The 61399-nt window shown below is 45.5% G+C and overlaps 1 pseudogene; it reads left to right on the forward strand.

The window, feature by feature from the left end:
• Positions 1–35698: 35698 nt before the first annotated feature.
• Positions 35699–59926, forward strand: LOC132895865 (uncharacterized; annotated as a pseudogene).
• Positions 59927–61399: the final 1473 nt, after the last annotated feature.

Genomic DNA, 61399 nt, shown 5'->3' on the forward strand with positions numbered 1-61399 from the left:
GTGAGAAAATTTCTGTGTTTCCAAATGGTGCCAAAATCGTGCACAACGCCAAATGCGTACCTGCTGTCCGTAAAAATATTGACAGATTGCCCTGCAGCCAATTTGCATGCTTCAATAAGGGCACAGAGCTCTGCAGCCTGTGCCAACATGTTTGAGGACAGACAACGCCTTGAGGACCTCGTGATGACACTACGGCAAAACCTACTTCGTTTTTTCCCATCTCTGTGTCTCTGGAGGCTGAACCATCCACATAGAGGACCATGTCTGGATTTCCCAAAGGGTCGCTCTAAGTCTGCCCTGGGGGAACAAAAATCGTTAGTGAGAGCAACAAAGTCATGTGGCTCTCCATCGTCCTCTGTAGGGAGAAGAGAGGCAGGATTCAGAACAGTACAATGTTTCACAATGATGTTAGGCATATCAAGTATGACAATGTTATACGGTACTTTAACCATCTCTGTGCTGACAAATGTGACGTCTTTTTCTCCAACAGAAGCAGGGAGACAGCATGTGGGACCAAAAGGGTGAGGTTAGAATACCCCACAGTATTTCTGGAAGCAGTTATTGCCTTTTCAGCTGCAGCAACTGCACGCAGGCAAACAGGAAGTCCAGCCGCCACTGGGTCCAATTTGCTAAAGAAGTAGGCTACAGGTCTTAATCTATCCCCATGCTTCTGCAAAAGAACAGAGGTCATGAAACCCTTCTTTTCATCTACAGTTTGAACCAGTGGCAGCTCCTGAATTTTTTTTCAGGGGGGGGGCAATTTTCCCCCGTTATGTCTACACGGAACATAAATGTCCACAGGACTGAAGTAAATTGACCTTGGTAGCAAATCAATTGGCCAAACTTGTTTTTGCCTGGTAAATTCAGATATCAATATAGACAATATCTCTTCTCTCCACTAGGTGGCAACACTGAACAAGTTAAAGGTGGCAAACTAAGGTCGCCTAGTAAACTAGACCCACCCGCCTAGCGGCCAAAAATATTTTTGCCTACGAGTGGCAAATATTCACATTTAGTCTAGCTTGCCAGGCTAAAACTAAGGAAGATTCATTGTGAAGCCTTCAAAGCAAAACATTTGGCATCACAATCAATTAATATTACATTACTCATTTATTTTCTCATATTTTTCCAGTATTCTATAATAAGTAGACACAAATTCTTAATTATAAACATATTCTAATTTCTTCATTCTAAAGAATGCAATTAAAGTGGCAGGATATAAATCCAAAACAAGTGTTTATTTAAGTTTTGGAAAAGATGAAGAAAAGCATAACCATCAAACAAACATGTGCAGCTTAATTATGTGGTTTTTTTTTTATATGGAATTGCACCATTTTAACAACAAATAATAATTCTAAATAAATTCTGCAGTTTTTTTTCCCAAGAATTCCTCCAGAAAGCCATGCCTTAAAAGGAAATTTAAAGTATTACAAGCATGTCAATGAACACAAAAGGCTTTAGTTATTTAGCTATATACACACAAGGTTACACAAGGTTTTGTAGTCAGTGCAACTTGGCTTAACAAGTTGGAAAAAAGGTAAGGTGCTGCTGGCTCCAATGAACACATATACTGTACAATATATAAAAACTGAAAATATGCTTAATTTACACCAAGTCAGAGAGAACTTGAGGCTACTGAAATATTCCAAGCATGGCAATGTTAAACTGCCATTGGTAAAACAACTGCCATTGGTAACACACACACAAAAAAACTTTTGCCTAGTAAATTCAAATATCAGATATCACTGTACCATCTGCTGTGCTACTTCCAGGGTGGAAGAGAACGCAAGCGTAGCAAAAAAGGGCATTGACTACATCACAGCCAGCTAGCCAAGTTTTCTGGTGGTACCAGTTCTTGTTAAAACCTCTTGAGTAGGTCTTCTCCCCCTTCGTAGACACTTGCTTGATGTTTAAATTCGGTCTAGGAGGTCCTAGCTGTTTGATTGCCATTTTCTCCTCATTGGTACAACGACTAAAGGGAACTTCTTTCAGAGACGTTATCGTATTGCTGCACTCAACACTCGCCATCTTGTTCATAGAATGTTCACACATTTCCCGCACAACAGGCATATGATGTAAGCACGCTGCTTGTGCTAGCACATAAAACCTAATAGAAAATGCATTGGGAGCATGATTTTCGAAAAAAAAAACGTACGTACCAGTACTGTCAATGGGAGATTTTGGGGCAAATCTGAACCTGTCAGAAATCGCCCCAAAAGGGCGTGGCTACACCAGGCGCGACCTTAGCCTGATTGGACAATGACATTACTGTTGCCGTGGTAGTAGGAATAGAATAGAATGCCTTTATTGTCATCACACAGAGTATAATGAGATTCAGAGCTGCTCCATAAAGTGCACACACACATAGAATAAAAAGAAAAGGTATGTACAATATACAAAACTACTATTGAACTACTAGCTACTATATACAGACACATTTGTATAGGTCCTGCATGGAGAATACACCCAAGACAAAGCACAGTAAATAAAACCTTAAGGGCAAGTAAAGTGGCTGATAGTAGCAGCATCCAGTGGTGTGCAACCATGTGTAACATCATAATTACAGTTCAAGTATATTGGCATTATAATTACAGTATATATATATATATATACGGGCGGCACGGTGGTGTAGTGGTTAGCGCTGTCGCCTCACAGCAAGAAGGTCCTGGGTTCGAGCCCCATGGCCGGCGAGGGCCTTTCTGTGCGGAGTTTGCATGTTGTCCACGTGGGTTTCCTCCGGGTGCTCCGGTTTCCCCCACAGTCCAAAGACATGCAAGTTAGGTTAACTGGTGACTCTAAATTGACCGTAGGTGTGAATGGTTGTCTGTGTCTATGTGTCAGCCCTGTGATGACCTGGCGACTTGTCCAGGGTGTACCCCGCCTTTCGCCCGTAGTCAGCTGGGATAGGCTCCAGCTTGCCTGCGACCCTGTAGAAGGATAAAGCGGCTAGAGATAATGAGATGAGATGAGACATACATACACACACACACACACACATATATACATATATATATATATATATATATATATATACAGTTCAAGTATATTGGCATCAATACTCCAGTAGTCTAAGTAAAGTGGCTAGTGATAGCAGCATTCAGTGATAAGGTGACATTTGTATTGACAGTGCAAAAAGACATGATGCAATACACACACACACACAAGCATACACAAAGTTACATTTTGAACAGTTCACAGGTAGGCCAGTTCTCAAAGCACCAGTTCCTCAGTGCAGACTGGAGTTGAGTATGGTGACTGCTTTAGGAAAGAAGCTGTCCCTGAGTCTGTTTGTTCTGGCCGGTATGGACCTGTATCGCCTGCCAGAGGGTAGCAGGTTGAACAGATGGAAGCCAGGGTGGGTGATGTCCCTTATGATGTTTTTTGCTCTGTTCAGACATTTAGAGTTGTAGATGTCAGTTAAGGAAGGCAGAGGGCTGCCGATGATCCTTTGTGCAGTGTTGGTCACCCTCTGCAGCCTCTTCCTGTCAGCCACTGTGCAGCTAGAGTGCCACACTGACACTGCGTAGGTCAGCAGACTCTCTATGGTGGAGCGGTAGAAGGTCACCAGCAGGCTTATGCTCAGTTGCTCCCTCTTGAGCACTCTGAGGTAGTGTAGCCGCTGCTGGGCCTTCTTGACCAGGGCTGACGTGTTGGTTGACCAGGAGAGGTCAGCAGAGATGTGGACACCCAGGAATTTGAAGGTCTGCACTCGCTCAACACACTCGCTGTTGATATACAGGGGGGCAGGGGTAGCGCTGTTCCGCCGGAAGTCCAGGATGAGTTCCTTTGTCTTAGAGATGTTCAGTGCTAAGTTGTTGGTTGCACACCACCTCTCCAGGTTCAGGACCTCATCTCTGTAGGCCTCCTCGTTCCCCCCTGTTATCATCCCCACCACTGTTGTGTCGTCAGCGAATTTGACGATGATGTTCTCTGGGTGGGTTGCGCTGCAGTCGTATGTGTAGAGCGAGTACAGGAGTGGGCTCAGCACGCAGCCCTGCGGTGAGCCAGTGCTGAGGGTGCGGGCAGATGAAAGGTGGCGGCCCAGTTTCACCTGTTGGGGTCGGTTGATTAGAAAGTCTTTGATCCAGGAGCAGGTGGATGATGGGAGCCCCAGGCTGGTTAGCTTGGGGATCAGGATGTCCGGTATTATGGTGTTGAAAGCTGAGCTGTAGTCGATGAAGAGCATTCTGACATAGCTCCCTTGTCTCTCCAGGAGTAGATAAAAAAAAAAATCTCCCTCCCTGTTTGGGAGTGCGTCGCCCAAATCACCCCTATTAATGAGCCGCCAGTGGTTTGAACAGATGGTTTATTGGGATCAGACAGTCCCAGAGTGGGTGTGGTCTGCAGAGCGCTCTTTAGGGACGTCAGGTGCGTGTGGAACAACTGCAGCATTGACTGCTTGTCCAAGATCTGCAAACCTCCACTCATCGGGCTGGGACGGTTTTCTTGCCTTCTTAACTGGGAAAATAGGAGTGCGCACTGGAGAGTCCTGACAAGGGACAATTACACCTGCTTTCAGCAACCAATCAAAGACCGGTCTTATACCTGCGATTGCTTCTGGTTTGAGTGGGTACTGGGTCTGTTTAGGCCTGAAATCTGATTTGGAGGTGATCACCACTGGTTCAGCATTCTTTATTAGGCCTACATCATGTTTATCCTTCGCCCAAACGGAATTTGGAACTCCTGCCAATTTGGGGTGCACCTCTGCTGGAGTTATGCCTGTGGAAACAGAGACAAACAGGCCACTATGACCGGGGTCCCCAGGACCCCGGTCATCAGTGGCTAATATTACGCTGTGCTCAACATGCACACACGTAGCATGACTTTGTTTGTAGACCCCAAGCTTTTGGCAAAACAACACACTAGGGTCCTCTGTCTGGGAACATTCATTGCCATTGACTGCACACTTCTTGACCCATTTCCCCACGTCTTTCCAATGGGCAGCTCGTGGCTTTGCTAATGAGGCATGGGGTATGGAATTAATTATGTCAAAGAAATCATGCTGGCAGCAGCCAACCTCAGAGTCCTCTGACACGAGGCCGCATATTACATGTTTGAGAACACTGCAATGGACATTGATGCAGCTGTTCAGACAACGAGTAAGATGGACCTGCACAGCGCAATAATGCTTAGACCAATATGTAGTTTTGAGGGTCAATCTTTCACGTGCATGGGGGTCTGCAAACCAAGTCTTTTCAAACTCTACATCATTCCCTTGGTGAACATGTGCTGTACAATGCAAATATTCCTCTTTCATATAATCTGTGTCAACTGATGGTGTTCAAGTGTGCGAGCTGTACAAGGTGTTTGGAAGTTTGTGTGAGTCGATCTGAGCAGAGCTGCCAGACATACACATACAGGGGGCTTCCAAGACCATACTGCACACCGCACATTTCACTTACTTCAATAGTTAGTCCATCTGGAGTGGACGTGAGATTTACTCCTAATTGGCACATCAAATCGCATGCTAGCAAATTTACTGGGCATGTATGTGAGATGAGGAATGAGTGGGACGTAACTATTCCTCCCTCACTTTTAGACGGGAGGTTGACTGAGAAAGTTTCAGTTACAGGTCGTCCTGAGACGCCCATCATCTGAATAGAATTTATGCTGAGTGGTGGGTCTATTGGAAGTACCCCATGTTGTATGACTGAGTGTCCCGCTCCAGAATCTACTTAAAAAAATAAAATAAAATAAAAATAAAATAAACACATGCCCATATACAGTGAGGGGCATACAAGGGAGTTTAGAGAAGGGAGTAGTTGTGTATTTTAACAAACTTAATGCAACTTCAGGTGTATCTACCTGGACTGGTGTATCGGGCGTTTGTGTAGTCTTGCTGTTGCATGCAGGTGCTGCTACTAATGTGTTTAACGTTATGTGAATGTTCCTGTCTATGTGTATCATCAGGTGTGTGTGTGTGTGTGTGTGTGTTACCTCCCCTGTTCTCTATGCGGGGCCCGTTCCCAGAGTCTGCCCATCAGTCTGCTTTGCTGTACTCCTCACAGGGCTTCTGTCTGCTACTGTGGAGACAATCTCGAGCAATATGTCCCTACTGATTGCAGTTGTAGCAGGTTGCACTTTTCCTCCAGGACGGGTCACCCCAGGTCATCCTGCCTCGGCCCCTACCTAGCATACCTAGCATAGCATACTGCTCGATCTTGGTGAGGCTCAGGAGTGCCCTCCACTGCAGCCAGGGTCATAGGCCTGGTCAGGCCAATGTGTTTCTCGTGCGCAGCAGTGAGACGAGCGAGAAATGTTGACACCACTTCATCTTCTTGCTTACACATACTGATCTTAGTCATGTCTATGTTCAAGGGAAAAGCTTTGATCAGACGAGCACAGAGAGCAGTGAGGGTATTTCTGTACTCACTATTGCCTTCTGCTGGTCAGCTTCTGGCCACTCTCTGGAAACCTTGTTCCAATCTATACCCATCTTGGTCATGATTAGGCGGCGAGGTTCATGGATGGTCAGTCGGAATTATCTGCAAAACGTCAACAGCTCATTAGCAAGTCTCTTTCCTCCTACCTCTCTTATGTTGGGAAGGGAAGCCATGCTTTCCTTGATATCGGCTGTCGTCCAGGGTCTGTGGACTAGAAGCACACTGTCAGCTCCAGCCACTTCCACCACTGGAAGATGAAGGACTTCAGACTTTAGGTTACGGCCTTGTGGACCCACTGGTGAGCATGTGGTCAGGTCCAGGAGGGTGTCTCTTCCGTCGCCATATGCAAGACCGGATCTTGTGTGTGACGGAGAAGCGAGGGGCGGCGCTGACGCTGGAGGTGGCTGGTAGGCTGGGAGAGATTCCAGAGGCTCAGTTTTGTTTTGGTTTTTTTTGCTTTGTCTCGACTTTTTCCACTTTCTGTGGGTGAAGCGCTTGTGGGAGTGATGCTCCACCTTGCTGAGGAGGCAGTGTGTGTCGGGGTGGTGGGGCAGACTCCAGGTCAGGGTCCATCTGAAATTTCAAACACTGAGAAGAGGGTGAGAGCCCTGCCTGTCATTTCTCTCTTTCGTACTCTCAAGTGTTTCTTCTTTCCATGCAGAAAATGCCCTCCAGTCCCCTAAGAACTTAACATTATCTGCAGACTCTTTTTTTTCCCTTCTATTTCAACTTTTCTTCTAACTGTTCTTTCTGCCTGGGACTAAAATTGCTCTTCTCAGGGAATCCTAAGTCCTTTACCCATATGTCAAACTGTGCCAAACAATCCTCGCCATACGAGGTTTTCATAAACTGGATGTTTGGGCTGTCATAGGAACACCCAGTTCTTATTATAGCACATGTAGCCTCAGGCTTACTTGCTTTTTTCTTTTCTTTCCCTAACTTACCGTTTCTGTTCCCCATTGTACACTGTTATGTCAATAGGTTATGGCAACAATGGCTGAGTTTTTTACTAGGATCACAAGAAGAACAGGTTGGACTATGTCCAAAAATGCAACACAATAATCCTTTAGGTATGTTCTTATTAGTAAACAATTTATCTGACATTTATGTTAAGCTAAAAGTAGGTATCATTTAGCACAACAACCTCAAAGACAACTCACGCATGTGTACAAAATATATTTCTCTGTTTCAGAATTTGGAGGAGGACAGTACTCTTAATTCATCAATATTTTGCATGCACACCAGTGTGTCTTGGCGACTTTGTGATCGAACCTCTCTATCCCATTCCTACGACGGGCCAGTTGCTCACACAGAACAAAGGGAGCAAGATTCAATTTTTTCCTCAATTACGAATCACTGAACATGAATCCGTCAAAACACGCACCCGTACTTCCCTCTTTCAAGTAGGTGAGCTGTTACCCAGTCGTCACTTAGGCAGATTTTCTCTTACACAACCCAATATACTACTCACGGTTTATTCTCATCTCATCTCATTATCTCTAGCTGCTTTATCCTTCTACAGGGTTGCAGGCAAGCTGGAGCCTATCCCAGCTGACTATGGGCGAAAGGCGGGGTACACCCTGGACAAGTCGCCAGGTCATCACAGGGCTGACACATAGACACAGACAACCATTCACACTCACATTCACACCTATGGTCAATTTAGAGTCACCAGTTAACCTAACCTGCATGTCTTTGGACTGTGGGGGAAACCGGAGCACCCGGAGGAAACCCACACGGACACGGGGAGAACATGCAAACTCCGCACAGAAAGGCCCTCGCCGGCCCCGGGGCTCGAACCCAGGACCTTCTTGCTGTGAGGCGACAGCGCTAACCACTACACCACCGTGCCGCCCACTCACGGTTTATTGTCTCAAAATTGTGTTTTATCCATTTCTGCAAACATATTGATGTTACCACAGCTTAGCAGTGTCCTGGGCTTGGACAAACTTCTGTCCATCTCATATCAGTCTTTAAATACTGTTTCTACTAATTTCTTTACACAAGAATGCAAAGTTATCACTTACTGGTTTGGTGAGCCCTGACGGTCTGGTCTCTCACTCAAGTTCTCAGCTCCACACCGTGGCCTTGGGAGTGTCCTGTCGTCTGAGGATCAGATGCACAGAGCCCACCCAGGGATGACAACTTGTAATGGAAACTTCTAATAAACACTTCAGAATGCTTAGCAGTTGTCTTTTCAGTTATTTATTATAGTAGATCATATAAAGCAGAGATATAAAATAGGAAAGGAAAAAAGAAGAAGAAGACGACGACACCACTTCCGATGATGCCGAGAGTATGCGCACTCTGAGTTGTATCTTAGTAACTTATCTATTATACTCTAAAGGCATTCGCTCACTGCTCACGTCTTCATATGATTGGCTCAAGATTTTCTATGAAGCTTTGTTAAAGCATGCACCTGGTGTGCTCTGGGATGTGCAGGCGGATGCGTGGTTAGGGAGAACTCAGACACTCTGCTTATCACCAGCTAAGGCCACAGAAAGGCGATTACAGCATGTGGAAAAAACAACTCAGTACACTAGGCCACTTGAGCTCAACACACAAACACAGAGAATAGGAATGTTCATTCACTAAATTTCCTTCACAACATTCAACAAAATTAGGTTCACATTGATGATACAATTCCAGATGTTTCAGGTATCTGTTTTGTGTGCTGGTTTTAACAGGACATCGTGGACACTGATAATTCATTTCAATATCTCATCTCATCATCTTCCGCTTATCCGGAGCCGGGTCGCGGGGGCAGCAGTCTGAGCATGGAAGCCCAAACTTCCCTCTCCCCAGACACCTTGGCCAGCTCCTCAGGAAGAACACCAAGGTGTTCCCAGGTCAGCCGAGAGACATAGTCCCTCCAGCGTATCCTGGGTCTTCCCCAGCCTCAGTTAGCCTCAGGCTTACCTCTAGGAGACCAGGGTTAAATTCCTAGCATCACCATCCCACTATCCATACTCAAGTAACAGTAGATAAGGAGGATCATCAAGAAAAAGTATAAAAGTTAAATTACTTAAATGTTTAGTAATTACTTTTTAATATATATTTTTTCTTTTTTATGGACACGTGACCTCTCTCCATAAGTTGTATTTACACTAGTCAAAATGAGATTATTGTGGTGGCTCAGTAGATAAGACCATAGCAGTGCTATTTGAAGATTGAGGGTTCAATACAGACTTCTCATATGGTGCTAATTTTGTTTCTCTATATAGCAAACAAAAATAACACTGCAAAAAAAAAACGTTATTCTGAAAGCAAAATTTTTCTTTCAAAGACAAAAATAACTGCATTGAGGAAAAAAATAACACCCACATTTGGGCCTTTCTGCCAGTCCTGTAGCCGAGTGTTTGGGGTGCACAACACATGGGCACACATGCCTAGGGCCAAGTTTACATTAGACCTTATCTGTCTCGTTTTCTTCGCGGATGCACTGTCCGTTTACATTAAAACACCTGGAAATGCCGGGAAACGGGAATACGCCAGGGTCCACGTATTCAATCCAGATCGTGTCTGGTCCGGTGCTGTGTAAACATTGAGAATACGTGGATACGCTGTGCTGAGCTCTAGCTGGTGTCGTCATTGGACAACGTCACTGTGACATCCACCTTCCTGATTCGCTGGCGTTGGTCATGTGACGTGACTGCTGAAAAACGGCGCGGACTTCCGCCTTGTATCACCTTTCATTAAAGAGTATAAAAGTATGAAAATACTGCAAATACTGATGCAAATACTGCCCATTGTGTAGTTATGATTGTCTTTAGGCTTGCCATCCTTCCACTTGCAAGTGGTAAGTGACGCGCATGCCTGACATGCACTGAGATCACACACACAGCGGCTCAGTCCCAAATCACTGCTTGTGCACTTCACTCGCGCGCTCTGTGAGCTGCGCAGGGCCGGAGTGCGCACCCTCCAGAGGGCACTCGCTGTTCAGGGCGGAGTGATTTGGAGCGCAGGATGCCTGCGGAGCCGAGCGTATCCGTGTATTGGTGTTGCTGTGTGCGCGTGAATCGTGTATTGGTGTTGCTGTGTGCACATTAATCGTTTTAAAAACGTTAATCTGATGATCCGCTGATACGGTCTAATGTAAACTCCACCTAGAGCAACAGTTCTCCAGTTTAATTCCTGGCTGGTTGGACTATTTACTGCAGGTCACTCCCCCGCTCTCTTCTCCCCCATCTCACTTCAACTGTTGTAAAAAGCGAAAATCACCACACAAAAAAAGAGGTCATGGGACATGCCCACCAGACTTGGCCTCCTTTGCCTCTGATTAGTCAGGTCATGAAGTGTTGTTTATGACAATGAACACAAGTTCCACACAAAGACGTTAAATTCATCTGAATGCATTGATTTTTGTCTGAAAACCAACTGATATTTGGTTTCAACATCAAAGACTTCTTTTCAACCAGATAAATTGTGGTTAACTGTTTTTCTTTGTGTCACAGATGTATAGCTGCAGGTTCCACAGATTATTTATACAGCATTAGCTGAAAGGTGGCAACTGTGGCCTACTGGTAAGAGACACAGACTTGTAACCAAAAGGTGGCTGATTTGATCCCTGACTGGCTGGTAAAAGGTGTAGGTGGAAAGGAGTAAACGAACAGCTGCCCTGCTTGCACATCCATGAATGAGGTACCTTTGAGCACAGCACCTAATCTCTAACTGCTCCCCCTGTGCTGGTCATTGGCTGCCTACTGCTCCAGGTATATGTGGATGTGCTCCTGGACCCACAGCTCTGTCTGTGTGAATATGCACACATCAACCTGGATGGGACAAATGCTGAGAGCTTATGTCTTCCCCCAAAAGGGAAATAAAGTACTTAATACTATTATATTTTACATGGGAGAGCAGGGTTCAATACTTAGTGCTGGTACCCTGTTTAAGTGTCCTTTCAACAGGAAAATGCTCACTGGCATTACATTTGTATATTTGCCTCTTTATTAAGCAGGTTTCATGACATTAGTATAGGGTGTAGAGTGAGGATTTTATACCCACACTTTCAACAATCCTTGAAGAACCCTCTCTTCCAAAATGGGTTCTCTGAATCAAAACAGTTCTTACTGGAACCCTTAGTACACAAAGAACCCTTGAAAAGCCCTTTCTTCAAAAAAGGATTCTTCAGAAGCAAATGGTTCTGGATAGAATGTCAGCCCTTCAAGAACAACCCTTTTGGAGCCCTTTTTTTTTTCTAAGAGTGTAACTGGAACTTGCTTATGCACTTATTGGAACATCTAGACAGTAAGGCATTATAATAGTCCAACTTGGAGGTAACAAAAGCATGAATTTGTTTTTCTGTGTTATGTAGTGACATCAAATTTCTTAGCAATATTTCTGAGATAAAAGAAAGCCATCCAGGTAACGTCATCAATACGAGTTTCAAATGAAAGACTGGGGTCAATAAATACCCCAAGGTCTTTTACTGCTGCATGTGAAGAAAGAGAAAGGCCATCCAGAGTCACTGTGTAATCAGAAAACCTACTTCTAGCTGTATGTGGTCCTAATACAAGTACTTCAGTCTTGTCAGAGTTAAGCAGAAGGAAGTTAATAGGCCTCCAGTGTCTGTCATTTACACATTCCTCAATTCTATTAAGCTGGTGTCCCTCTGGTTTTGCAGAAACATACAACTGTGTCATTAGCATAACAGTGGAAACTAATACCATGCTTATGAATATCATCACCCAGAGGTAACATACAGTGGTGCTTGAAAGTTTGTGAACCCTTTAGAATTGTCTATATTTCTGCATAAATATGATCTAAAATATCAGATTTTCACACAAGTCCTAAAAGTAGATAAAGAGAATCCAGTTAAACAAATGAGACAAAATATTAAACTCAGTCATTTATTTATTGAGGAAAATGATCCAATATTACATATCTGTGAGTGGCAAAAGTATTTGAACCTCTAGAATTAGCAGTTAATTTGAAGGTGAAATTAGAGTCAGGTGTTTTCAATCAATGGGATGACAATCAGGTGTGAGTGGGCACCCTGTTTTATTTAAAGAACAGGGATCTATCAAAGTCTGATCTTCACAACACAACACGTTTGTGGAAGTGGATCATGGCACGAACAATGGAGATTTCTGAGGACCTTAGAAAAAGCGTTGTTGATGCTTATCAGGCTGGAAAAGGTTGCAAAACCATCTCTAAAAAGTTTGGACTCCACTAATCCACAGTCAGACAGATTATGTACAAATCTTATGTACTGGAGGTGGCAAGATGGTGTTGTCATGGTTAGCACGGTTGCCTCACAGCAAGAAGGTTCCGGGTTTGAACCAAGTGGCCAGCGAGGGCCTTTCTGTGTGGAGTTTGCATGTTTTCCCCATGTCTGCATGGGTTTCCTCCAGGTGCTCCAATTTCCCCCACAGTCCAAAGACATGCAGTTAAGTTGACGTGGGGTGGCCTTGGGCTGAGGTGCCCTTGAGCAAGGTACCTGACCCCTGACTGCTCCCCAGGCACTCTGGTGTGGCTGCCCACTGCTCTGAGTGTGTGTACATGTGTTCACTGCTTCAGATGGGTTAAATGCAGAGGATGAATTTCACTGTGCTTGAAGTGTGCATGTGACAAATAAAGGTTTCTTCTTCTTTCTTCTTCAAATGGAGGAAATTCAAGACCATTGTTATCCTCCCCAGGAGTGGTCAACCAACAAAGATCACTCCAACAGCAAGGCATGTAATAGTCGGCGAGGTCACAAAGGACCCCAGGGTAACTTCTAAGCAACTGAAGACATCTCACATTGGCTAATGCTAATGTTCATGAGTCCACCATCAGGAGAACACTGAACAACAATGGTGTGCATGGCAGAGTTGCAAGGAGAAAGCCACTGCTCTCCAAAAAGAACACTGCTGCTCATCTGCAGTTCGCTAAAGATCACGTGGACAAGCCAGAAGGCTACTGGAAAAATGTTTTGTGAATGGATGAGACCAAAATAGAACTTTTTGGTTTAAACGAGAAGCATTATGTTTGGAGAAAGGAAAACACTGCATTCCAGCAGAAGAACCTTATCCCATCTGTGAAACATGGTGGTGGTAGTATCATGGTTTGGGCCTGTTTTGCTGCATCTGGGCCAGGACAGCTTGCCATCATTGATAGAACAATGAATTCTGAATTATACCAGTGAATTCTAAAGGAAAATGTCAGGACATCTGTCCATGAAGTGAATCTCAAGAGAAGGTGGGTCATGCAGCAAGACAATGACTCAAAGCACACAAGTTGTTGTACCAAAGAATGGTTAAAGAAGAATAAAGTTAATGTTTTGGAATGGTTAAGTCAAAGTCCTGACCTTAACCCAATCGAAATGTTGTGGAAGGACCTGAAGCGAGCAGTTCATGTGAGGAAACCCACCAACATCCCAGACTTGAAGCTGTTCTGTACGGAGGAATGGGCTAAAATTCCTCCAAGCCAGTGTGCAGGACTGATCAACAGTTACCGCAAACGTTTAGTTGCAGTTATTGCTGTACAAGGGGGTCACACCAGATACTGAAAGCAAATGTTCACATACTTTTGGCACTCACAGATATGTAATATTGGATCATTTTCCTCAATAAATAAATGACCAAGTATAATATTTTTGTCTCATTTGTTTAACTGGGTTCTCTTTATCTACTTTTAGGACTTGTGTGAAAATCTGATGATGTTTTATTTCATATTTCTGCAGAAATACAGAAAATTCTAAAGGGTTCACAAACTTTCAAGCACCACTGTATATAAAGAAAAAAAAGCAGTCGGCCTAAGACAGAACCTTGTGGAACACCAAACTTTACTTCAGTATGTCGAGAAAAATCACCATTTATCTCAACATACTGATAGTGATCAGTTAAATAAAGTGCTGAGCCAGGAGAGGGCCATTCCCCTAACTCCCATAACATTTTCTAATCTATCCAAGAGAATAGATTGATCAGTGGTATCAAATGCTGCACTATGGTCAAGCAACACAAGCAGCGAGACACAGCCCTGATCAGATGCCAACAGTAGGTCATTTACTACTTTAGCTGGTGCTGCCTCTGTGCTATGATGAAGTCTAAATCCTGACTGATACATTTCATGGATGTTATTCCTATGTAAATATGAACATAACTAATGTGCCACAGCTTTTTCTAGGATCTTGGAGATAAAGCGGAGGTTTGATATTGGCCGATAATTGGACAGCTGACAGGGATCAACGTCAGGTTTTTTTAATCAGGGGTTTGATAACTGCTAGTTTAAAGGATTTGGGTACATAGCCAATCCTAAGAGAATAACTTATTATTTTTAGAAGCGGTTCAATTACTTCAGGTATTATCTGTTTGAATAGTCATGTAGGTAAGAGATCGAGTACACAAGTTGAGGATTTTGATGCGGAGATTAATGAAAGTAGTTTGATTTCTCTCAGGGGAGAGAATCATTGTAATTGCTGATCTGATACAATTATATTGTTAACTACAGGGTTACTTAAATTGTCACTTAACTTGTCTGACTTTAAATTAGTAGTTTTAAGTTTTTTGTTGGATATTTTCAATTTTGTCATTGAAAAAAATTCATGAAGTTGTTGCTACTACATACTGCAGGTGTGCATGTGTTTATTGTGGCCTTTTTCTTGGTTAATTTTGCTACGGTATTAAATAGGAATCTAGAATTATTTTTGTTATCTTCTATTAGGGAGGAAAGATATGTTGATCTCACAGCACTAAGAGATTTTCTATACTTCAGGAAGCTCTCCTTCCAAGCTAATTTGAATGCTACTGTGGCAGTTCGTAGGAGGGGGAGGAGCACAAAGACGGCAGGCCAGAATAAAGTTCCATAACTTAGTTTATTTGTTCTTTTCAGACACAAATTACTTTCCCAGTCATACATACACAAGTCGTCTGGTTCACGAGAGAGCTCACTTCCTCTGCTCTCTCTCTCTTTATATAGGGTGTGGTCACTGGGAAGACACACAAACACAGGTTAATTTACATCAGGTGTACTGATTCTGCCACTTACCTTCCCTGACTCCGCCCTCCGGTCACAGACCGGCTCTTGACCATGCCCCAGTTGCCACATACCCCCCCTGACCCCCCCCCCCCCCCCTGACGGGAGATAAAGTCCGCCACAACCATCTGCGCCCCCGGCCTGTGGATCACCTTGAAGTTAAAGGGTTGGAGTGCCAGATACCAATGGGTGATCCGTGCATTGGCATCCTTCATGCGGTGGAGCCACTGGAGGGGCACGTGGTCCGAGCAGAGGGTGAAAGGGCATCACAGCAGGTAGTAGCGGAGGGCGAGGACCGCCCACTTGATTGCGAGGCACTCCTTTTCGATCGTGCTGTAGCGCCCCTCACGTACTGACAGCTTTCTGCTGATGTACAGCACTGGACGGTCCTCCCCCTCCACCTACTGGGACAAAACGGCCCCCAGCCCTCTGTCCGATGCATCCGTCTGTAACATAAAAGGGAGAGAAAAATCAGGGGAGTGTAACAGTGTCCCCCCGCACAGTGCAGCCTTTACCTCAGAGAAAGCCCGCTGGCATTGCTCCGTCCACTGGACCGGATCTGGTGCCCCCTTTTTAGTGAGATCAGTCAGCGGGCTGGTGATGTCTGAATAATTAGGTATAAACCTACAATAGTAGCCAGCCAGCCCCAGGAACTGTCTCACCCTGTTTTTGGTCTTGGGCCTCGGGCAGGCCGCAATCGCTGCTGTCTTGTTAATTTGGGGACGCACCTGCCTGTTGCCCAAGTGGAAGCCCAGATACCGTACTTCCACCTGCCCAATCGCACACTTCTTTGGGTTGGCTGTGAGACCTGCTCGCCTCAGCGACCTAAGGACGGCCCTCAGGTGTTGCAAGTGCCGCTGCCAGTCATTACTATAAATAATGATATCATCGAGGTATGCGGCCGCACAGGTGGCGTGGGAGCGGAGGACCCTGTCCATCAGCTGCTGAAATGTGGCGGGTGCCCCAAACAGCCCAAAAGGAAGTGTGACAAACTGGTGTAAGCCGAACGGTGTGCAAAAGGCCGTTTTTTCTCAGGATAATGGAGTCAAGGGGATCTGCCAATAACCCTTTGTTAAATCCAGTGTCGAGTAAAAGCGAGCCATGCCTAGTTGATCGAGCAACTCATCAGTATGAGGCATTGGGTACACGTCGAATTTAGACACCGCGTTGACTTTTCTATAGTCTATACAGAACCGGACTGACCCGCCAGCCTTGGGTACCAAGACCACCGGGCTGCTCCAGTCACTGTGGGACTCCTTGACGATGCCTATTTCAAGCATGGCCTTGAGTTCTTCCCGAACCACTTTTTTCTTGTGTTCGGGTAGCCGGTAAGGGCGGCTGCGCACTACCACCCCCGGGGGCGTCTCAATGTGGTGCTCTATGAGATCGGTGTGGCCGGGCAGGGGCGAGAACACCTCCCAAAACTCTGTCTGCAACTGGGCGACCTCCACGAGTTGGGTCGGGGAGAGGTGGTCTCCACAGGGGACCAGAGAGGTATGCGATGCCAATGCTCCCTTTTGAACCTCCGGCCCCAGCTCCACCTTCTCCGGAACCACTGACACCAATGCCACGGGGACCTCCTCATTCCAGAGTTTGAGTAGATTGAGGTGGTAAATCTGTAGCGCCCCACCCCTGTCTGTTCGCCTCACCTCATAGTCGACGTCCCCGACTCGCTGTGTGACATCAAAGGGTCCTTGCCACTGGCGATCAATTTGGAGCTCGATGTGGGCAACAGTACGAGTACTTTATCTCCTGGTGCGAACTCCCTAAGGTGCGTACCCTTGTCGTACAGGCAGGTTTGCCGTTCTTGGGCCTACCACAAATTCTCCTGGGTTAGGTGTGTGAGTGTGTGGAGTTTTGCGCGCAGGTCAATAACGTATTGAATTTTGTTTTTACTTGGTGAAGATCCCTCCTCCCAATTTTCTCGCAGCACATCTAGAATGCCGCACGGCTTACGCCCATATAATAATTTGAACGGGGAGAACCCCGTGGAGGCTTGGGGGACCTCTCGCACTGAAAACAACAAGGGTTCGAGCCACTGATCCCAATTACGTGCGTCCTCACTTACGAATTTTTAAATTATATTCTTGATGGTGCGATTGAACCATTCAACTAAACCGTCCGTTTGTGGGTGATACACGCTGGTGCGGATCGGCTTAATACCTAATAACCTATACAGTTCGTTCAGTGTCTGTGACAAACGAGGTGCCTTGGTCAGTCAGAATCTCTTTAGGGATTCCGACTCGGGAGATAACGCGGAACAGCGCCTCCGCAATACTGTGTGCTGAGATATTGCGGAGAGGCACTGCTTCCGGGTATCATGTTGCATAGTCCACCAGAACTAATATAAAGCGGTACCCTCGTGTTGACCAATCTAATGGCCCGACAAGGTCCATCCCAATCAGTGTTGCCAGATATTGCTAACATTTTCCACTCCAAAATATGTTCAAAACCAGCCAAAAAGCACCTAAACCCGCCCAATCTGGCAACACTGATCCCAATTCTTTTGAACGGGGTCTCAATTAATGGTAGAGGGCACAAAGGCGCTTTTGGAATGGCTGCTGGATTTACTAACTGGCATTCACGGCACACCGTACACCACCTATGGACATTGCCGCTAATCCCTGGCCAATAGAACCGGGCCATTATTCGGGCTAGTGTCTTATCCTGCCCCAAGTGTCCAGCCATGGGATTAAAGTGAGCCGCCTGGAATACCAATTCCCGGCAGCTTTTTGGAATCAAAAGCTGTGTGATTTGCTCTTTTGTCTGAGTGTCCTGCGTCACTCTGTATAATCTATCTTTCATAATAGAAAAATAGGGGAAGGACGGGGTGGTGTTCGGCGGGAGCGTTTGAACATCGATTACCTTCACTTGGTCAAACGCATGCTGCAGAGTCTCGTCTCGCGACTGCTCTAACAGGAAATCCGCGAGGGATTCCCCGAGAGAGGGAGGAGGAGCCGGCGGCTCCTCGCTCTGACGCGGTGATGATGTAGACGGCTCTGTGACAGCTGCTCCCGCCAAAGCGACACCAGGACCTCTCCCTGCTAAACTACGGCAGGACCCACTCTTCACTAAATGACTCATCAACTCCTGAATCCCGGCCAATCAGTCCCCAAAATTATCGAGTGGGTGAGGCAAGGATTAACTGCCGCCTTTACTCTAAATTTTCCCCTCGGAAAAAAATGTGGGCCGACACCAAAGGGTAGCTGTGAACATCCCTGTGCACACACACAACACCTTCACTCCCTGTGCTCCCCCCAATGCCTCGTCTTGCACCAGGCTTTGGTGAAAAGAGGTCTGATTACAACCAGAATCCACCAACGCCTGATATATATCCCCTTGGATACTCACTGGTATGCGATACGCTCCGGCCCAATCGAGGGCAGCTCCTGGCGCGTCGGGGATCTGAACCACTGTGCCCAGTTCCATTGCCGAACACTGCTGTTGGAGGTGGCCCGGCTCCCCGCAGCACCAGCAAACCGGCCCGTGCTTCCTCTCTGCACCAGTGCCCTGGGGCTCACTCACCTGGGGGGGGGGGGGGGGGGGGGGGGAGAGACAGACACAGAAGGGAAAAACGGGAGGGCACTGCGGGTCTGACGAGCCGGCTGGGGTGGGGCCGGCCCCCTCCTCCGCGGTAGAGGAACGGGGCGAGGACGAGACACAGGAGGAGAGAGGGGGAGGGAGAGAGAGAGAGAGAGAGAGAAGAGGATGTCTGCTGTCCTGCCGCCAAAACAGCCGCCAAATGGTCCTCCGCCAACTCGATGGCCTGATCCAGCAACGCCGGGCGGTGGCACTGGACCCACTCCGCGGTTCCCTCTGGCAGGCGGCCGATGAACTGCTCCAGCACCACCTGATCGAGGATTCCCTTGGCGTCGCAGTTGTCGGCCCTCAACCACCGCCAGCAGGCGTCCCGGAGCTGCTGGCCAAACGCGAACGGCCGGCCGACTTGCTCCAGACGCAGAGCGCGGAAGCGCTGTTGCTGTTGTTCGGGGGTGCGCCCCACCCGCTGGAGGACGGCCCGGTGAAGGTCTGCGTAGGCCAGCCGGCGGTCGGTGGGGAGCTGTAGCGCGGCCAGCTGCGCCTCTCCCATTAGCAGGGGGAGGAGGCGCGCCGCTCGCTGTTCCACCAGCCAGCCCGAGGCCTCTGCTGCCTGCTCGAAGAGCATGAGGAAGGCCTCGGGGTCGTCCTGTGGGCCCATCTTAGTTAGGGTGAGGGAAGAAGGGCCCGTGGCAGTGGAGATGGTGGACCCCGCCGACGCGAGAAGGTGCCGGAACACCTGTCGATCTTCCTGCTGTGCCAGCACCAGGGCCTTGAACCAGCGCCCTTGCTCCTTCCGGAGGGTGACTAGCGCCTGGTGCTGGCTCTGCTGGGCCGTGGCGAGGGCGTGGACCAGGTCTGCGAAGGGGGAGGACTCCATGGGGCTGTTCTTTTCCTGTGCTCCGTCCCGGGTTTCGGCACCACTGTGGCAGTTCGTAGGAGGGGGAGGAGCACAGAAAGACGGCAGGCCAGAATAAAGTTCCATAACTTAGTTTATTTGTTCTTTTCAGACACAAATTACTTTCCCAGTCTCACACACACACACACACACACACACACACACACACAAGTCTTCTGGTTCAGGAGAGAGCTCACTTCCTCTGTGCTCTCTCTCTCTTTATATAGGGCGCGGTCACTGGGAAGACACACAAACACAGGTTAATGGAGCACTTGCATGTGACGTCACAGCCGATCCAGATTGTGACAGACACCATCTTGTCGGTCAAACGCCATATTCCGCTTTCTACTTCTACTTCTGGTTCTACTTCTGCTTCTACTTCTATCTTTTCTTCTGGAAAAACCTACTATATGCAATTCTACTACAACGGCTGCGGCTACAAGCTCTCCCTACCTGTGCACGTTTTTTATGTTTTTTGTGTGTATTTTTGCGTGTTGTTCGTCTGTACCGGACTTCAATATCCACTACAACCGTATGGACTTACTGGACATTAGTTTCCAGCAGAAAATGATGGTTTGTAGCGATTTCCATCGCATGCACAACATTCCGGATGAGAAAAAAAAAAAAAATTCCGGACAAGATAGTGAGACCAACGGGGTCTCCGTGGATTGTTATTGGAAGCAAAGCTAAGGAGGCGGCACCGGGAGCAAAAGCGAGGCTGCAAAGCCGGCCTGTTGACTAAGCTCAGAAAACAGCCACTCAAACCTCCACTGCTAAGCCTCTACCTCTCCAACGCCAGGTAAACAAGATGGACGATTTGAAATTACAGCTGGAATTACCTTATTCTATTCTATAATCGGCTGGTCAGTGCTATATTCAATACTTAAGTGACTTACCCATCCAGTGAGGATCATTTTCTTGTTTACAAGATGCCACATCTGAGTCGCTGACTAATCCTGAATTTCTGTAAAGATAACTGTCCAGAGATTTATAAGCACGCAGTGCTTCACCACTGAACAGCGAGGGAAAGTTAATGAGGTAATTATACACGTCCGGGTATTCCGCTGGCAGTTCAAAATCCGGTCGTGAAAACTCCATCCGGAAAGCCATAAGGGTCAATAATCTGTAGATCGTTTATTTTAGACATATATCTAGTTATCTGTTCATTAGAAAAATGAGCCGTGTAGTCCGTCGGTTGAAATTGATCCATTATGTACACGAGTGCAGCAGTATTCAGCTGTGCTGTTGACCGACAAGATGGCGGCTGTGTACTTTCCGGTCACGTGACTGCAAGATCTCTATTGACATCAGGTGCAGTGATTCTGCCACTTACCTTCCCTGACTCTGCCCTCCAGTCACAGACCGGTACTTGACCATGCCCCCGCTGCCACAGCTACCAATTTTGTTTGATGCCATTTACTTTCCAATTTGAGTGGTCTGTTTTAAAATGCAAGTATCATCGTTATACCAGGGTGCTAATTTTTTTCTCTCTGATCATTTTCCTTTTAAGTGGAGCTATAGTATCTAAAGTATAGCAGAACATTGACTAAGCATTCAGTTGCCTGATCAAGTTGATAACTCTGGGAGATTATTTATAAAACTCTGTGCAGTAGTTGACATGAATGTACGTTGAATACAGTAGCATGGTGAGGTGCATATATTATTACTCAGACATATTATGAATGAGATGAGATAATGATCTGAGATAACTTCAGACTGTGGAAGTATGACTATATTTTCTATGTTTAACCCAAATGTTAGTATTAGATCGAGAGTGTGACCACCATTATGGGTTGGTCCTATGACACTCTGATTAACCCCTACTGAATCTAAAATGGACACAAATGCTGTTTTCAAAGGGTCTTCTGGGTTATCGAAGTGAATAGTAAAATCTCTGACAACTAAAGGTTTGTCTAAGGAAATAACCAGGTTCGAGATAAAATCTGCAAATTCAGAAAGAAACTCAGAATATGGCCCCGGGGGCCTGTAAATAATAAGTAACGGAATTAACTGGGTAGACTTATTTTTCGAGGCTACATACATTATATTAGTATGAAGAACTTCAAATGTATTAAACTTATAACCAGGTTTTTGTGTTACACCTAGTAATCATAAATAACCACGATGCCTCCTCTGCCAGTGAGATGAGGCTGGTGTATTTTACTGTATGCAGGAGGACTTGCTTCATTTAATGCTATATTTATTTGGCTTAATCCATGTTTCTGTTAAACACAGTACATTAAACTCCTGATCAGTAATAAGTTCATTAACAATTAATGCTTTAGATGTAAGAGATCTAATATTTAATAGCCCCATCTTTAGATCAAAGGTGCTGGCAGCGGCTGTACAGTCAGCATGGTCTAATTTTATATTGATTAGGTATTTCTACTTTTTTCTTTAGCTCGGGGAACAAACACAGTCTTGATGTAGTGGACCCTGAGTGACAACTCTGTGCAGCTAGCAGACAGTTGGTTTAGCCTGTTCATCTGCTCCCTGGCCTTGGCTCTGGATTGTCAGAAGTCAACTAGGCCTGTTCTGAGACTATGACCTATGCTGCAAGAAATGAGAGCAGCACCTTCCCAAGTGGGATGGATACCATCTTGCCCTAACAGGCCAGCAGTGCCCTCAAAATTAGTCCAATTATCTATAAAGCCCACACTGTTTTCAGAGCACCACCTGGACAACCAGCCATTCAGTGACCATAACCTGCTGTAAGCTACATCGCCACGCTGCATTGGCCAGAGCATACTACAGCACTGGACGTCACCTTTGCTAATTTAAACACCTCTACAAAGTTACTCTTAGTAACCTGAGACTGACAAAGGCGTATATCATTAACTCCTACATGGATACCTATCTTTGAGAACCTGTCCTTGTTTAGGACCCTAAGATTACCTGCTATGTCTGGTGCCCTGGCTCCCGGTATACACCTGATTAAAGCTGCTGGTGCCCCTAAAGGCCTAGCTATTATCATGTGCCATATGATAGAGTCCCCTATAACCAGAGCTCTTTCAGGTTTCTCAGCAGGCTCATCACTGAGGGCCGCAAACCTGTTCAACACGTGAAGCAGAGGGGAGTGCTGCTCCTGTGTGCCTTGGCTCTACGCTTATGCCGCCGAGTCGTCACCCATTCGCCCCACTGTGAGGGCTCTAATGCCGGAGTTGAGGGATTACTAACTCCACCTAGGGCATCCAGACTTTCCCCTGCAGAAACTACACTGTTCTCATTCTCACTAGCCTGCTCTAAAGCCTGGATATGCACCTCCAAAGCTGCAATCTTCTCCATCAGTGAGCTAACTAATCTGCACTTATCACAAATAAAGCTATCAATAGTGATGGAGAAAGAATGACTAAACATCCTGCACTCAGCACACTGAACAAGCTGAAGGTGTGCCATGATAAAAGGATTCACGTACCTTAATCGAGGATCTGTTGATATTAAAGCAGATCTGATGTGGATGGCCTCCACTTGTGGTCTTTATGCAGGAGGAGGAAAAAAAGAAAGCTTCTGGTCTTGGCATCCTTCCGAAAAATTTTTAAATGCGGACAAAGGAAAGCAAAAGTGAAAGTACAATAAAAAATGAAAAGGATACTGGAAAATTATTTGTAGAAAAAATAAATAAGGGTAAGAGTACTTGACAGTTAACTACAGTGCCTTGCCAAAGTATTCATACCCCTTGAACTTTTTCACATTTTTCCACCTTACAACCACGAACTTAAAAGTTTTTTATTGAGATTTTATGTGATAGACCAACACAGAGTAGCACATAATTGTGAAGTGAAACGAAAATGATAAATGGTCTTCAAAATTTTAAACAAATAAAAATCTGAAAAATATGCTGTGCATTAGTATTCAGCCCCCCTGCGTCAATACTTTGTAGAGCCACCTTTTGCTGCAATTACAGCTGCAAGTCTTTTGTGGTATGTCTCTACCAGCTTTGCACATCTAGACACTGAAATTTTTGCCCATTCTTCTTTGTAAAATAGCTCAAGCTCAGCCTGATTGAATGGAGAGCGTCTGTGAACAGCAATTTTCAAGTCTTGCCACAGATGCTCAATGGGATTTAGGTCTGGACTTTGACTGGGCCATTCTAACACATGAATATTCTTTGATCTAAATCATTCCATTGTAGCTCTAGCTGTATGTTTAGGGTCATTGTCTTGCTGGAAGGTGAATCTCCTTCCCAGTCTCAAGTCTTTTGCAGCCTCCAACAGGTTTTCTTCCAGGATTGCCCTGTATTTAGCTCCATCCATCTTCCCATCAACTCTGACCAGCTTCCCTGTCCCTGCTGAAGAAAAGCATAGATGCTGCTGAAAAGCATCATAGCATGATGCTGTCACCACCATGTTTCACAGTGGGGATGGTGTGTGCAGGGTGATGAGCAGTGTTAGTTTTCCGCCACACATAGCACTTTGCATTTAGGCCAAAAAGTTCAACTTTGGTCTCATCTGACCAAAGCACCTTCTTCCACATGTTTGCTGTGTCCCCTACATGGCTTCTGGCAAACTGCAAATGGGACTTCTTATGCCTGTCTTTCAACAATGGCTTTCTTCTTGCCACTCTTCCAAAAAGGCCAGATTTGTGGAGTGTACGACTTATAGTTGTCCTGTACACAGATTCTCCCACCTGAGCTGTGGATTTCTATAGCTCCTCCAGAGTGATCATGGGCCTCTTGGCTGCTTCTCTAACCAGTGCTCTCCTTGCTCGCTCTGTCAATTTAGGTGGATGGCCATGTTTTGGTAGGTTTGCAGTTGTGCCATACTTTTTCCATTTTTGAATGATGGATTGAACAGTGCTTCTTGAGATGTTCAGAGCTTGGGATATTTTTTATAACCTAACCCTGCTTTAAACTTCTCCAGAACTTTATCCCTGACCTGTCTGGTGAGTTCTTTGGTCTTCATGATGCTGTTTGTTCTTCAGTGTTCTCTAACAAATCACTGAGGCCTTCACAGAACAAGTGTATTTATGCTGAGGGTAAATTACACACAGTAGGACTCTATTAACTAATTAGATGACTTCTGAAGGCAATTGATTGCACTGGATTGTATTTAGAGGTATCAGAGTACAGGGGGCTGAATACTAATGCACACCACATTTTTATTTGTTTAAAATTTTGAAGACCATTTATCATTTTCATTTCACTTCACAATTATGTGCTACTCTGTTTTGGTCTATCACATAAAATCTCAATAAAAAACTTTTAAGTTCGTGGTTGTAAGGTGGAAAAATGTGACAAAGTTCAAGGGGTATGAATACTTTCAAGGCACTGTAGTTTAAGCCCCAGTAATCTATGCAAGAGCGGAGGCCTCCTCCTTTCTTCTCTACAAAGCAGAAGCTCACAGAAGCCAGGGAAGTGGAAGGACAAATGTACCCTTGTTGTAGAGCTTCCTGAACATACTCCTCCATTGCCACCTGTTCTGCAACAGAAAGTGGATAGATTTGTTTGCATGTTGGCAAGGTGTCAGGGAGAAGTCAATCACTCAGTCATAAGGTCAATGTGGAGGGAGGCCACTGGCTTTACCTTTGCTGAAGACCTCTGTCAGGTCATGGTAGCATGCTGGGATATGTTCAATGCCTCCCAGTACAGGACTTTCGATGGACGTGGATGCCACATTTGTGTGGGAGCTGCAGGCATTGCTGAAAACAGGATGGGGACCATTGTAGGATTTTTCGGTTCTGCCAAGATATTAAGAGATCGTGGGTTTGGAGCCAGGGAAATCCCAGAACTAAGGCATAATGAGCCTTGTGGGTGACAAACAGAGTAATGCTCTTGACATGAGCACTGACCTGAATGTTCAGTGGGAGAGTGCAAGTGGTAACCAGTCCCTCCCCAATGGGACCACCGTCAATGGCCTGTAGCCTCATGGGTTGTTGGAGTTCCTCAGTGGGTAGACTGAGCCTTTGGATAGTCTTGAGACTGATGAACTTGCTTTCCATCCCTGAGTCTATGAGAGCAGAAAGAACATGGGTTGAGTCTGGTAGTTTCAGCAGCATGTGAATTTTAAATGAATGCATAGAAGTGGTTTTATGACTCACCAGGCTGGTGAAGCTGGCTTCAGTCTGCTGGGAACCCTCTCGTCTGGGCTTGGATGGTTTGATAGGGCAAGTAGCAAGCAGGTGACCAGGCTTCCCGCAGTAAAAACATAGCCCCTCACAATGTCTTTGCTCCCTTTCAGAATGAGTACGGGCATGGGAGATCTCCATTAGTGTTGGGGATTACTGTGGAGGTGGATAGATGACTGGAGAGTGCTGAATTGAAGGTTGGTTCTGGAGCAGATGATCCAATTTTATAGCCAGATCAATAAGTGAGTTGAGTGTGAGTTGTTCATTGTGACATGCCAGCTTTGTGAGTACTTCAGGGTTTAGTCCCTGCTGGAATGCTGCCTTCAGTGCTGGTTTGTTCTATCTGTTTCCTGCTACTAGTGTGCAGAATTCCAGTGCGTATTCTGCTACTCTCCTCTCTCCCTGTCAGATAGTCAATAGCGTCTCCTCAACTTCTACATCTTCAGGCTAATGATCGAAAACTCATTTAAAACATTTCTACAAAGCAATCATAGGAGGAAGTCTGCTCACCACCACGTTCCCAGATGGCACTCGCCCAGTTTATGGCTTTGCCGGTGAGAAGGTCAATGAATTGAGCCACCTTCTGTTCCTCAGTAGCACTGGTGAACATTGAAGAATACAATGAGCGCTGAAGAAGGAAGCTTTTGCACTCGGAAAACTCCCCAGAATATTTCTCTGGTTTGGGCACCATGGTGGGTGTGCTTGTGGACAACGCAGGGCATGTCAGGAGGACCTGCGAGACAACAATGGTTAGTTGAGACATACGAGTGTTTAACTCACTCAACATCTGTTGATGTTCTCCCCACAAATGTCCCTGCGCATTGACAGCAGCTTGCTTTGCCTCCTCTGCTGCATCCATTGAGTTAAAGTATTCTGTCAGGGTACAAGCACTTATGGATGCAGGGGAGAGCAGGTGTGTCGCAAACTGTAGTTATAATCAAAATCGTGAGACAAAAGATGTGGTCAGGGTCAGGTGAGGGTCTGTCAATTCACAAACAATGTTAAAGGGTAGGTGAGTGGTCAAAGTGTGGAATCAAGATAAGTGAAAGTTAAATGCACTAGAAGTCAGGCAGTATAATGAGCAGGCTCAAGTATAGGGACATAGAATGATACTTTACACAGAAGTGAATGTTTGCAGGGCTTAAGTAGAGCAGTAATTAGACACATGATGTGGAACAGGTGTACTTCTAGTCTTCAGGAAAGGCAGGGCATTGTGGTGTTTGGGAGATGTAGTCTGGAGCAGCCACGTTTGGATGCCTCTCTGAACTTTGACTTTCTGTGCTGTTACTGACAATGGCACAGATGAACACAGTGTTTACAGGCTGTAAACAGCCATTAAGTGCTGTGAATTAGTGAGGTTTGCAGGCATTCACTGGTCTGAAAATCTGGCTTTTCATGCAATGTTAATTAGGACAAAAATAATGGCATCGTATAAAAGGCAGATTACTGGAAAAGGTATGTTGCATTTAAGAGGCACTCTTTTACCATTTGGTCACCATTTTGTGGTTTTCATTTCTCTGTGAGATCGAACTTTTATGGAGACATAATTTATGGCTCAGTGACATTTATCAACATATACAAGGGTATGTAAAAAAATCAGCTTTATCTAAATTTTTGGGAATTTTTTAATATTAGTACTTTTAACATTTAGTGCAGTGTGTCAGTAATCCCGGTGTGAAGGAGCAGACTACAAACACTCAGGACTACAACTCCCATGACACACAGTGCCCTCTGTCCCCAGCCTACTGAACTACAGCTGTCACGCATTTCCTTAATCACTGCTTCCACTATTTAAGCCGCTCATTCACGCCACTCCAGTGTGAAGTATTGGCCTGCCATTTCAGTACATATTGAGCCTTGTAGCTTTTCTGGCTGTCTCTAGTGGTTCCTGACCTTTTGCTATTTCCTCTCCATTTTTGCTCCAGAGTCCTGTTTCTCTTAATCCCCATTTGACCTTTGGGTACTGGAATCACTCACATTTTCATGTACCTGATTTCTATTACCAAAGCTGCAGCAAGGCTGCTTCCTGAGAATATATTGCATGCACAACCAGGGGGACTGGGTGTGCTTCCTACCTTGGGCTGAGTATGCACAAAACTCACTCAAACACTCAGCCACCCAGATAATAATAATAATAATAATAATACATTTTATTTCATAGGTGCTTTTCTGTCACTCCAGGTCACCTTACAAAGAGTGTAAAGTAGACAAATTAAATAATAAAAAGAACATAAAGAGTATACAACATTAAAAACAAATTAAAATAAAACAAGCAATTAAGTCAGTCAAATAGAAAAGGCAATCTTAAACAGGTGGGTTTTGAGTATGGACTTGAATTGTGAGAGTGAGTTTATGTTCCTTATGACGAGTGGTAAAGAATTCCAGAGCTGGGGAGCAGAGTGGCTGAAAGGTCTATTCCTCATGGTGATGAGACGGGTGGAGGGGACAGTCAAGTGAATAGAAGAGGATGATCTAAGGGAGTGAGAGGGAGTGGCAACATGGAGAAGATTGGAAAGATATACGGTAATGGAGCAAGATTGTGAATGGCCTTGAATGTGAGCAGAAGGATTTTGTAATCGATGTGGAATTTGACCAGAAGCCAGTGAAGCTGTTGCAGGACAGGAGTGATGTGATGAATAGAGGGGGTTCTGGTGATGATATGGGCAGCTGAGTTGCAGTAGTCCAGGCGGGAGGTGACGAGGCTGTGAACAAGGCTGGCAGTAGTATGGGAAGTAAGGGAGGGGCGGAGGTGGTTGATGTTACATAGATGGAAATAGGCAGACCGGGTAATGTTATTGATGTGAGATTGAAATGAAAGAGTACCATCGAGGATGACACCCAGACTCTTTACCTGTGGGGAGGGGAAAATGGAGCAATTGTCAATATCAAGAGAAAAGCTGTCGGTTTTGGATAGTGTAGATTTTGTGCCAATGAGAAGAACCTCAGTTTTGTCACTATTTAGTTTAAGTAAATTTGAAGTGAACCAGGATTTTATTTCTACCAAGCAGTTAGTAAGGAAGGAGGGTGGGAGGTGGGTTTACTAGCAAGGTAGAGCTGGGTGTCATCCGCATAACAGTGGAAGTTGATGTTATATTTACAAAAGATATTGCCAAGGGGAAGAAGATAAATGATGAAGTGGAGGGGCCCCAGGACAGAGCCCTGGGGCACACCTGAAGTGACAGAGGAAGGCTGGGATTTGAAAGTTTTAAGGTGAATGAACTGAGTGCGGCAGGAAAGGTATGATTTAAACCAGTTTAGAGGAGTCTCGGTGATACCAATGGAGAATAATCAGACAATGGTGACAGCTGTTCAAAGCCCCACAAAGCTGCCCGATATGACTGGAGTGGTGGGCAAAGCTGTCGGCACTCAGACTGTGGATATTCAGAACTTGAACCACAATATGGTTGTTATCTCGGAGAAGCTTTCGGCTTTGCAAGGAATACGTTTTTCGGAGACCAATTTGAACAGAATGGACAGATATGGATGAGCGGTGTGGACGTGCAAAGACTGCGTCTCGAAAGACCAAGCAATTTATATCTTATCGACATTTGGCTCCCTGAGATAGCACCGGCCTCGGTTAAGACCGTTGCTGAGGCAACATTTCCCCCTGAAGGTTACTGCTGGGAGACGCTCTCGCATTCCTCACATTCCTTCTCCAACTTTCCGCGGTCGCCATTTTCATCCCCAGTGTGACAAACGGGTGCGTGAGCGCCTTCATGGCCATCTCTGACACCAAAGACAGCATTTTGAAACTCATGTCCGAGCATAAAACTATAAAACGTATCGTTGTGCATGTGGGAGCAAACGATGTTTTCAGAGAACAGCTGTTTGTCCAAGATGATTTCAGAAAACTTTTTTCTGAGCTCTATAAGACTGGAATTCAATCTTTTATCAGTGGCCCACTCCCAGCGAGAGGAAGTTTTGCTTTTTCTCGACTCTTCAGTCTTAACACCTGGCTTGGAAAAACTTGTTCTTCATTTGGTATGAATTTCATAGACAATTTTAACCTTTTTTGGAATCGCAAAGAATTTTACAAGCCAAATAGCACTGAACTCAGCTGGATTGGAGCCAAAGTCTTAGCAGACCACTACAAACTTGCAATCTTTTCTCAGCCAGCACCGAGGAAAACAGTTGATAAGATGTCGCAGACTGACATAGTTACAAAGCCTAAACAATCATCTTTGCAAGTCGTCATCAAGGACACACAAACATCTGACTTGCAGGCCTCCCAACATTCAAGGACAGACGACTCCACTTCTCCTCGGATGGATTTCCCAAATAGCATGAAAAACTGCTCCCAATGGCTACACTTTCCTTTTCCAGCCCAAATCTGTCGCGACAAGCAGTGTATCCAGTACATCAAAATTGTGTTCGTCCAGGACTTTCAGCTGGCTACAAATCTTTTTCACCATCCAAAAGATACATGTCATCTCCAGTCCTTTCACCCTCAAACCAAATAGAACATTTAGAAAGTCTTGTTTGATGTAGTCTGGGTCCCTGCAAATGGATGTAATGTTGAAAAAAAGTTGGGACCCGATGTTGACACTATTCCTGTGTTGATAAGAAACAGAAAACATAGAGCACATTTAACCCTGGGGGTGAACCAATCTAATCTCCTTCCTGTTTTAAAACAGCATCAAAGTGCACAACCAAATATTGCTTCTAGAATTTCTGTAAAGCTAGCTCTTCTGAACATTAGATCACTTTTAAACAAGTCATTTTTAATTAATGATCTTATTTGTAAACACAGTCTTGATTTTTTTGCTTCTAACTGAAACCTGGCTGGATCAAGCAAATAGTGCTACCACCCTTATCGAAGCAGCTCCCCCAAATTTTAATTTTTTGAATGTTACCCGACAAGGGAAAGGTGGAGGGATCGCAAATATATTCAAAGTCTCTTTTCAATGTAAACAATCCTCACTTGGTGATTTTACGTCCTTTGAACACTTATGTGCACTTGTTACATGCTCTCCTAACATAGTATTATTAACTATTTATAGGCCTCTGAGACATTCAGCCAAAGTCTTTCTTGAAGAGTTTGGTGAACTGTTATCAGTCATTTGCTTAGAGTTTGATTGTCTTATTATATCTGGGGATTTTAACTTGCATGTAGATAATACTGATAACATTTATGCCAAAGAACTATTTGCAATTATTGATAACTTTAACCTGGTACAACATGTACAGGGACCGACCCACTCTCGTGGTCATACTCTTGACCTCGTCATCACAAAGGGTCTTACTGTTTCTTATACTGTTGTTGACCTGGCCTTATCTGATCATTTCTGTGTTTTCTTTGAAGTTTCTATGTCTCCTCACATTCAGAATAGCTCAACGACTATAGGTAGGAGAGTCATAAACGACAACACGTGTTCTTTTTGAGCAAGCTCTCTTACAGAACTCAACCAAAATGTCAGACTCTGTAGATGATTTACTGGAATTTTTTAATTTAAATATGACCCAAATTATGGATGATATTGCTCCATTCAGAATCAAAAGAGTCAATGATAAGCAGAAAGCACCATGGAAGCAGTACCCGGCTGTTAAACTGCTAAAGAGAGAATGTAGAAAGACTGAAAGAAAATGGCGCAAATCTAAACTTCACATCCATTATCAAATCCATAAAGAGATGCTTTGTAATTATAATTATGAAATTCGTAAAGCAAGACAGTCTTTCTTCTCCAACATCATCAGCAGGAATATGAACAATGCCCGTGTGCTATTTTCAACAGTAGAGAAGCTAACTAATGCCCCACCACAATTAGCACCTGAACTTCTATCAATTAATAAATGCAATGAGTTTGCATCTTTTTTCAAAGGTAAAATTGATAAAATAAGGCAGAATATTTCTCATAATATATCTCAGTTGCAAAAAATTGAAAAACTGCAATCACCAATGACACAGATAGATAACTTTAACACAATGTCAGAATTTTGTTTAATTGATTATGAGACTCTTGAAAAAACTGTACAAAATCTCAGTTCTTCAACATCTGAATTGGACATTCTGCCCACCAACTTTTTTAAGTCTGTTCTTCATCTTATAATTACAGATGTGCTTCAAATTATAAATACATCCTTGGAGACTGGCGTTGTTCCTGTGTCCCTAAAAAAAGCTGTTGTAAAGCCCCTTCTTAAAAAAAATAATCTGGATCCTTCAGTGTTAAATAACTACAGTCCAATATCAAATCTACCATTCATCGGGAAAATCCTGGAAAAAATTGTCTTCAATCAATTAACTGCCTTCTTGATATCAAACAGCCGTTTTGATAATTTTCAGTCAGGATTTCGTGCCAATCATAGCACTGAAACAGTGTTGATTAAAGTTATAAATGACATACGTCTTAATACTGATGCAGGCAAAACATTGGTCCTGGTATTACTGGACCTCAGTGCAGCTTTTGATACTGTTGATCACAACATACTGCTATATCAACTTGAACACTGGGTTGGATTGACTGGTAAAGTTATCAATTGGTTAAAATCATACTTAAAAGATAGAAGCTTCTTTGTTACCCTGGGAAATTGTTCTTCAACGTCAATGCCCTTGACCTGTGGTGTCCTCCAGGGGTCGATTCTTGGACCATTACTTTTCAACCTTTATATGCTCCCACTTGGGCAAATTATCAATAAAAATTCAATTTTGTATCACTGCTATGCAGATGATACCCAAATTTATTTTGCTCTATCACCAAATGACTATGCCCCCCTTGAATGTCTCTACCAGTGCATCAATCAAATCAATAGCTGGATGTCACAAAATTTTCTTCAGTTGAACACAGATAAAACAGAAATAATTCTATTTGGAAAAAAAGATGAAAGACTCAGGATTACCACTATTCTTGACACAAAAGGGATTAAAACTAAAGAAATGGTTAAAAATCTTGGTGTTTTCATTGACAGCGAGCTAAACTTTGACAGTCACATGAAAGCAATCACTAAAACGGCATTTTATCACCTAAAAAACATTTCCAAACTAAGAGGACTTATGTCAAAAAATGATCTGGAAAAACTAATACATGCCTTCATCTCTAGTAGGGTTGATTACTGCAATGGCCTTTTCACAGGCCTGCCAAAAAAGACCATCAAACGACTTCAGCTGGTTCAAAATGCAGCGGCTAGGGTTCTCACACGAACAAAAAGAACAGAGCACATTACTCCAATTCTAAGGTCCCTTCACTGGCTTCCAGTAAGCTACAGAATTGACTTTAAAGCATTGCTGCTGGTGTACAAATCTCTAAATGGTACAGGGCCCAATTACCTCTCTGATATGTTGCAGCGGCCTAACCCAATCAGATCTACCAGATCGCAGCAGAAAAATTTACTATTAAAACCAGTTGTTAAAACAAAGTGTGGTGAAGCAGCTTTTAGCTACTATGCAGTACATCTATGGAACCAACTGCCAGAGGACATCAAAAATGCTCCTGCTGTTGGCAGCTTCAAATCTAGGTTAAAGACCAAGCTGTTTTCAGATGCTTTCTGTTAAATAATTAATATTTTTACATTTTTTATAATCTTTACTTTCTCTGCATGTTTTAAATTTACTTTAATTTTATTCTATTTTATTCCGCTGGTTTCTTTTTCTTTTTCTCCTTTTTTCTTTTTGCCATTTTATTATTTTATTTCTACTGTTGTTTAATTCTTATTATTTTCTTTTAATTCTTTTAATTAATTGTTTTAGATTAAAAATAAGATTATTTTATGTAATTTTATTTCTCTATTGTTTACTGTTTTTGTTTTTGCTTCTGTAAAGCACATTGAACTGCCATTGTGTATGAAATGTGCTATATAAATAAACTTGCCTTGCCTTGCCTTCATGGCTGCAGGAGCGGATGGCTGCTTGCTTGCGCTGGATTACCTCTACCTCCTCCCCTCCCCCACCCCTGATTGCCCCTTCCTTTCCCCCCTCCCCCCCAAGTCCCATGTTTAAAGTGTATTTGTGTTATTGTGTGCTTATGTGCAAAGGTTTTTTAAATGTTCCCACACTGTACTCCTGACAGGAGCATAGTGGGGGGGGGGTCTTTTTTTCCTTATCTCTCCTCATGTTGTGTTTCCTTTTCTTTTATCCCTATCTTCCTGTCCTGTTCCCCCTCTGTAAGGACAGGTTGATGGTCAATTTCACTGGCAACAGTGATAATAAAGGGTTCATTCATAATCTCTGAGGAGGGTGATGTGACAAATGGTGTCGAATGCTGCACTCAGATCAAGAAGGATGAGGATGGAGAGTAAACTAGAATCAGTTGCCATGAGGAGGTCATTGATGATTTTGATAAGGGCAGTTTCTGTGCTATGGAAAGGGCGGAACCCAGATTGGAACTGTTCATACAGGTTATTGTGTGAGAAATGAGTGTGGAGTTGAGTCGCTACTGTTTTCTCAAGAATTTTGGAAATGAAGGGTAGATTGGAAATTGGACATAACTTATTGAAATTGGTGGGATCAGCGCCGGGTTTTTTCAAGATCGGGGTTATTGCAGAGGTTTTGAATGATGCAGGAACAGTTCCAGTGGAGAGAGAGGAGTGGATGATAGAGATGAGAGGGACCAAAGAAGGGAGGCAGGCTTTAACCAAAACTGTGGGGAGAGGGTCCAGCTGACAGGTGGATGGCTTGAACTTGTGGATGAAATCTGAAATTTCTAAGGTGGTGGGAAGGAGGAAAAAGAGTGAGTAGGAGGAGAAAGTTCAGAAATGATACCGGGGGTGGGTTGTGAACTGAGATGCTGATGGATCTTCTGGATTTTTTCATCAAAGAATGACATGAGGGAGTTACAGAAAGCAGTTGAGCACAGGTGAGATGGTAGAGAGTCCGGGGCTTGGGTGATATTCTTATATAGTGAAAACAGTGACTTGGTGTTACCTTCATTAGAACATATTATACCATTGTAATAGTTGGATTTGGTTTGAGTAATATAATCCTTGTAGTGTAACATGGGGGGCGGCACGGTGGTGTAGTGGTTAGCGCTGTCGCCTCACAGCAAGAAGGTCCTGGGTTCGAGCCCCATGGCCGGCGAGGGCCTTTCTGTGTGGAGTTTGCATGTTGTCCGCGTGGGTTTCCTCCGGGTGCTCCGGTTTCCCCCACAGTCCAAAGACATGCAGGTTAGGTTAACTGGTGACTCTAAATTGACCGTAGGTGTGAATGTGAGTGTGAATGGTTGTCTGTGTCTATGTGTCAGCCCTGTGATGACCTGGCGACTTGTCCAGGGTGTACCCCACCTTTCGCCCGTAGTCAGCTGGGATAGGCTCCAGCTTGCCTGCGACCCTGTAGAAGGATAAAGCGGCTAGAGATAATGAGATGAGTGTAACGTGATTTTTGTAAATGTCTTTGTGAACGAGTCCAGTTTTCCGATAGAGCTGCTCAAGTTGCCATCCTTTGGTTTTCATAAGCTGAAGTTCGGGCATAAACCAGGGGGCAGAATGGAAGAAAGAAACAGACCTAGTTTTTAACGGAGCAAGAGAGTTGAGTATACAATGAAGTCCAGTACTGTAGTATGAAACCAACTCTTTAAGGCTGGTTAAATTGTGAGTGTCCATAAAGGAGTAAGTACTGGAGAAGAGAGAATCCAAGTTGATGTCCTTAATATTGCGGAAAGAAATGAGATGGGGGAGCTTAGTGATGGAGAGAGGGAGTCTGACATTAAATGAAAGGAGGAAATAGTCAGTTATAGGGAGTTCATCTGCTGTGTGGTCAGAAGGGGAGACACCAGAACAGCAGATTACCTATTTGTCCTGCTCCGGTTATTGAGCCTTACTTGCCTCTGCTCACCTGTCCAAGTTTCTCGAGTCCTCGCCTACAATGTTAACCAGCAGGATACATATCTGGTCCGTGTTTTTCTGGCCTCTTCTGTCACTTATTCACCAACCCGTGATGGGTCTGCTCCAGTACTCCACTGCTGAGCTCCTCCGGCTGCGTTTCCACCTGTCTGCACCTCTGCCGGCTGCATTACTCCTCCACTTGGATATAACTTTCCTGCCCCGTCGGAGATACATCCACCATGGGTCTCACCAGAACACCCAAGAAGACACGTTGAAAACAATAAAATCCATCTGGTCCACTTCTCGTCACCCTCCACGTAACACCGGCCGGATTGTTGACCACAGTGTGCTAGCCTGCCTAGCCCGGTTGGCTAACTCTCTTGCCAAATGTGACAACACCACTGTCAACTTCAGTCTGCTCAACATCCGCTTACTCACGAGCAAGGGACATCTCATCCAGGATCTCCTCACTGACTGTAAGTTTGACTTTCTCTGTTTAACCAAGACTTGGCAACAACCTAATGACTTTTCCCAACTTAATGAATCCACTCCTCCAGGGTTTGTTTACATCTGTCAACCCTGTGGCACCAGCCAGGGAGGAGGTTTTGCTATAATTTACCGTGAGAAGTGGAAAGTCTCACTGGTGTCTGTTCCTGCCTTTTCTTCCTTTGAATCGACCATGTGTCAACTGTCTGGACCTATTCCTACTATCACTGCAACTGTTTATCATCCCCCAAAACCTAATAAAGACTTTTTAAATGACATTGCTGCTCTGCTCACACATTTGTACACCCTCTGACCAAACAATATAGTGTTGGGAGATTTTAACATTCATATGGACAATATCAATAACCCTCTTACTAAAGACTTTACATCTTGCCTTGAGAGTTTTGGATTCCAGCAGTACACTGATGTTCCCACTCATTCTAAGGGTCACATCTTGGACTTAATCTGCTGTTCTGGTGTCTCCACGGCTAACACTGTTTCAGTGCATACTCGGCTACCAGCCACCCTTGTTTCCTGGGATGATGCACCCAGCCAAGTACAGGCCATTAACGACTGGCTTTGATGAAGTCAAACCATCTGGGAGGAGGTCCACCAGCGTCTAGAAGCAGTCAGTGCCAAGTACAAGGAGTATGCAGATAAACATAGAGGTGAGACTCCTGACTTCCTCCCTGGTGACAGGGTGTGGGTAACCACAAGGAACTTGAGAGAAGCGAACACCTGCAAGAAGCTCCAGCCATGCTATATCAGGCCCTTCAAGGTCTTGCGCCAAATCAATGACGTGTCATACCGTCTTGAACTCCCACCTCACTGTCGAATATCAAGGAGTATGTAGATAAACATAGAGGTGAGACTCCTGACTTCCTCCCTGGTGACAGGGTGTGGGTAGCCACAAGGAACTTGAGAGAAGCAAACACCTGCAAGAAGCTCCAGCCATGCTACATCGAGCCCTTCAAGGTCTTGTGCCGAATCAACGATGCGTCATACCATCTTGAACTCCCACCTCACTGTCGAATATCCCCTACATTCCAAGTTCACCTCAAACCTGCTATCCCGGGGCCCCTTGTCCACAACTCACCAGACCAGGAACACTCTGCACTCAACCTTGTGGGAGACCCAATCTACCAGGTAAACAAGATCCTTGACTCCAGATGACAAGGAGGCCAAATAGAATACTTGGTAAATTGGGAAGGATATGGACCTGAGGAACAAAGTTGGGTTAAGTCCAAGGACAATCTCAACCCACCCTTGAAGCAAGAGTTTCATGCCCAGTATCCTAACAAGCCAGCACCCAGAAGTAGAGGTCATCCTAGAAAGAGTGTAGCTCCCAGAGGTAGCTCCTCGGGGGGTTTTCTGTTAGTAATCCCGGTGTGAAGGAGCAGACTACAAACACTCAGGACTACAACTCCCATGACACACAGTGCCCTCTGTCCCCAGCCTACTGAACTACAGCTGTCACGCATTTCCTTAATCACCACTTCCACTATTTAAGCCGCTCATTAACACCACTCCAGTGTGAAGTATTGTTCTGCCATTTCCATACATACTGAACCTTGTATCTTTTCTGACTGTCTCTAGCATTTCCTGACCTTTTGCTATTTCCTCTCCATTTTTGCTCTTTGTCTTTTCCATGTCACGTTGTTTGCTGATCGCCTGACCTTCACTAGCATACTGATAACAATTTCAGACACACATTTTGGCTTTGTTGACAGTCTGCTTATCTGCTTCCTCTGCACATACATCAGTAAGTGCCTGCACTCTCACACAGTGAGGCAGAATGAGAATTTTTGGGTCATGTGAGTATTTTATTTACAGCAGATTTGTCTTAATGATTGCTTTGATTTGTTTGACAAATATTTTTCAGCTGTAATTTAAAACATTTTTTTCAGTTCTCTCATGTACTTATTAGATGGAACACAGTCGGACAAATAAATCCAATTATGCATGTTATATAGAAACAGAAATCTTCAGGTTCATGCAATTAATATTTAATTAAATCATCACAATAGTAATTACACACAGGGTAGAAATGAACATTAGTACTCACTATTCCCTTCAGGATATTTTCTAAATTTTCAATAGGCTGCAAGGTGTAATGTAAAAGTCGTCAGTTGGCATTTCTCTACACCATCTCAATATGATAACATTGTGTGTCTTAATTTAATGGCAATTTTCCAATCATCCAGCTGCATACAGAAACAATGTCAGTCCTATCCAATTAGCACTTTCTTTCTACTGAGCTATCAAATTCCAACAGCATTTATTTCAAGAAAACGACAGTCAATTCACATCTCTAAAGAAAATAGACAGAGGATTAGTTTTGTATTGAAGTCAGTTTGCTTAATTAGTGACGAGACTCTCACTGTCACACCAGCGGGCAATGCTAATTACATGACATTACACAGAACAGTATGAGCCAAGAAAACTTGGGGGCTTAGAAATAATCTGAGTTCCTGCTCAATAAAAAGAAAAGAACATTCTGACAGGGGGGAGTCATGTTTTCCAGTGAACTAAAAGACTTGTATCTAAAAGACTGCAGCTTCATTCAAACTTATCAACCTTGATGTCTATTTTTTTACAATATGGAATTTTATATTGACAGCCTAGCATGTTTGTATTTTACAGAACAATACAAATACAATACAAAAAGTAAAGAGAATCCAGTTAAACAAATGAGACAAAAATATTATGCTTGGTCTTTTTATTTGTTGAGGAAAATGATCCAATATTTCATATCGGTGAGTGGCAAAAGTATGTGAACCTCTAGGATTAGTAGTTAATTTGAAGGTGAAATTAGTCAGGTGTTTTCAATCAATGGGATGACAATCAGATGTGAGTGGGCACCCTGTTTTATTTAAAGAACAGGGACCTATCAAAGTATGATCTTCACAACACATATTTGTGGAAGTGTATCATGGCATAAACAAAGGAGATTTCTGAGGACCTCAGAAAAAGTGTTGTTGATGCTCATCAGGCTGAAAAGGTTACAAAACCATCTCTAGAGTTTGGACTCCACCAATCCACAGTTGGACAAATTGTGTACAAATGGAGGAAATTCAAGACCATTGTTACCCTCTCCAGGAGTGGTCGACTAACAAACATCACTCCAAGAATAAGGCTTGTAATGGTTGGCAAGGTCACAAAGGACCCCAGGGTAACTTCTAAGCAACTGAAGGCCTCTTTCACATTAACATTAGCCAATGTTCATGAGTCCACCATCAGGAGAACACTGAACAACTATGGTGTGCATGGCAGGGTTGCAAGGATAAAGCCACTGTTTTCCAAAAAGAACATTGCTGCTCACCTGCAGTTTGCTAAAGATCGCATGGACAAGCCAGAAGGCTATTGGAAAAATGTTTTGTGTATGGATGAGATCAAAATAGAACTTTCTGGTTTAAATGAGAAGTGTTATGTTTGGAGAAAGGAATACTCTGCATTCCAGCATAAGAACCTTATCCCATCTGTGAAACATGGTGGTGGTAGTATCATGGTTTGGGCCTGTTTTGCTGCATCTGGGCTAGGATGGCTTGCCATCATTGATGGGACAATGAATTCTGAATTATACCAGCAAATTCTAAAGGAAAATGTCAGGACATCTGTCCATGAACTGAATCTCAAGAGAAGGTGGGTCATGCAGCAAGACAACGAGCCTAAGCACACAAGTCATTCTACCAAAGAATGGTTAAAGAAGAATAAAGTTAATGTTTTGGAATGGCCAAGTCAAAGTCCTGACTTTAATCCAATCAAAATGTTGTGGAAGGACCTGAAGTGAGCAGTTCATGTGAGGAAACCCACCAACATCCCAGAGTTGAAGCTGTTCTGTACAAAAGAATGGGCTAAAATTCCTCCAAGCCAGTGTGCAAGACTGTTCAACAGTTACCGGAAATGTTTAGTTGCAGTTATTGCTGCACAAGGGGGTCACACCAGATACTGAACGCAAAGGTTCACATACATTTGCCACTCACAGATATGAAATATTGGATCATTTTCCTCAATAAATAAATGACAAAGTATAATATTTTTGTCTCATTTGTTTAACTGGGTTCTCTTTGTCTACTTTTAGGACTTGTGTGAAAATCTGATGTTTTAGGTCGTATTTATGCAGAAATATAGAAAATTCTAAAGGGTTCACAAACTTTCAAGCACCACTGTAATAACAGACATGGAGATAAGCCTGGTTTAACTTTTCACCACTTCTTGGTGAACCCAGTAAGATGAGGAAAATGGCGAGCTGCAGTTAAACAGGAAGACTGGATGCCAACAAAGGCTAGGCTGACACTTGCACGATTCCATGGCACGCATTGGCATGACTCGAGTCGTGCCAGTGCGCAAACTAGTCGTAAACTGGCGTGAAGTGTGCGTAAACCCGTCGTGACTGCGTGCCATGTCGGGACAAGAATTTTGAAATGTTCAAAATTTTGGTCACGACAAAATTTCGCGACCGGGTCATGAACTATGCGCAAACTGTTCGTGATCTCGTTGTGAACTCGTCGGGACGATGCGGGAGGATGCGTGCCAGTGCGTGGAAGTGCACGCCATGCCACGACTGTCACGAACTGCCACGAATAGTTCACGAACAGCTCACGTCAAGTTCACGAGTAGTTCACGACATGTTCACGAATTGGTGCGTGTCGCAGCGTGGCCGTGCCTTCCCACTGACATGGTCACGCATTGATGGCACAAGCAGTTCACGACTAGTTTGCGCATGGCACGAGCAGTTCACGACGAGTTCACGAGCAGTTCACGAGTAGTTCACGACTACTGCGTGACAGTGGTGCTCGCGTCGGTGCGGGGGTATATATAGGGCTTCCCGGACACTTCTCGCCATTCGCAATTTTTTTTTCTTGCTTTTTTCTTTAATGTCTTTTATATTCCTTCATGACTTTTTTTTGGGGGGGGAGTTTCGTTTCTTTTATTTCAAAAATGGAACAACTGTGGATGCAGCTCATGAAGCTACTACCATTCTTTCTTGCCAAGGGACAGCACCAGCAGGGGACATGTAGTAATGTGACAGGTAGTCTCGCTGATCCTTTGCATCCTTCTGGGTATGATGGCCGGTTAGAGGCAGCAGCCCCTGTAGGTGTCGGTCAGTCCTCCATCCACCAGGGATCAGATCATGTGTGTCCGGATCTTCGCGGTCCACTTCTGAAATTGCGTGTGGGTATCTGATGAGGATGAGGTTGTGCACGACACAGGCGTGCCCAAGTCGGCACGACACCGTCCGAATTGCGCAAACTCATTGTGCCAATGCGGGAAGTGCGTAAACTATGCGCAAACTATGCGTGAACTCGTCGTGCCAGTTCATGAATGTGGACGGGCACGCATTCGTGAACTCGTCGTGAACTATGCGTGAACTAGTCGTGAACAGTGCGGGAGCCTCCCGGTTCGTGCCCCAAAATGGCACAACTTGCCACGACAAAATCGTGGCCAAAAGTCATGCAAGTGTCAGCCTAGGGAAAGCATTCCTGTTTGTGATTAGATTAGATAGAACTTTATTGATCCCTTTGGGCAGTTTCCCTCAGGGAAATTAAAATTCCAGGAGTATCATTACAGGATAAACAGAGAATAGAAATGGAGAAAAACTTCTAGTTAAATTAGGTATTTGCATATACAAATATTTTTTTAAAAATAAGATTTGCGGAAGAGAAAGGGGGGGGAAGTTCAACAGAAGAGGTATTGCACATTGTCCAGTATTGCTTTTTTTTCAGGCTAGGCTACTGCTCCTTCCTGTCCTCTGTCCTCCTGTTACCCCTCCTCCCCCCAGGGAGGAGTTGTACAGTCTGATGGCATGAGGGACAAAGGAGTTTTTAAGTCTGTTAGTCCTGCACTTGGGAAGGAGCATTCTGTCACTGAACAGGCTCCTCTGGTTGCTGATGACTGTGTGCAGAGGGTGACTGGCATTGTCCATGATGTTCAGTAGTTTGTCCATAGTTGTCTTCTCTGCCACTGTCACCAGAGAGTCCAGCTTCACGACAACCACAGAGCTGGTCTGCCTGATCAGTTTGTCCACCAGCCTGGATGTGTCCTTCTTGGATGTGCTTGCCCCCCCCCCTCCCAGCACACCATGGTGTAAAACAGGACGCTGGTGACCACGGACTGATAGAACATCCACAGGAGTTTCCTGCAGATGTTAAAGGACCGCAGCCTCCTCAGGAAGTACAGCCTGCTCTGTCCCTTCCTGTACAGGTGGTTGGTGTTGCAAGTCCTGTCCAGCCACAGCCCGAGGTACTTGTAGGAATCCACAGCCTCCACCTCAACTCCCTCGATCAGAACTGGTCGTGACCTTGGTCTGGACCTCCCAAAGTCAATGACCAACTCCTTGGTCTTTGAGGTGTTGAGCTGCAGATGGTTCCTGTTGCACCAAATGGCAAAGGCCCTCACCAGGCTCCTATACTCCCTCCTCTGTCATCCCTGATACACCCTACGATGTCTGTGTCATCGGCGAACTTCTGTATGTGACACAGCTCTGAGTTGTAGCAGAAGTCCGCAGTGTACAGGGTGAAGAGAAGAGGGGCCAGCACCATGCCCTGGGGTGCTCTGGTGCTGCTAATCACAGTGTCAGACGTGATGTCCTTCAGCCTAACATACTGCTGCCTGTCAGTGAGGTAGCTGGAGATCCAGGTGACCAGGCAGGGGTCCACTCGCATCCTGTTCAGTTTGTCCTGAAGCATAAGGGGCTGGATGGTATTGAAGGCACTTGAGAAATCCAAGAAGAGGATCCTCACTGTGCCATTTCCCTTATCCAGATGCGAGTGGGCTTGGTGTAGCAGGTAGAGGATGGCATCTTCCACACCAACACCTGCCCGGTATGCAAACTGCAGACAGTCCTGGGCATGTTGCACGAGGAGGCTGAGGAAGAGCCGCTCCAATGTCTTCATCAGATATGAAGTGAGTGCCATCAGTCGGAAGTCATTCAGCTCACTGGGCCAGTTCTTCTTGGGAACTGGAACGATGCATGATGTCTTTCAGAGGGTGGGCACTCTCCCCAGCTGCAGGCTGAGGTTGAAAATGCATTGGAGCAGTTCACCCAGTTCAGCAGCGCAGTTCTTCAGTAGTCAGGGACGCACCTTGTCAGGGCCTGCTGCTTTCCTGGGGTGAAGCTTCCTCAGTTGACCTCTGACCTGGTCTGCAGTAATGCATGGAGGAGTCTGTGTTGAGGGGGCTGCTGCGATGCCTGACTGACTGGGGGGAGGTGTGTTGAAGAAAGAAGGCTGTGGGGGGGGACATGGGCTGGTTGACCAGTTGAAAAAATCATTCAACTCGTTCTCCCTTTCCACTGTCCCCTCAACGGTTGTGGCCTGTGATGGTTTTCATACCTTCCCAGACCTCCCTCATGCTGTTCTCCTTCAGCTTCTGCTGCTCCACCTTTTTGTCCTGTAGCTGTCCTTAGCTTTCCTCAAACAGCGTTTCACCTCCTGCTGTGCTGCTTTCATTGCCTCCCTGTTCCTGAAGGCGGCCTTCTTCCTGTTGGCGGCCTTTGACTTCCTGTGTTACCCATGGCTTGTTATTAGGGTAACACTATACACTCTTAGTGGGGGAAACCACGTCTGCACAGAAGTTGAGGTAATCCGTCAGACAGTGTGTCAGCCCCTCCATGTCCTCACAGTGTGGGCTAAGCAGTACATCCCAGTCTGTGGTGTCATAGCAGTCTCTGAGGGTATCTTCCATTTCAGGGGACCACCTCCTGATGGAGCTAGTTGCTGCAGGCTGCCTTTAGACAGGGGGTGTACTTCAGCTGTAGACAAACCAGGTTGTGGTCAGACTTCCCTAGTGGGGGGAGGGGTGTGACTCTGTATGCATCCCTCACATTAGTATACTGCAAGTCAATTATCCTGTTGTTCCTAGATGGACAGTCCACTGCCTGGTAAAAAACAGCCAAAGTAGAGTCCAAAGTAGCATGATTAAAGTCCCCAGAAATGATGATGATATGCCTCAGGGTGCTGTGTCTGCAGCCTTCCTGTGACAGTGAATCCTCTCACATGCAACGGCTGCGTCTGCCCTCAGAGGGGTGTAAACACAGATGGTGATCACATGACTGAACTCCCTCGGCAGATAATATGGCCACAGGCTAACAGTTAGCAGCTCCAAGTCCGGGCAACATAAGACTGTCTTTACGGAGATATGTCCGAGGTTACACCAGCAGTTGTTCACGTAAATGAGTCTCCCACCTTTTGCCTTTCCCGCATGCTTTAGTGTCTGTTGGCTCTCACAGCAGTGAATCCCTGCAGGTCCACGTTCGCATCCGGTACAAGGTATGTTAGCCATGTCTCCATAAAAATAAATAAGCTGCTGTCCCGGTAAATTTGCTGGTTGTTCAGTGCGGATAGCTCGTTGACCTTATTTGGCAGCGAGTTCACATTCCCCATGATAACTGAGGGAATGGATGGTTTGTAGCACTGCCGGTTGTCTGCTAGCCTAGCCTTTAGCTTAGCCTCAGCTTTGCAGCCCCTGGGTTTCCTCCTTAGCTCCGCCAGGATGGGATGTCGTATTCCCATTGTTTTCAAGGCCAGCAGGTCCTTTCTCGAATAAGCGAGAAAACTGGTTGCATGTTAAAGTTAAAAATATCCATGAGATGAAGAAAAACACACTACATCTTCATAAGAAGAGCAGAAAGTAAAAAGGTGGAAAAAGAGGTTAAAAGAGCTAAAAACTACAGAGCTACTGGAGAGGCAGCCGTCTCACACAGCGCCCCATTAATTTTTTAATGTGGAGAACATTTTATATTTTATTTCAGGTTAGTGTGAAAGCTCTGCAACTTTAAAATGTAGATCTGTATGTGGACTTTGGACACATTTTATTGACCTCATGATTGGCGAGACTAGCAGGATGTTTATGTACTGATCGTGTAGACTAGGCTAAACACCATAAAATATTTTAGATCTAGTCCCTGGCTTGTTTATTACTATGAGAAGTCCGTGTTTGAACTTACCTTTGTCATAATAAGGTATTTTTCTTTATCGGGAATTTCCCATAACATTCCTGCATACATGAAACCTGCCTTGAAATATCGGTAGGCATCTGTACTTTTTTGTAAACCTTTTAGCATCTCTGGTGTATTTAGAAAATCCCAAATACTAAATAATTCAGGATGTCGCAGTGTCCCAAATTGCTGGATTGCTAAACACTTCAAGTGGAATAAATACATTTTGTGGGTAAATTAAGAAGTCATCTTTATTTTTATGTAAAATCAAGCACAGCGAAATTCCTCCTCTGCATTTAAACCATCTGAAGCAGTGAACACGCATGCAACACATGCGCATGCACACAGAGCAGTGTGCAGAATAAATAATAAATACATTTGTGGATAAATTATATGGATCTGTGATGCCTACATGTTTCAGCTTTTGGATGTAACGTGATCTGTTGGTATAATATATAAATTAATTGTTTCAGAGAGATTGTATTGACTGCAGTCATCTCAATTTTCATTATTAACTGTCGTGGCCATTTCTTTATTCGCCCAGCAATATGCCAGATGTTGCGTGATGATAAACAAAAAGTTGTGACATCGGTGAAAGGCCTCTATAAACCATCATTCCCTCATCAGTCTCTTTTTTCTCTCCATAAAAGTTAGTAAAAAGAGCATTATTATTATTATTATTATTATTATTATTATTATTAGATTGTCTGTCTGCTGTACAAGCCCCTGTGAATGAGCTGTTGCTATTGAGACAAATGTATTAGAATGAACAATATGCTGGATATAATCAGAATTACTTTAATCCCCGGAGGGAAATTCAAATTTGCTACCAAGCTCCTGAATCCGAGAAGTAAACATGTCTAAAATAGAAGATAAAATAATCTGAAAAAAGAATAAATAAAATAAATTTAAATAAGTTCAATAACTTAAGTAAAAGCAAAATGAAGTTATTTTACATGCAATGATTCCTATATACATATTGCACCTGAGTTAAGGATACAGTGTACCACAGTTATACAGTGGCATTGTACAGCTTGACTGCAACAGGTAGGAATGATTTCCTGTGTCTCTCAGTTGTGCAGCGTGGAAGAATCAGACGTTTACTGAACGTGCTGCTATGGCTGATCAGCTCCTTATGTAGAGGGTGGGAAAAACAGTCTGTTTTGTTTTTGTCTTTTTATTTTGGACACTGTCCTCTTCAACACCAGTGTCAGAGAGTCCAGTTCCACGCCTACAACAATGGCCGGCCTTCCTGATGATCTTATTGAGTCTGTTAGTGTCCTTCACCTTCAAGCCACTGCCCCAGCAGACAACAGCATACAGGATGGCACTGGCCACCACAGACTCATAGAACATCCGTAGCATCGTTCGGCAGATGTTGAAGGACCTCAGCCATCTCAGAAAATAGAGACGGCTCTGGCCCTTTTTGTATATCATATTCACATTTTGGACCAGTCCAGTTTATTATCCAAGTACACCCCAGGTACTTATATTCCTCCACCACGTCCACACTGACCCCTTGGATGTTAACAGGATTCACCAGAGCCCTGATTCTCTTCAGATCAACCACCAGTTCTTTCGTCTTCATCACTTTGAGCTGTAGGTGGTTCTTCCTGCTCCACATGACAAAGTTGTCCACCACCATCCTGTACTCACTCTCATCACCACCGGTAATGTGTCCAACTACTGTAGAGTCATCAGAAAATTTCTGGAGGTGGCAGATCTCCGTGCAGTAGTTGAAATCAGTGGTGTAGAGAGTGAAAAGGAAAGGAGAAAGGACAGTCCCTTGTGGAGCCCCGGTGTTGCTGATCACTCTGTCTGACACACAGCACTGCAAGCGCACTGTGGCAGTGGGGGCGTGGTCAAGTGTCAGTCTGTGACCGGAAGGCGGAGTCAGGGAAGGTAAGTGGCAGAATCACTACACCTGATGTGAATTAACCTGCGTTCGTGTGTCTTCCCAGCAACCACGCCCTATATAAGGAGAGAGAGGGCAGAGGAAGGGAGCTCTCTCCCGCACCAGATGACGTGTGTGTGTGTGTGTGTGCACGTGTGACTGGGAGAGTGTGAAAAGTCAAAGCTGAAAAGCTAAAATAAAAGAGTTTTGGAACTCAGTTCTGGCCTGCCCTACTTCTGTGCTCCACCCACCCGCTCTGACTTCTACAGTGGTGCCGAAACCCGGGACCGAGCACAGAAGAGAACAGCCCCATGGAGTCCTCCCCCTTCACAGACCTGATCCATGCCCTCACCACGGCCCAACAGAGCCAGCACCAGGCGCTGCTCACCCTCCGAAAGGAGCAAGAATAACGGTTCGAGGCCCTGGTGCTGGCGCAACAGGAAGATCGTCAGGCGTTCCGGCACCTCCTCACATCGGCGGGGGCCATCATCTCCACCACTGCGGGCCCATTCCACCTCACCCCAACGAAGATGGGCCCACACGACGACCCCGAGGCCTTCCTCACGCTATTTGAACAAGCAACAGAAGCCTCGGAGTAGCCGGTGGAACAGCACTGCTAACGGGCGAGGCGCAGCTGGCCGTGCTACAGCTCCCCACCGACAGCCGGCTGGTCTATGTGGACCTGTGCCGGGCCGTCCTCCAGCATGTGGGGTGCACCCCTGAACAACATCGTCAGCGCTTCCGTGCTCTGCGCCTAGAGGAGGTTGGTCACCCATTCGCGTTTGGCCAGCAACTCCGGGACGCCTGCAGGCGGTGGCTGAGGGCTGACAACCGCGACGCCAAGGGAGTCATCGACCTGGTGGCACTGGAGCAGTTCATTGCACGACTTCCCAAAGGAACGGTGGAGTGGGTCCAGTGTCATCGCCCGGCGTCGCTGGATCAGGCCATCGAGTTGGCGGAGGATCATTTGGCGGCTGTTCCCGCAGCAGGATCACAGATCCTCTCTTCGCTTCTCTCCTCTCTCTCTCTCCCCCTCCCCTTCTGTGTCTCGTCCTCACCCCGTTCCCCCACCGCGGAGGCGGGGGCCGGCTCCCTCACAGGCAGGCCGCCGCACCCGCGGTGTCCTCCCGTTTCCCACTTCCGTGTCTGTCTCTCCCCACCCTCAGGTGAGTGAGCCCCAGAGTACCGGTGCAGAGAGAAAGCCCGGGCTGGTTTGCTGGCGCTGCAGGGAGCTGGGCCACCTCCAACAGCAGTGCACAGTGATGGAAGTGGGCACGGTGGTTCGGATCCCTGATGCGCCAGGAGCCGCCCTCGATCGGGCCGGAGGGTATCGCATACCGGTGAGTATCCAAGGGGATACATATCAGGCTTTGGTGGACTCTGGCTGTAATCAGACCTCAATTCACCAAAGCCTGGTGCAAGACGAGGCATTGGGGGGAGTACAGGGGGTGAAGGTGTTGTGTGTGCATAGGGATGTTCACAGCTACCCTTTAGTATCAGTCCACAATTTTTTCAGAGGGGAAAAATTTAGAGTAAAGGAGGCGGTTAATCCCCGCCTCACCCACTCGATAATTTTGGGGACTGATTGGCCGGGATTTGGGGCATTAATGTGTCATTTAGTAAAGAGTGAGTCCTGTCGTATTTCAGCAAGGGGAGGTCCCGGTGTCACTTTGGCGGGAGAAGCTGTCACAGAGCTGTCTACATCATCTCCGCGTCAGAGTGAGGAGCCGCCGGCTCCTCCTCCCTCTCTAGGGGAATCCCTTGCGGATTTCCCGTTAGAGCAGTCGTGAGACGAGACTCTGCGGCATGCGTTTGACCAAGTGAGAATAATCGATGGTCAAACGCCACCCCGTCATTCCCTTATTTTTCTATTATGAAGGATAGATTATACCGAGTGATGCAGGACACCCAGACTAAAGAACAAATCATGTAGCTCTTGATTCCAAAAAGCCACCGGGAATTGGTATTCCAGGTGACTCACTTTAATCCCATGGCTGGACACTTAGGGAAGGATAAAACACTAGCCCAAATAATGGCCCGGTTCTATTGGCCAGGAATTCGCAGCGATGTCCGTAGGTGGTGTACGGCGTGCTGCGAATGCCAGTTAGTAAATCCAGCAGCCATTCCAAAAGCGCCTTTGCGCCCTCTCCCACTAATCGAGACCCCGTTCGAAAGAATTGGGATGGATCTCGTCGGGCCATTAGATCGGTCAACATGAGGGTACCATTTTATATTAGTTCTAGTGGACTATGCAACGCGATACCTGGAAGCAGTGCCTCTTTGCAATATCTCAGCACGCAGTGTTATCTCCCAAGTTGGAATCCCCAAAGAGATTCTGACTGATCAAGGCACCTCATTTATGTCACGAACACTGAACGAACTTTATGGGTTATTAGGCATTAAGCCGATCCGCACCAGCATTTATCACCCACAAATGGACAGTTTAGTCAAACGATTCAATCGCACCCTCAAAAATATAATTAAGAAATTCGTAAGTGAGGATGCATGTAATTGGGATAAATGGCTCGAACCCTTGTTGTTTGCAGTGCGAGAGGTCCCACAAGCCTCCACGGAGTTCTCCCTTTTCAAATTGTGTTATGGGTGTCAGCCGTGCAGCATTTTAGATGTGCTGCGAGAAAATTGGGAGGAGGGACCTTCACCAAGTAAAAATGAAATTCAATACATTATTGACCTGTGTGCAAAACTCCACACACTCACGCACCTAACCCAGGAGAATTTGCAGCAGGCCCAAGAATGGCAAACCCACCTGTACGACAAGGGTACGTGCCTTAGGGAGTTCGCACCGGGAGATAAAGTACTCATACTGTTGCCCACATCGAGCTCCAAATTAGTCGCCAAGTGGTAAGGACCCTTTGAGGTCACACGGCGAGTCGGGGACGTCGACTACGAGGTGAGGTGAACGGACAGGGGTGAGGCGCTACAGATTTACCACCTCAATCTACTCAAACTCTGGAACAAAGAGGTCCCCGTGGCGTTGGTGTCGGTGGTTCTGGAGAAGGCAGAGCTGGGGCCGGAGGTTCAAAAGGGAGTATTGGCATCGTGTACCTCTCCGGTCCCCTGTGGAGACCACCTCTCCCCGACCCAACTCGCGGAGGTTGCCCAGTTGCAGACCGAATTTTCGGAGGTGTTCTCACCCCTGCCCGGCCCCACTGACCTCATACAGCACCACATTGAGACGCCCCCAGGGGTGGTAGTGCATAGCCGCCCTTACAGGCTATCCGAACACAAGAAAAAAGTGGTTCGGGAAGAACTCGAGGCCATGCTCGAAATGGGCATCGTCGAGGAGTCCCACAGCGACTGGAGCAGCCCGGTGGTCTTGGTACCCAAGGCCGACAGGTCGGTCCGGTTCTGTGTAGACTATAGAAAAGTCAACACGGTGTCTAAATTCGACGCGTACCCAATGCCTCGTACTGATGAGTTGCTCGATCGACTAGGCATGGTTCGCTTTTACTTGACACTGGATTTGACAAAGGGTTATTGGCAGATCCCATTGACTCCATTATCCTGAGAAAAAACGGCCTTTTCCACACCGTTCGGCTTACACCAGTTTGTCACACTTCCTTTTGGGCTGTTTGGGGTGCCCGCTACGTTTCAGCGACTGATGAATAGGGTCCTCCGCCCCCCACGCCACCTATGCTGCCGCGTACCTTGACGACATCATTACTATAAATAATGACTGGCCGCGGCACCTACAACACCTGAGGGCCGTCCTTAGGTCACTGAGGTGGGCGGGTCTCACAGCCAACCTGAAGAAGTGTGTGATTGGGTGGGTGGAAGTACAGTATCTGGGCTTCCACTTGGGCAATGGGCAAGTGCATCCCCAAATTAACAAGACTGCAGCGATTGCGGCCTGCCCGAGGCCCAAGACCAAAAACGGGGTGAGACAGTTCCTGCGGCTGGCTGGCTATTATCATAGGTTTATACCTAATTATTCGGACATCACCAGCCCGCTGACTGATCTCACTAAAAAGGGGGCACCAGATCCGGTCCAGTGGATGGAGCAATGCCAGCAGGCTTTTTCTGAGGTAAAGGCTTCACTGTGTGGGGGGCCACTGTTACACTCCCCTGACTTTTCTCTCCCTTTTATATTGCAGACTCATGCGTCGGACAGAGGGCTGGGGGCTGTTTTGTCCCAGGAGGTGGTGGGGGAGGATCGCCCAGTGCTGTACATTAGTCGAAAGCTGTCAGTGCGTGAGGGGCGCTACAGCACCATCGAGAAGGAGTGCCTGGCCATCAAGTGGGTGGTCCTCGCCCTCCGTTACTACCTGCTGGGACGCCCTTTTGTCCTCTGTTCGGACCACGCACCCCTCCAGTTGCTCCACCACATGAAGGATGCCAAAGCGTGGATCACCCGTTGGTATCTGGCACTCCAACCCTTTAACTTCAAGGTGGTTCACAGGCCAGGGGCACAGATGGTCGTGGCGGACTTCCTCTCCCGTCGGGGGGGGGAGTCGGCTGTGGGCCGGACGTCTGCCCGGCCTGAGTCGGGTGGTGGGGGTATGTGGCAGTGGGGGCGTGGTCAAGTGTCGGTCTGTGGAGGGTGGAGGGTGGAGTCAGGGAAGGGTGGAGTCAGGGAAGGAGGGTGGAGTCAGGGAAGGTAAGTGGCAGAATCACTACACCTGATGTGAATTAACCTGTGTTTGTGTGTCTTCCCAGCAACCACGCCCTATATAAGGAGAGAGAGGGCAGAGGAAGGGAGCACCAGATGACTTGTGTGTGTGTGTGTGTGTGTGTGTGAGTGAGACTGGGAGAGTGTGAAAAGTCAAAGCTGAAAAGCTAAAATAAGAGTTTTTGGAACTCAGTTCTGGCCTGCCGTACTTCTGTGCTCCACCCACCCGCTCTGACTTCTACACGCACATACTGTGGTCTGCCAGTCAAATAATCCACAATGCAGGTCACCAGTGGGGCATCCACCTGTATTGCTGTTAACTTCTCACCCAGCAGAGTCGGCCGGATGGTGTCAAAAGCACTGGAGAAATCACAAAATATGATCCTCACAGTGCTGGCTGGCACTGTCCAGGTGGCCATAGACTTTGTTGAGCAGGTAGATGATTGCGTTCTCTACTCCAAGACGGGGCTGGTAGGCGAACTGAAGGGGGTCAAGAAATGCTTGGACCATAGGCCAGATCTGCTCCAGGATGAGTCTCTCAAGGGTCTTCATGATGTGTGACATCAATGTCATGGGCCTGTAGTCTTTTGAAGTCACTGGAATGTGGCTTCTTCAGTACAGGGACGAGGCATGATGTCTTCCACAGCACGGGGACCTTCTGAAGACCCAGGCTTATGTTGAAGACATGCTGAAGTACTCCACTTAGCTGGAGGGCACAGGTCTTCAGGGCCCTGGGGCTAACATCATCTGGGCCTGCTGATTTTCCTGCATGGAGTCTCTTCAGCTGTCTTCTCACTTGCTCCTCACTGGTGATCGGTGTGTAGGTGATGGGTGGGGGAGGGATGAAGGTGTTTCTTGGGGGGGGGATGTGCTCAGCCAAGGGGTCTGTTGAGGAGGTGTGAGCGAGGTCCTGAAATGGGGATGAGGTTGGGCAAGAAGAGGCAGGGGAGGGGAGAGAATGTGAAGTGTGTGGTTGTAGCCATCCTGCAGAAGAGTGGTGGTGGGTTGGGGTCACGCCATCAAATCTGTTAAAGTAGAGATTCAGCTCATTCGCCCTTTCTACATTGCCATCCACTCCTTCACTGTTGGTTGGCTTGTAACCAGTGATGGTCTTCATTCCACTCCACACCTCTCTCATGTTGTTCTGTTGGAGTTTCCACTCCAACTTCCTCCTGTACTTTTCCTTGGCCTCCCTGATCATTGCTCTCAGTTCATGCTGTACTCCTCGCACCTCCTCATTGTTGCTGGCTCTGAAAGCCCTCTTCTCATTTAAGAGGGCTCTGATGCCCTTCGTTACCCATGGCTTGTTGTTGGGGTAACCGCTGACAGTCCTAGCTGGGACAATGGTGTCCACACAGAAGATGATGTATCCCGTGATGCACTCAGTGAGCCCATCAATATCATCTCTGTGGGGCTCACACAGTGTCTGCCAGTCTGTCACCTCAAAGCATCCCTGCAGTGTCTTGTTGGCCTTGTCTGTCCATCTCCTCACTATCTTTGTGGTGGGCAGTCTCTTCACCAGAGGCACATACAGTAGCAGGGGGAGAGGTAAATCAGGTTGTGGTCTGACCTGCCCAGTGGGGGGAGAGGGGAAGAGCTGTAAGCCTCTTTAACATTAGCATACAGCAGGTCTATTGTTCTTCCCCCTCCGGTAGGACAGTTCACAAATTGGGTGAAAGTGGAAAGTGTTTTATCCAAATTAACATGATTTAAAGTCACCTGAGATAGCAATGAATGCACTTGGGTGTTGAGTCTGTAGCCGGACAATTGCAGAGTGAATAGTGTCACAAGCAGTGTTTGGGTTTGCAGAGGGGGGAACATAAACAGCCACCATGATAACATTAGAAAACTCCCTGGGCAGATAATATGAACGAAGTCCAACAGCACACAGTTCAACATCCGAGCTGCAGATGCGCCCCTTCACGAATAATAAAATATACTTGCACTACTATCAGAACTGCTGTTCTAGAAGATTAATCAACACCTTTTGCCCAGTCAGAATTGTTTAATTGGGGTTGAGAGCTTTGCCAGTGAAACTCGACAGGTATAGAATGAGTAGGTCATGTATTTAGATCAATATCTTGGCAGGTTTTTCATCATACAAGCATGATAAACATATTGATAGAAACTTTACACTTTCCTATGTGCCCACTGCCAAATAATATTATAGTTTTAAAAATTATCTAAATTAGATGGAACATAAAACTTGACACCTTACTCAGTCACATTGGCATCAGAGTGCTGAGCGCCCACTTACGCATTCATAAAAGACTATTCACATGGTAACGCCATGATGATCACTTTCACTTTTTTGGTTTAGATTAATTTCTCTTTCCCAGTGGGAATGCCCACTGTAAATAGGATAAAATCTGTCACACATAGTTTAGGCTATTTGGAGGTAAAACTTTGTTGCGAGATGGCATGCGGATTTTATGCACTTCAGATGATTCAGGACAACGATTCAATTCAATCTTGAAAACTGCGATACTGATGATGAATGGTGCTTTTTTATAAAAAAAATTAGTGTTTTTTACTTTGACTCGATCCAGCCAAAGATCAACTCAAGTAAGTGTAAATATTTATATTTGTTTTGAGCAGCTCAGTTGAGATGTGTGCGCTGTAGTGCCTACACAGGAAAAAATGACTGAGCAATTTCTCTAGAGTTAAAAGTATTTTCCTCAAATATTTAATTTTTTTCTATTTTGAGTTTATAGAGTAAAAGTTGGAGTGGGAGCAAAGTTACAGAGTAATTGTGTAACAGAATAAGAGTTGGTTGTGGCCCTTGAACTGAATAAAATAGTACAAGAGTTCATTTTCAAGACACACTGAATAGTCAAATACCAGATAAATGAAGCTGTTGTAGGGCGGCACGGTGGTGTAGTGGTTAGCGCTGTCGCCTCACAGCAAGAAGGTCCGGGTTCGAGGGCCTTTCTGTGCGGAGTTTGCATGTTCTCCCCGTGTCTGCGTGGGTTTCCTCCGGGTGCTCCAGTTTCCCCCACAGTCCAAAGACATGCAGGTTAGGTTAACTGGTGACTCTAAATTGACCGTAGGTGTGAATGTGAGTGTGAATGGTTGTCTATGTGTCAGCCCTGTGATGACCTGGCGACTTGTCCAGGGTGTACCCCGCCTTTCGCCCATAGTCAGCTGGGATAGGCTCCAGCTTGCCTGCGACCCTGTAGAACAGGATAAAGCGGCTACAGATGAGATGAAGCTGTTGTAAAAAGCAGTTTTAGAACTGTGTTGGAATGTGTGAAAAAACATTGCCTTACCCATTGTGACTTGTCATGATGGGATTAAGAGATGGCAGTGGGAGGGGTTTTCACTCTTCTTACTGAATGAAATGGAAATTTTGACCCTTCTCATTGAATACCCTTCCCACTACCAACTCTTTATCCCAAAACAATAGGACTTTTTTTTTTTGATGGCCAGTTAATTGTCCAAATCAATGGAGCAGATTTAAATTTGTGCTTGATACATTCCTAAGGCTGAACAGAATCACCTCAAGTGATCAAAATGGTTTGTCACAATGGGTAAGGTAATGCTTTTTCACACATTCCAACACAGTTCTAAAACTTCTTTTTATATCTTCATTTATGTTATTTCTTTATAAGTACAATCATGACATACTACATGGATATTATTGTAACTGATCTTGTGCTGAATACAAGTCCTATGACTTTGAAAATACTGCTTAGATTTGTTGAAATTGATAAATCAGAGCATGCCAAAATCATTAGAGTGTCAGAAAATACCCTCAGACCTCAAAGGTTAAATAATTAATCCAGGTTTATATGGGAACATGGTTCATTAATCACAGAACCTATTAGTGTTTTCAATAACAGGTAAATGAAGCAATCAATATTTTAAAGTAAATGCCTTTTCTTTTTTTAACTTTTGCCACACAACAAAATATCAGTAACACATGGTTCCTTTGGAAGTGACATGCACCAAATCATAATGTTGAGTGCATTCATTGTTGGCTACTGGAGCTTTGGATAACTTCTAGAGCAGGCTAAGTTTTCTGTGTTTTGGCAATTGTTTTTGTGATTTGGAACATTGTGGTGTTGTTGTTTTTTTTTCTGCTGCTGCTTGTACTTGTTGAATACTCTGCTTATCTGCTATTTGTTCAGCGCGTCCTACTTCTTGTGTTTTACATTTGCTTTGCTATTAGTTGGGATTCGCCCATCAGTTTTGATTGTGCGAGCAATTCACTGTTTTTCATTTGCTAATTAGCAAGGCTTTTGGAGTAGTTTTGAGCATCACTCTTTCCCAAAATCTCTCCCCCTCACCTACATCTCTCATCTGTTCATCATATGTCTCGACCCCATTCCTGTTTGTGGTCTCACCCACAAGCAGTGCTAACATCGTTATGGCCCCCTGAGAGGACGATGCCTCTCCAACCTCATCTACTCTTCAGCTACCTCCACTGACACCTTCTGGATCACTGCTGCACTATGGAATTGCCTCCCTTCTGTCCCTCCACACCCTTGCATTGACAGACCTAGATTTCACCTGTCACCACCACACCTGCAGCCCTCTCCATCTCCTCTCACACCCCTTGCCCATATGGTCATCATGATGGTGGCACTGTTTTTATTTCTCAGTCATGGAAGTTTTCACCTCTTCCACTCTCCCACCTCTTCATCTCCTCCTTTGAATTTCATTCCATTTCAGTCTCTTCTCCTGTTAACCTTTTTTGTCATTTTGTTATCACCTTCCTGGCCCTGTTGGATGTTTTCTTTGATGAACTGGACATCCTACTCTGCACCTTTCCAGAAGACAGTACCCCAGTGATGCTCCTGGGAATCTTCAACCTCCACCTAGAAGCCTCCCACTCTGCTGCCTTCCTTCCACTCCTTTGATCAATTCCTGCTGCACTTTCCAACCCATGAAGCTGGCAACCTCCTTGACCTGGTCTTCCTCAGAAACTGCTCTGCCTCAGATCCCCCAGTTACCCCTCTCCATCTGTCTGACCACCACTTCATTTCATTCTCCCTGCCTCTTCCTCTCCACCCATCATCACCCCACCTACCCCACTGTTAGTCAATCGTAACCTTTGCTCCCTCTCTCCCTCCTCTCTTGCCTCCTCTGTCACTGTCTCCCTCCCCCCATTTGAATCCTTTGACAGTCTCTCCACTGAATCTGCTGCATCCTCCTAGCTCTCCTCTCTCTCCTCATCACTGAACACATTATCGCCCCTTGTCTTCCGGCCAGCAAGATCTTCCCCTCCTAGTCCCTGGATGTCCAAAATAATTTGCTTCTACAGAATTGGTCTACATGCAACAGATACAACATGAAGAAAATCCAGGGCCCCTGCTGACCTGTCCTGCTACCAGTCCCTCCTTGCTGAGTTCACAGCCTCACTCAGATCGGCCAAAATCAAGTTTTATCACTCCAATTCATACCTCCATCTCCAACCCTTGTCAGATGTTTTCTGTTTTCTCTTCTCTCCTTAACTCTTCACCAGCTACACCTCAGTCCTCGATCACTGCAGAGGACATTGAGGTCTTTTTTTGAGTAAAAGATCATAGCCATCCACAATTCTTTCACCATGCCTGCCTCCCCATCCCATCCCCTCTCCACCCTCCCTGTCTCTTCCCCTTGCTCTCTGCTTTTTCCCCTCTTTCCACTTCAGATGTCTCCCAGCTCCTTCTCTCTCACCATCCAACCACTTGTGCCCTTGACCCTATCCCCTCATCTCTCCTTCAGACATCACTCCTGACTTCCTCTCATTTATCACCTCCCTTGTCAATGTCCTCCCTTGTTCTCCAGATACTTTCCCTCCAGCTTCAAACAGGCCCACATCAATCCTCTGCTAAAAGAATCCACCTTAGACCCCTCTGTCATCCAGAACTACTGCCCTGTTTCTCTTCTCCCCTTCCTGTCAGACACTTGAATATGCTGTTGCTAAACAACTTTCCTCTTTTCTCTCACAGAACAACCTCCTGGATCCTCACCAGTCATGCTTCTGAGCTGGACACAATGGAGACTGCACATCTCTCTGTCAGTGGGGTACTTCATGCTGCCTCCCTCTCCTCGGTCCTGATCCTCCGTGACCTTTTTGCTGCATTTGACACTGTTGATCACCCCATTCTCCTGTCATCCTTATCAGCTCTAGGGATCTGCAGGAATGCCCTAGACTGGTTCAAGTCCTACTTCTCTGGTCACTCCTTCCAGGTTACCTGGTCTGGTACTGTATCAGCACCATGCCTACTTACCACTGGCATCCCTCAAGGTTCAGTCCTTGGTCCGCTTCTCTTCTCCCTCTACACCCAGTCTGTAGTGTTGTGCATGAACGCGTTCAAAAGAACGCGTTCATTGAACACGCTCGTTTTTCCATGAACTTTGAACTGAACGCAACAACTTTGTAATGAAAGAACTTGAACGTGAATTCGTTCAAATTATGCGACATGAACAACAAACATGAAGATGAATGAAACATGAAACCTGATGAATCCAGTGGCACGTCTACTTGCAAGATATTTTACGTTCTACTACTTCACTGTCAGTCTGATGTTGTCACTCACTGCCCTGAGGTGCCGCGTGTGTGCAATGCATCATGGATAACGTAGTGTGAAGCCGGAGATAGTGGATGGCTCTATGATTTGGCTCCATACTACGTTACCCATGATGCAGCAGAGCAGAGTAGGCGTAACCCAGCATTACCTAGCTACAGGCAGCAGACAGCGCGCACACCACAGCCGGCGCACACTCACAGCAACATGGCCAGTGAAAGTTCAAGTAGCGGCACAGAGAACACAGATGAGACGGATTCTCCTCATGGTTATTTACAGCAATTTTACACAATTTCACACAGACTCAGACGGTAAAAACCTTACCTTTCTGTGTAAGCTCTGTCCACCTTTCCTGAAAAAAACAAGTAAGAACATCGACAATGTCGTTCTCAAATTTGAAACGACACATTGAGTTGAAGCATCTGTCCAGTTTCAAAGCATATATGCAAGTCCTCGAGGATCAGAAGGGAAAGGGCAAGAAGATCCCCTGCCAAAATCCCAAAATCCAAGTCACACTGCCTGCAGCCTTCAAGAGTACCACTGTCTCCCAGCAGCAGGTAGATAAACTGATTATTGACTACATTGTGGAAGATTTACAACCACTAAGCAAAGTTGAGAAATCCTCTTTCATCAGACTAGTTTATTAGAAGTTACTGTTAGTTGAAACTGAAAGCATTTGTTTGAAGTCACGTGTAACGTTTTGGTGCAGTGGTTGAGTCAGAAATCAAAATATTTTGTCCTTTTTCCATATATAGTATGTACAATAACTTCCATTTTGTGTGATAGAATATAATATCTATAATATGTGAGTAGTTTTGAGCTAGAATGTAGCATATGATTTTAGTCTTTATTTTCATATCCCGCCTTAAAGTAAAATGAACTGAACTTTGAACTAGTTCAGAATTAAAACTGTGAACTATGAACGTGACCAGTTCACTTTTAACATGTTTGAAATGAACTTGAACTAGTTCAAAAAAAGTGTGAACTTGCACAACACTGCCAGTCTGTCAGCCTGATTATCTCTGCTCATGGTCTGTCCTACCACTGCTATGCTGATGACACCCAACTGTTTCTCTCTTCCTCCTTCTGACACACTAATCTCTGCTTGTCTGCATGGCATCCAGAGCTGGATGGATAACCATCACCTGAAGCTAAACCCAGGCAAGATGGAGGTAATCTACATTCCTGCTCTATTCTTTCCACCTCTGGACATTATCATCTCCCTGAGGGACATCTCTAGGTCACCTTCACCCAGTGTGAAGAACCTTGGGGTCATGTTTGATGACAAACTCTCCTTCTCAGCAAACATTGCTGCAGTGACCCAGATGTGTAGATTCCTCCTCTACAAAATCTGAAGAATCCACCCTTTTCTTACCACCTACTCTACTTAGCTCCTAGTCCAAGCACTGACCCTCTCCCACTTGGACAACTGCAACTCTCTCCTTGCTGGCCTTCCAGCTTCTGCCATCAGACCCTTGCAGCTCATCCAAAACACTGTAGCTTACTTGGTTTACAACCTCCCTCATTTTTCCCATGTCACCCCTCTCTTGCTGACCTGCACTGGCTACCCATCACAGTTCACATCAAATTTAAGATATTGGTGCTAGCTTGCCAAGCTCTCAAGGGGTTAGGGCCAGTATACCTCCAGAGTCTGCTCCGCCCCTACATGCTCCGCTACTATTGGTTGCCTGGCCCTTCCTCCTCCTCTCTGCTCCTGCTCAGTCCACTCAAGACTGTTGTCTGTCTTGGTTCCCCATTGGTGGAATGACCTTCCCTTTGAGGTCAGAACTGTTGACTCCCTGACCACCTTCAAACACAGACTGAAGACTCCTCTCTTCAGACTCCACTTTCCTCCTGCTTCCCTGTCCACTGTGTAACTGTGTTTTGGTCTAGACCAACCCAAGCTGTGTACCATCTAGCCTGGGGTTAGCCATTTGAGTACTCTATTGTACTTTATATGGTTGGTTTGTTTCCTTGGCTGTTTGAGTGTTGGTACTTCAACAGAATATTACAGTAGGTATTGCTCTCACCTTGTTCAGTTGGTACTAGAATTTTCTTGTCTAGAAGTTCAGCACTTTGTGTACCTGACTTTTGCACTCCTTGTACATTGCGTCTGCTAAATGCCATATAATGTAAGGTAATGTAATAATGGTGTCATATTCATATCCTATTCATTCAGAGGCCAGTGTTAATTCTGACATAATGAACAAGTAGATAAAATTGTCTACAGAAAAGAAAAGTCAAGCAAAAATGTGAATATGACCTCCTTTTGATGTTTAACATTGGCTGCTGCTTCCATTGGACTGTATTCAGAGCTGGTGACTAAAGGAAGTTATTCAGAGTTGGATAACACACATGCTTATGTTGATTTGCTGGGTGCGCCATTCAGATTCTGCCAACACACCTCTGAAGTGTAAATGAATCACAAACTTGGTTTTAAGCCAGAAAAAAAAATCAGGGATAGAATAAAATGTGGACTGAAGAAGGAAGGGTTTTTGTTGTTTGCTGTCAAAATTAATATGATGGAACACAAAAGAAAGGAGCAATTTAAAAATGAAAAATAAAAATTTATGATATATGAATGAGAAGATGTTGAACCTGGAACTAAATCTACTGTATATCGCCAGTATATTGGTACAACTAGTCCTAGTTGTAATTATATCACTCACTAGATTAATTAAACAAAATGGCTTCCACACTCATTATGTGGCAGCTTATAAAATAGCACTTGATCCAGTGTATAGAGATCTTGCATGTGACGTCACAGCCGATCCAGATTGTAACATACGCCATCTTGTCGGTCAAACGCCATATTTCCGCCTTCTACTTCTACTTCTGGTTCTACTTCTGCTTCTACTTCTACCTTTTTTCTTCTGGAAAACCCTACTATATACAATTCTACTACAACGGCTGCGGCTACAAGCTCTCCTTACCTGTGCATGTTTTTTATGTTTTTTGTGTGTATTTTTGTGTGTTGTTCGTCTGTACCGGACTTCAATATCCACTACAACCGTATGGACTTACTGGACATTGGTTTCCAGCAGAAAATGACGGTTTGTAGCGATTTCCATCACATGCACAACATTCCGGAAGAGATAGCGAGACCAGCGGGCTCTCCGTGGATTGTTATCGGGTCTGGCAGGCGAAGGAGGCGGCGTCGGGAGCGCAAGCAAAAGCGAGGCTGCAGGCAGAGCCGGCCTGTTGACTAAGCTCAGAAAACAGCCACTCAAATCTCCACTGCCAAGCCTCTACCTCTCCAACACCAGATCCATGGTAAACAAGACGGACGATTTGGAATTACAGCTGGAATTACCTTATTCTATTCTATTCTATAATCGGCTGGTCAGTGC

Source organism: Neoarius graeffei, chromosome 13 (assembly GCF_027579695.1).
Source record: "Neoarius graeffei isolate fNeoGra1 chromosome 13, fNeoGra1.pri, whole genome shotgun sequence".
In the NCBI taxonomy this organism is placed as follows: Eukaryota; Metazoa; Chordata; class Actinopteri; order Siluriformes; family Ariidae; genus Neoarius; species Neoarius graeffei.